This window comes from Muntiacus reevesi, chromosome 4 (assembly GCF_963930625.1).
Source record: "Muntiacus reevesi chromosome 4, mMunRee1.1, whole genome shotgun sequence".
Taxonomy (NCBI): Eukaryota; Metazoa; Chordata; class Mammalia; order Artiodactyla; family Cervidae; genus Muntiacus; species Muntiacus reevesi.
In genome coordinates, this window is record NC_089252.1 from 977,997 (window position 1) to 1,038,944 (window position 60,948).

General features: G+C 44.7%; 4 protein-coding genes across 16 annotated transcripts in view; 1 reads left to right on the forward strand and 3 right to left on the reverse strand.

Annotated features, from left to right (window-relative positions):
* Nucleotides 1-9,624, reverse strand: part of RBFA (ribosome binding factor A) — a 15,915-nt gene extending 6,291 nt beyond the window's left edge. The window contains exons 1-5 of one of the 3 annotated variants that reach the window (XM_065932244.1): nucleotides 9,342-9,624; nucleotides 6,687-6,729; nucleotides 4,485-4,661; nucleotides 3,923-4,035; nucleotides 910-994 (exon numbers count right to left, since the gene is read on the reverse strand). In XM_065932244.1, the coding sequence (XP_065788316.1) occupies nucleotides 910-994; nucleotides 3,923-4,035; nucleotides 4,485-4,661; nucleotides 6,687-6,729; nucleotides 9,342-9,466 (543 nt within the window). In that variant the 5' untranslated portion in view covers nucleotides 9,467-9,624. Of the gene's footprint in view, nucleotides 1-909; nucleotides 995-3,922; nucleotides 4,036-4,484; nucleotides 5,759-6,686; nucleotides 6,730-9,341 lie in introns of those variants that run through there. The other 2 variants (XM_065932243.1, XM_065932245.1) reach the window with 2 other exon arrangements.
* Nucleotides 9,625-11,490: 1,866 nt separating this feature from the next.
* LOC136166222 (probable 2-ketogluconate reductase) lies at nucleotides 11,491-34,409 on the reverse strand. Of its 6 annotated transcripts, none has more exons than XM_065932251.1 (7): nucleotides 24,100-24,360; nucleotides 21,593-21,708; nucleotides 20,266-20,650; nucleotides 19,200-19,371; nucleotides 17,797-17,975; nucleotides 16,355-16,451; nucleotides 11,491-11,703 (listed from the first exon to the last, which is right to left on the reverse strand). In XM_065932251.1, the coding sequence occupies exons 3-7, from the start codon at nucleotides 20,645-20,647 to the stop codon at nucleotides 11,547-11,549; spliced, it is 987 nt and encodes a 328-aa protein (XP_065788323.1). In that variant the 5' UTR covers nucleotides 20,648-20,650; nucleotides 21,593-21,708; nucleotides 24,100-24,360; the 3' UTR covers nucleotides 11,491-11,546. The 6 variants fall into 6 exon arrangements, with proteins under 6 accessions (XP_065788323.1, XP_065788318.1, XP_065788320.1 ...); XM_065932246.1 differs by lacking the exon at nucleotides 24,100-24,360 and adding an exon at nucleotides 22,256-22,304; XM_065932248.1 differs by lacking the exons at nucleotides 21,593-21,708; nucleotides 24,100-24,360 and adding an exon at nucleotides 34,105-34,409.
* A 30-nt stretch (nucleotides 34,410-34,439) lies between these two features.
* On the forward strand, nucleotides 34,440-45,552 carry TXNL4A (thioredoxin like 4A). Of its 6 annotated transcripts, none has more exons than XM_065932254.1 (5): nucleotides 34,563-34,734; nucleotides 34,940-35,186; nucleotides 37,313-37,382; nucleotides 41,226-41,329; nucleotides 45,146-45,311. In XM_065932254.1, exons 1-5 carry the CDS (start codon nucleotides 34,594-34,596, stop codon nucleotides 45,160-45,162), a joined length of 579 nt encoding a protein of 192 aa, XP_065788326.1. In that variant the 5' UTR covers nucleotides 34,563-34,593; the 3' UTR covers nucleotides 45,163-45,311. The 6 variants fall into 6 exon arrangements, with proteins under 6 accessions (XP_065788327.1, XP_065788326.1, XP_065788325.1 ...); XM_065932256.1 differs by lacking the exons at nucleotides 34,563-34,734; nucleotides 34,940-35,186 and adding exons at nucleotides 35,601-36,382; nucleotides 36,748-36,892 and having other exon boundaries at nucleotides 45,146-45,552; XM_065932255.1 differs by lacking the exons at nucleotides 34,563-34,734; nucleotides 37,313-37,382 and adding an exon at nucleotides 34,440-34,551 and having other exon boundaries at nucleotides 34,940-35,107; nucleotides 45,146-45,552.
* A 6,955-nt stretch (nucleotides 45,553-52,507) lies between these two features.
* On the reverse strand, nucleotides 52,508-60,713 carry HSBP1L1 (heat shock factor binding protein 1 like 1). The gene is made up of 5 exons (XM_065935105.1): nucleotides 60,555-60,713; nucleotides 58,865-58,931; nucleotides 57,779-57,872; nucleotides 55,251-55,303; nucleotides 52,508-55,152 (listed from the first exon to the last, which is right to left on the reverse strand). Exons 1-4 carry the CDS (start codon nucleotides 60,603-60,605, stop codon nucleotides 55,279-55,281), a joined length of 237 nt encoding a protein of 78 aa, XP_065791177.1. The 5' UTR covers nucleotides 60,606-60,713; the 3' UTR covers nucleotides 52,508-55,152; nucleotides 55,251-55,278.
* Nucleotides 60,714-60,948: the final 235 nt, after the last annotated feature.

The following is a 60,948-nucleotide window of genomic DNA, read 5'->3' on the forward strand; positions in this document are numbered from 1 at the left end:
CTTCCTCCACAGAGAGTGGGACGAGTCACGATTTAGCGAGGGCGGGGAGCCCACCCTCCGGGACAGGCTGGGCTCCTCCCGCAGCCCTGCACGCGGACTCCTGCTGGGGTCTGCACACCACAGCCCAAACCCGCCTGGGCTGACAAGTGACTCTGCAACTTCACTCCTGCTCCCCTTCTAGCGAGGAAGCCACACACCCACGAGGCTATTATCCAAACAGTGTTTCCAGTATAGGTGTATGATGAAAAATGAGAAACAACAATGTACAACCGGATCTTTCTTCCTCTGTGGACCTACGCACTACCTAGTCGGTGAACACGCCACCGAATCCTCCTGCAGTGCTGCTGGCTTCTTCAGTGAACCCGTGAGAGTGTAAGACGCCTTAATAACCCAGGAACTACCACCAGATGAAAAACGCATGTATGTTAACGGGGTTTTAACCTCTAAAACCTGTACTGAAAACAAGGAAACAACTAAGGAACAATGACAGTTGCAGGACAGAACGTAAGTGTGTCACCCTTGATGGTGTAAAGTAACCACAGACAGACTGAAACTCAGGGAAGTGAGAGGAGGCGGCACGCTCAGGGGGCAGCTCCGACTGCGTCACATTTATGAACATAGAGACGGGGTTGCAGTTTTTGAGTGTGATATTCAAACTACAACCACAGGGTTATAGTTTTGAGGGTGATTCTGACGAGCATCAAAAAATTAAAGCTATGCAATGTGGCTTCCTCTGGGGAACTGGGGTGAGGACAGGGACACAGGAGCCCTACTTTTCATTTGTACCTTTCCAAATATTACCTTTTAAAATATGTACACAGGATTCTTTTGAATATTTAAAACTTAAATGTAAAACCTTATGCATACAAAAGTTGACACAGTAAAGACACAATTATGTAAAAGCCTTACCTCCATCACAGCTGCATATTTTTTGTCCTGAACGAACACTATAGGTGGCACATTCCTCAGGGTCTGCTGAGACATCAGAAGATGCCTGGAGAGAAAATAAGGTTTGAGCAGTTGAAGTGACATCTGGCGGAGGGATGTCAGAAACAGAGATGTCATCTCACAAAGAGGTGAGACGTGAGTTTTGTTCATCACAGTATTTGAGGATGAAAAATCTTCCTTAGCCAACTGCCACATTTCAATAGGGATATAAAATGCATTATCACAACTGTTTTTATGCTCTATATGCAGCTTTTGAGACCCTTATCAAGTCTGCCGTGAACTTGGGAGGGCCTGCGGGTGTCACCGCCAGCGTCCACCCCTCCATTCACGGGCACCAGCAGCAGCTCCACAGAAGGGTGGCCGCCAGCCCACCACCACCAGACGCCAGACACAGAGACCCTGCTGGGACACACAAGCACAGCTGCCCAGCGACAGAACTGGTACACAGTCATGCGGATTCACACTAAAGCCTGGTGATCCAAAGAGGTGGGAAACATTCTGTTCAACTGACTTTTCTGATTGCTGCTGCTGTTTAGCCGCTTCAGTCGTGTCCGACTATTAGTGACCCCACGGACTGTAGCCCACCAGGCTCCTCTGCCCATGGGATTCTCCAGGCAAGAATACTGGAGTGGGTTGCCATGCCCTCCTCCAGGGGATCTTCCCGACTCAGGGATCAAACCCATGTCTCTTGCATTGCAGGTGATTCTTCACCACTGAGCTACCAAGGAAGTCCCACTTTTCTGATTACCTAAAAGCTAATAAGAAAACAATACTGTTATCTCAACACTTGTTGGAAATCTCTCGTTTTCTTGTTTCTGTGAAATGTAAAAACTGAGAGTGACGAGCACTCTGACGCCCAGCTTCAGAGACCACAACACTGTGAGGGATGCAGAGCAGCTGAGCAAGCACGCAGGAGAACACCAGACCTGCAGGACCCTGCTCTCAGCATCTACCACCTCGCCTTCTAAAAATGAAGTGTGGGGCTTCCCTGGGGTCCAGGGGTCAAGAATCAGGGGACGCAGGTTCAATCCCTGGACCAGGAAGAGCCCACACCCCATGGGGCAACTAAGCCCGTGAGCCCCAACTACAGAGCCTGTGCTCTGGAGCCCATGCTCTGTGACGAGAGTCACCCCTGCTCCCCATGACTGGAGAAAGCCCGTGTGCAGCATCGAAGACCCAGAGCAGCCAAAAATAAATAAAAACTTTAAGAAGAAAAATAGAAGCCCGCTGTACAGTGGAGGCAGGAGGCCCAGGGAGAAAGAGAAGAAGGAAGGAGAAAGCCCAGTTCTGAGGTTTTCTGCGTTTTAAAGACTGAGGAGAAAACTGATTAACTTTTTTCCTACCACCCAGCTCAGTGGTTCTCACAATTTTTGGTCTCAGAACCCCCTTTATACTCTTAACAATTACTGAGGACACCAAAGACCTTTTGTTTATGTGGGTTACATCAACCAACATTTAACACATTAGAAAGTGAAGCTGAAAAATATAAAAATATGTATTCATTAATTCATTCAAATAACAGCTGTATTTTAAATGAGACTAAGAAGAGTGACACTGCTTGCTGCTGCTGCTAAGTCGCTTCAGTGGTGTCCAACTCTGTGCGACCCCATAGACGGCAGCCCACCAGGCTCCCCCGTCCCTGGGATTCTCCAGGCAAGAACACTAGAGTGGGTTGCCATTTCCTTCTCCAATGCATGAAAGTGAAAAGTGAAACTGAAGTCGCTCAGTTGTGTCTGACTCTTAGCGACCCCATGGACTACAGCCCACTAGGCTACTCAGTCTAAGGGACTTTCCAGGCAAGAGTACTGGAGTGGGTTGCCATTGCCTTCTCCTGACACTGCTTACATGGTTTCAAATTTCTTTAAAACCCAGCATAATGGAAGTCAAGTAGTTTCTCACCTCTGTATCTGCATCCAATCTGTCCTACTATTTTGCTTAAAAAAAAATAAGGCAATGTAAGCTCGCTGATCTGTAACTGAAAAAGGAAGAGTATGTGAACAGCCCTTCAGAAAGGAGTCGAGGTTCTCTGATGCTACACAGAATCTCAATGAAAGTGGTTTATTTAGGGCTGCAATGTGGAATCTGAAACCAGAGGGATGGACAGGTCACATTAAAATCCTGTGATCCTCTTGCCCTCTGAATTGACCTTTCCCCATTGGTGATTTTGTAACATCACACATTGGTATTTTTCCGAAAATACTGATTTACCAAGTTACACAGATTTTCAGAATTGATGATGCACTTTACAATATATCATCTCCAATCTCATCCAAAGGGTCTTATGAACTGCAAAGCTGTCAGACTCACTGTAGTGGGTACAGGCTTTCTCAAATTCTCATTTTCACCAAAAGCTTGAATTTTATCACTGGTAACAAACATGGTCAGTTGTTTTCTTGAAGTGACACGTTCACTTTACTCACTTTGGAGAAAATGTCTGTCAGATACCTACATCTTAATAACCACAGTTGGTTCACTTGTTCTTCCAAGTGAAAAATGTGTATTCTGGATTACAATCAGCAACCACAATATTTTTCCAAGACAACCACCATGACTTCACCCACACTTTCCACCACAGATACTAAAAAGATGTGCCCAAGGGTCAGATTTAATAAAGGGAGTAACTTCTGCTTATTCACCAAGCGTATTCTTATTGAAGCTGGCAGTTGATTACCGTGAGTACATGCTGACGCCACAGTGATGACCAGGACATCCTCTGTGCAAATGTCCACACAGCGAGAAAGGAAAACCACACCTCACCATGAAAACAGCTCTTACCTCAGGAACGTCCCCCAACAAAGGACCTCGGGGGTCCCCAGGGACCCAGGACCCACTTAGGGAACCACTGACCTGGCTTGTGGCTTATATGAAGATGTGAATTCTGTTCTGAAATTCAAGAAAACACTTCCAAAATTTTCCTTAAAAGCAAAAATGGTGGACACACTGGCCGGCAGGCAGGGTCAGGCAGACGGCTCACCTCATGTGCGCAGCACTTCTCCGCAGGACAGCCTCCGTGTGTGCGTTCTGAGCCTCAGAGAGGGTCGTCCTCCAGAAGACGCGGCAGGCGGAGAAGTCTGAAGTCAGAGAGACCTGAGCTCCCCCACCCCCACCCCAAATCTCTGTCAGTTCACCTGGGCTCTCGTGGACAGAGAGTGTCAGGAGAGAGGCACTAAGCCAAGGGCAGTCCTGGCTTTGCCCCCATCGCTAGCGCCCAGCGCCCCGACCTGACTCCAGCCCCCCGCCCTGCCCCAGAAGCGCCTCAGTGCCCTCTGCCCTCCCTGGGGTGAACCCACTTCACCCTGAGGGTGCAGACGGCAGGAGCCAGCTCCCCGTCCTCACCCGGAGAGGAAGGCACATGGCCCACCACTCATCTGACCCAGGTCTTCCTCTGATGGCCCGCCTCATCCCGGGCAGAGCACCGGGTACTGTCTGAACCTGCCCCCCATGCCTTCCTCCCAATACCTCAAGGCACACACCGAGCCTCCCTCCTGCCTCTCCCAATGCCAGGCGCGTGATGGGGTGCAAGGCCCCTTGGCTACCTTGCAGAGCTCCACGTTCAGGTCACACAACTCCTGGCTCACTTCAGGGGTGCACAGCATGTCTGTGAGCGCTTTGTAGAGGAGACCGTTTAGGGCCCTCAGGCGCACCTGGTCTTCCTTCCGGGTTCTCCGAGAGGTGCACTTCGTCAGGAACTCCAACTGGGCTGACTTGTGGGTCTCCATCAAGAAGAAAGGCCAACATTACACAAAGGCCAACATGACATCTGTACATGAACCTTACTGACAACAAGGGTCACCCTCAGTCACCTTGGCTTTTATATATACTTCATTTTACAGACCTGGACCCGTCTAGATTTTACCTAATATCCCTTCAAAATTAAAAGCAGGCCAAGTACATATATATTTCCAAAAAAATTCTTAGTGAAATGTAACCCACATACCATAAAATTCTCCCTCTTAAAACGTACAATTCAGTGGTTTCCAGTATCAGTTCAGTTGCTCAGTTGTGTCTGACTCTGCAACCCCCATGGACTGCAGCACGCCAAGCTTCCCTGTCCACCACCAACTCCTCAAGCTCACTCAAACATCGAGTCGGTGATGCCATCCAACAACCTCATCCTCTCATTCCCTTCTCCTCCTGCCTTCAGTCTTTCCCATCATCAGGGTCTTTTCCAATGAGTCAGTTCTTCACATCACGTGACCAAAGTATTGAAACATCAGATTCAGTCCTTTCAATTAATACTCAGGACTTATCTCCTTTAGGATGGACTGGTTGGATCTCCTTGCAGTCCAAGGGACTCTGAAGAGTCTTCTCCAACACCACAGTTCAAAAGCATTAATTCTTCGGTGCTCAGTTTTCTTTATAGTCCAACTCTCACATCCATACACGACTATTGGAAAAACCATAGCTTTGACTACACTGACCTTTGTTGGCAAAGTAATGTCTATGCTTTTTAATATGCTGTCAAGGTTTGTCATAGCTTTTCTTCCAAGGAGCAAGCATCTTTTAATTTCATGGCTGCAATCACCATCTGCAGTTACTTTTGAGCCCCCAAAAATAAAGTCTGTCACTGTTTCCCCATCTATTTGCCATGAAGTGATGGGACCAGATGCCATGATCTTTTTTTGAATGTTGAGTTTTAAGTCAGCTTTTTTACTCTACTCTTTCACTTTCATCAAGAAGCTCTTTAGTTCCTCTTCACTTTCTGCCATAAGGGTGGTGTCATCTGTATATCTGAGGTTATTGATATTTCTCCTACCAATCTTGACTCCAGCTTGTGTTTCATCCAGCCTGGCATTTCGCATGATGTACTCTATATAGAAGATAAATAAGCAAGGTGACAATATACAGCCTTGATGTACTCCTTTTCCAATCTGGAACCAGTTTGTTATTCCTTGTCCAGTTCTAACTGCTGCTTTTTGATGTGCACGCAGATTTCTCAGGAGGCAGGTAAGGTGGTCCTATCTCTTTAAGAAGTTTTCAGTTTGTTGTGATTCACACAGCCAAAGGCTTTAGTGTATTCAGTGAAGTAGGAGGTTTCTAGTATACACAGTTTATTTTTTTTCTAAAAGGAAACATTCGTTACACACACTTCCATGATACACATACAATGTATTTTAGAAATACTGCAGACTAGTACAGATTTTTACAGACTATTACAATATTACCTTCCAGAGTATTACAATAAAGCAGATATCACAATACAATGAGTCATATGAATTTTCTGGATTCCCGAGGCATATAAGTTATGTCTGCACTATAGTGTAGTCTATTAAGTGTGCAGTAGCAATGTATCTAAAGACAATATACACGCCTTAACTGAAAACACATTTTTGCTAAAACATGCTGACGCTGACCTGCCAAAGCAGGGATACCACAGACCTCAATCCGTAAAAAGTATGTAGGAAATGCAACACAAGGAGTGCCTGCATACCTACACATATCTGTGTTACACACACACACACACACACACACACACACACACACACACACACACACACAACCTGAATGGATGTCACCATGTTAGAATCTGGTAACAGATACGACATTCTGGAAAACTGTGGTGTAATTTTTTTAAAGGTCAAATCCCCACGTTAGCAGCGTACGTACACAGGCTCACCCCTCCAGACCCTGCTCCCTCCTGTACTGATGCAGATGGACCACAGGCTGGAGTGCTGCCCGGGGCAGGGCCTCCTGCCCTCCGAGATCCCAAAGTGCTCGTCACTGCTCCTCCTACTTACCAAGTGAGAGCCCAAGGAAGGACCTTCATACCAGAACTTCTTCCTGTAGAAGAAAGTGAGAACTCTGCTGGATACAATGGCAAGCTGGGTAAGAAACAGTTACAAATGCTAATCGCAGGTTATGATATCAAAGCTGTTTCTAAAGGGCTAAGCCTGGACATACAAAGTTCCTGGGGTTCTAAAAGATTTAGATATCCACCTGACAGCAGCACGGGTTTTCAGGGAGGGACAGAAGGCAGTTTTAATTCAGCTCCAAGTTTTACCTAAAGTCTACTTCTAGTCCTAAAGATGGAGAAAGGGGATCTTAAAAACACACCTACCACACACGTTTCCTACTCAACAAAGCTGCTGCCTGGGATCTGGTTAACAACTGACACCATCACACACTGACAGCTAGGTCAGCAGAAGGCGGATGGGAGAGCCAGGCTCCTGACTGCTGCAGACAAGCAAGGGAGGGGGGTGAGGACCATCCGGGTGCAAGCAGACTAGAGATGGAGGTCAGCAGGAACTCAAGTTCCACTTTTTAACAGCTACAGGTGGTGACATGGAGAAACATTTATAGATAAGCATACACCCCTGACTTAACCTGAACACATATTGTTTTCACTTTGTCAGCTGAATGGGTATAAAAGACAAATACCCCAGTAGCAATGACATACTCAGCTCCAGATCATGGTTCTGATGCCAGTGTCCAGTGAAGGAACCAGGCAGAGCTCCTTGGAGAAATGGCTGGTTCTAGTGCTGAGGCATTCTGTAGTGCCATAAAGTAAAGAAATGCTAATAAATTTCTTTAAATGTAAAAATTACTTCAAGGGTTCCCCCGGTAGTCTACTGGTTAAGAATCTGCCTGCCAACACAGGGGACAGGTTTGATCCCTGATCCTGGAAGATCCCACATGCCACAGAGCAACTAAGCTACTGAGTCCACAGGTCCTAGAGCCTGTGCCCTGCAATGAGAAGCTGCTCACTGCAGCTACTGCCCCCTCTCCCCACAACTAGAGAAAGCCTGTGGGCAACAACAAAGACCCAGTACAACCAATAAATAAATAAAATAAAATAAATAAAAACTACTTCAAAACCCCTAACAATGAAGTACGTCAAAGGAACACAGAAGCCACCTGAAAGAGCTACCAATGGTCAAAGCTGGAACAACTGCAGCAAAATTAAGTAGTAATGGGTTCTAACCCATGGGTGCATACTGATAGGAATTAACAAATGGAGAAAAAGAGACACATGTTCCATCAAAAGTCTCAATAATTCATGAACCTAACTCACACTACTCCTCATGTGTGAGTGGCATACAGTGACTTCCCATCAAAGATGACAGCATGGAATCAGAGCGGGGGAGGTAACTTTACCTCAAGTGGATAAACTTGACAGACACAAAGGACGCTAGTCAGTGATCAAGACCAACATCAACAGGGATAAACATCATGTATGTGTTCATATGGTGTGATGATGTGATGAAAATGTCACTTTACATGTATCATCTTCCCCCCAAACCAAGACCCCAGTATAATCAAGAGAAAATCATCACACCAGTACCAACAGAGAGGCATTCTACAAATATCTAACCCGTGCTCCTCAAACTGTGGAGGTCATCAAGCACCAACAGTTGGAGAAACTGACACAGGTGAAGAGGAACCTAAAAAGATGTCCCTGGATAGGATACCGGAACAGAAAAATGACAGCAGAAAATGAAGGAATGGTGCATAAAGCTCGGACTTTAGTTAATAATGTATCAGTGCTGGTTCATCAACTGTAACACATATGCCAAACCAAAATAAGAGATATAGGGGAAACTGTGCTCATGTGGGAACTCTCTTCATCTTTGCCAATCTAAAACTTTTTTAAAGTGTATTAAAACAAAACATATACATATATACACTTACGCATATCTACAATAGAATCAAAATGATGTGGAAATTAACATAATTTATTATACTTATCTCATCACAACAAAACATATCCTATTTTTTTAATTCCTCAAATTAACCTCACAGAGAAAGCATTAAGGTGGAAAGGCAATTCTTACATATTTTTCTTATTTCCCTGTGATGAAACTGCTCTCCCGTAAAAACGCTTCTAATAACAAGAATCACCATCCCTCGGTGTCTGTAAGGAACTGGTTCCAAGATCCCACAAACACCAAAACTCGAGGATGCCCAACGCGTTGTGTTTGCTCATAAACTCCGCGCATCCTCCCGGACACACTAAGTCTTGATCGCTAGGTTACTTACCATACCTGATACCATGTAAATACTACCAAAACAGTTGCCAGCAAGGCAAGTTCAGGTTCTGTTTTTTAGAACTTCGTGGAATTTCTTCTGAACATTTTCAATCCAAGGTTGGTTGAATCCAAGGATTTGAAACCTCGGACCCATGGTGGAATGTAAACATCACTTGGCTTTAAAAGTTCACTTTGCTTTTAGCAGACTTAAAATCATCACAACTACAGTTGTGTATTAAAGTACAGAAAAAAGGCAGGGTGGAAAAACCGCAAACGGCAGCCGTGACGGGTGGACCCGCGGAGACTGCGCTCACAGACTTGGTTGCGCGCTCGGGCGCCAGCTAGCGCCCAGGCGGAGCCCCCACCCTTGAGGACCCCAGCCCGGGCCACCGCCCCAACGCCCTCCACCCCACTCGGGAACATTACTTGGTTTTCGAAGCAAATTTCTTGAGCAGGTTCTTGCCACAGGACACAGGCGAGCTGTGCAGACCTCGGACACCACTCAGAAGCCCCAGGTGGAGCCCCGGCCGCCACCTGAGAGCGGCCCACATGTTTGCTCAGCGACTGCGGACAAATAGCGACGTAAGGCGGGGCGACGGTAACAAGGTGACGTGGGGCGGGGCAAAGCAAGACGGGGACCCTTAGCGGGGAGACGTGGGCAGGAAGACAGACGCGGCGGGGCAGTGAGCAGGCAATGGGCGGGGCCCAAGGAGACGTACAGCGGAGGGAAGAGGGGCGGGGCGACGTGTGGGGCGGGGCTACGTTTGCGCGGCGTGGGCAAGGGTGACGTTGCCACGGAGACGTAAAGCGGAGCGACGCTGAGCGGGGCGGTGTGCGGGGTAGGATACTTTGACGGCGCGTGGGTGTGGGTGGGGTAACGTTGCCAAAGAGACGGGGAGAGGAGCGCGCGGGGCGGAGCGAAGTGTAGGCGGGGCTATATGACGAGAAGTCGGTGGGGCGTCGTTGCCCAGGAGACGTGGGGCGGAGCGACACGGGGCGGGGCGACGTGGGGGCGGAACTATGTTAAAGAGGCGTGGGCGGAGCGTCGTTGTCAAGGAGACGGAGTCGCGAGACGCGTTGCAACGCTGACGTAATTTGGCGTGGGCGGGGCGACATTGCCAAGGAGACACTCAGGCGAGCTACGCTGGGCTCAGTGACGGTAACTGTGACGTGTCGTGGAGCGAAATGGACTGGGAGACGTGGGGCGGGGCGAAGCGAGACGGGGCGATGTATAGGGCGGGGCGATGTATAGGGCGGGGCTATGTAGACTAGGGCGTGGCTGACTGCCGTTACTAAGGAGACGTGGAGCGTCACCACTCGGGGCGGGGCGACGTAAGGCTTTGAGGCGACGTGGGGCGGGAAGACGCGTTAGGGGAACCAGTGAAGAGGCTCTGGGCCAAGTGCTGGGCATGCTGAGAGTCACCGGGAGACTGGGCGGGGCGCAAGGGCGCGGCGGTATCTGGGGACGAGTAGACGGGCTCTGAGGCGGCAGAGCGGAGGCACTTGCGGGGAGGGGCGGGGCTGAGCGTGAGCAGGCGTGTGCAGTCACGCGTCGTTAGGCGAGTGGGCCGGGCCGGGTGGGGGACCGTGCACCGTAGGTTGGGCGGGGCGCCTGTGGGTTGGGCCAGATATCAAGGTGCTGAGCCGAGCGCCACGACATAACCTGAGGAGCAGAGGAGCCACGACCCCGCTGTTCTTCCCTCGAGTGCCGCGTTAGCTGGACTTTGCTGCTGGGGAAGCGCGCAAAACACCCGGAGGCGGAGACTGCAGAGCGAGGAATACACTTTATGCACACGCACGGAGCTAACAGAGACGGGGGCGTTGCAACTCCCTTGCTACAGAACATCAAATGAGGAGCAGGGAAGTAAGGTCCGTCTTCACTCGGTGGTTTAAATGAAAAGCCGGCGTCCTGGAGCAGAGCTCCTGCTGCTGGCACAACTAGGAAGGATCAAGTTCCTTCCTCTCTATGCTACTAATTCGTTTACTCACTTCCTGTGACACTTGGTCGTCAGTCTATGTGGAGAAGAAAAACAGCTTCCAAACTGCTGCAGAAAGGAGGCATCCTCACCCCAGACGCCTCTTCAAGGTCACCCCTGGTAATTCCGCACTAGGCACTCTCTCCCCGCTCCTTTGCTCCCGCTCAGACAGACCTCCTGGCACTGCTTGGTCTTCTCCCCTACTAGTAAGTAAACCCTTGAGTGGGGACTTGGCACATCGAAGGTGCACAATTATCCTTTCTTTGAATGATTGAAATAGTGATCAGACTGTCAGGGAGGACTATGTAATCCAGTCAATTTACCAGAATTTATCAAGATTGAAAGCAGCACAACTCACTGGGAAACCGAGTGCAGGCTTTTGCACTGTGGACAAGTAATTCCCTGTGCTCAGTTTTTTTCACGAATGGAAACACAACTTCCCTCTTACAGCTGCCTTGAGGACGTGGTGAGCATGTGAGAAAAGCATTTAGCAAACTTTCAACAGGTGATTAAGTATTATGACTAGTCCTTAAGTTTTTCATCTAAGTAGTAGTAATGCAATCTATATAATGGACTCAAACATAAAGTATACAAAAGTGTTTCTTTTCCATTTAATCTGCTGTTTCCATCCCACTGACTGCTTAACTCACATAAATCATTTAAGCAGCACTTCGTTAGGAATAGGAAGGCCACTGAAAGAAGCCAGGATGCTTTCAACCAAATTTTCCATCATCTGTCGTCTTGCTTGATGAGTTGCACTTCCAATGTGAGGTGTCAGAGTGATGTTCTTCAACTCCAATAAAGGATGATCTCTGAAATACAGATTAATGGAGGAAAACAGAGTCATTTGGTTTCTTTAACTTCATATTCTGGTTTCACATCCCCACTGAGATGGGAAAGGCTGTGGGAGGCCACATGATGTACTGAGATGATACCTAGATGTACGCTAGATGATAACTGCTCATTTGACCCTGGTTTGGGTGACCCAACATTACTGGATGTAAAATAACATATCCTAACTGCACCCAGGCCATTAGCTCACAATTGCAGAACATGCATGATGGGTTAAATGACAGTGACCTGCAAGATAAGAAAGGGCCTTGGGGTGCTGATTCAGGCATGATGGGTCAAGATGAATGCACCTTTAATGGGAATGGCTTCAAAGGGAAAAGATTTCTTAACTAGGATTAGCAGGTTAGAGGAAGCTCTCTTCCAGGAAGAAGGCACAGAATGGGAGACAGCCTGGAAAGATAAGGTTTTAGTGAAGTCATTCACGCAGACTCAAGCATAAAGATGGATAATATTAGAACTCAGGATTGGAAAAGTGCTGTCACCTGGCCCAACAGAGCCTCTTTATTTTAATACAGACAGAGGCCAAAGTAGCCACATGGCAGTGATTCCTCCCCGCCAAATAGCTACTGAAGCTTAAGGGGCACACCCTTGGGAATCCTAAGGACCCCCAAACCTATGGAAGTTCTCTACGAGCACCTGTAATTTATGCCAATGCAGTGCAACCACCCTCACCTCCAGGACTGATTGAAATAAGACGTATTGTGTGGTACAGTTAGCAGGGATAGGACTATTCTGAAAAACACTTGTGTTCCCCCCTATGAAGCAGGTGGGCCCTACTATATAACAGCACACAACGGAAAACAGTCTAGGTACGAGGGTATGAGACAGGGTGATGCTTTGTCCCAGCGGACTTGGAATCCAACACCTGCCCATAAGAATATCTGAATGTACAGTCAAGAGACATTTGTGTTGAGAAGGCATAGCAAATACCTCTGCAATTGTTACTGACTTATGTAATTAAACTGCACTGTACCATGAATGTATAGCAATATGCTGTAACACTGGCACTGTTGGCAAGATTTAACTACCTCATGAAAGTAAGTCAGATGATAACACTGACATTGATGATCAATGGGAAATGTCTGGCCTGAGGAATTACTGGATTTCGCTAAATATTACCTAACTTTATATACTAAATAGTGCTACATGAGTTCATCATAACATACAAATAGTGGTAGATGAAGAGGTTGAAGGCAACAAGTAATCAAAAAATACAAAAATACAATGGGTTAGTTGTTTCTTTAAATCTTATCCCTGCCCCACAGTGACTCCTTCAAATGTCACGCATAGTCTAACAGCAATACTATTGCTGAACCTGTCATATAAATACTGTAATAAATGTAGATACTCCAATAAATATCATTTTGCTGTGAGACAGCCTAGGCCAAGGTCCTTGCAGTCCATGGGGTCGCAGTCAGACACAACTGAGTAACTGAACTGAAGGGCCACAGGGGTGGCCTGTGTAATAAAGAATTAACTCAGCAAGCAGGCTTGGAGTTCTTGACTTCTGCACATTCCAAAGACAAGGCTGGCCTTTGACTGGCCTCTGGAAGATAACCTGTGAGCCCTTCAGATATACTGCCTGGTAAGAGTATCTGATCCTTGGGGTCTTGGACAAAGCCAGAGAGTTGTTGCTAGTGGTTTAATTTGTGGTGAATGCCTGTTTTTGTTTGCCTAGAGCTCTTGGCCAGTCTGTATCAGTTTGACCTCTGTAGGGGCTGGAGACTAAGAAGTAAGTGTCAGACAAGTGGGTACTCCATGCCGACATGACTGAGTCCAGATACAACGCTCAGTGAGCTTCCCTGGATGGAAATACTTAATGTATGTTGTCATGCATCACTGCTGGAGGTATAGGCACTGTCCACACAACTCTGCTGGGAAGACAAGCCTCGGTCTCCTGGACTCCACTCTAGAAGTTTTCTGCCTTTACTGATTTTAAACTTATGTCTTTTCACTGTAATAAACTGAAACCGTTGAGTATAAAAGCTTTTCTGCGTTCTGCACGTCTTTCCAGCCAATCACTAAAACTGAAGGTAGTCTTGGGGACCCCTGGCACTACTGGCAAATGAAACTTTTTAAAATAATTTGTAGCAAACCCTTTTGTAAAGTAAAGAATACTTATGTAGTATGACTAAATAACCCAAGATTTCCTACTTTTTATTTTTTTTCACAGTGAGCGGCATCAAAATGTCTCCCTGAAAAAGATGAAAACGCAAACGTATCTGATAAATACCTTGGCAAAAGAGCTTTAACAAAAATGATTTCACGTGGGACACTGGGAGTACATCACCTATTAGGATAAACTAAGCTTTGGGATATAACACTGGTATTTGCCCTGTGACTTGTAAGGAAAAGCTCTTTTTAGCAGGTTAGTCAACAGGGGTGATTGCATGACTTCTGTTTTGAGTAAGTTGGCAACTGTCTAAAATATTTATCCTTCTTTATTTATATTGAAATTATTTTTTGTTCTAGACTAGTGGCTCTCTTCTAAAAAGCTTCTTGATGAAAGTGAAAGAGGAGAGTGAAAAAGTTGGCTTAAAGCTCAACATTCAAAAAACTAAGCTCATGACATCCAGTCCCATCCCTTCATGGCAAACAGGTGGGGAAACAATGGAAACAGTGACAGACTATTTTCTTGGGCTCCAAAATCACTGCAGATGGTGACTGCAGCCATGAAATTAAAAGACACTTGCTCCTTGAAAGAAAAGCTATGACTAATCTAGACAGCATATTAAAAAGCAGAGACATTATGTTGCGACAAAGGTCCATCTAGTCCAAGCTATGGTTTTTCCAGTAGTCATGTATGGATGTGAGAGCTGGACCATAAAGAAAGCTAAGTGCCAAAGAATTAATGCTTTTGAACTATGGTGTTGAAGACTCTTGAGAGTCCTTTGGACTGCAAGGAGATCGAACCAGTCAATCCTAAAGGAATATGTCCTGAATATTCATTGAAAGGACTGATGATGAAGCTGAAACTCCAATCCTTTGGCCACCTGATGTGAAGAACTGACTGATTGGAAAAGACCCTGATGCTGGGAAAGACTGAAGGGAGGAGGAGAAAGGGACGACAGAGGAAGAGATGGTTGGATGGCATGACCAACTCAATGTTTGAGTAAGTTCGAGGAGCTGGTGGTGGACAGGGAAGCTTGGTGTGCTGCAGTCCATGGGGGTTGCAGAGAGTCGGACGTGACTGAGTGACTGAACTGAGTGACTTGCTTACTTGACCTTTATACTCTTAAAAACTGAAAACCCCAAAGAACATGAGGTTATGAGGATTATGTCTATCAACATTTATTGTATTAGAAATTAAAACTGAAAACAATGTAATACAGTCATACACTTCATTAACTGTCTGAGTGATGATGTCATCACACATTCTGAGGAAACCCTGCTGTGCTCTTGTGAGAAAACATGAGAGGAAATGAACAACTGCTTATGCATCAGGAAAACAGTTATGATGTGGAAACTTCTGTCTGTTTCTAGATAGGATGCTGTCTGATTCATGAATTTTTTTTTTGCTTTTCCTATTTTTTATTTTTTTTTACTATAAATTTATTTCAATTGGAGGCTATGATTCATGAATTATTAAGTGAAGCCAATTAGACCTTTAAAAAGAAAAATAGTTTTGACTTCATAGACCCCTTAAAATGGTCTCTAGACCACATTTTGAGAAACTGTTCTCAATAAATTATTGTTTTTCTCAGATATGCCTAATTTCTACAGCCAATCTTGATAAACTTAGATAACAAATTTGGTCAAAACATTCATCTGACAGTAATTTACTTACTGGATGGAAATAAAAGTTAGGAATAGCTGGTTTAACAGATGACAGCATCAAGATTCAAAATAAATAAGAGAATTAAAACGCCAGTTCCACTAGGCTGGATCACACGGTCAACATACAAGCAAATGAAATTAAATGCAAATAAATGTAAAATTTCACACATAAACTTTAAAAAAAAACTTGAGAGAATAGCAATTTCAACTTTAGCTGACTAAAAAACTTAATGAGTTAAGGTGCAACGAGGCTGTGAGAAAACATTCTGCTAACACAACCTCTGTGTAACTTCTCTACAGTGGTCAGGCCACAACATGAATACTATGTGCAGTCCTCAGCAGAGTATTTTCAAAGGACTGGAAGGCAATAATAAGGACAATGTGTCTGGAAATGACATCATTTAGGCTACAAGTGAAGGATATGAAGATATTTAGCCTAAAAAAAAAAAAAGACTATGGTGAAATGTGGTGGTTATCTGAAGGTTTGTAAAGAGAAAAATCATCAAAGTTAGTCTCTGATGCTCCAGGGGGCAAACCAGGGTCAATGGGTAAAGGGAGGACTATTTGGCTCAACCGAAGAAAGACTATTCTGTGCGTTCTCCATCCATGGGGTCTGAGGCCCCAGTGCCCTGAGTGCCCTGTCTGTGGAGGTGCTAAAGCAGAGGCCTGACCCACTGCAGAAATGGACAGGTCACCAGGGGCATGCTCCAAGGCCAAGACCCTACGTGACTGCAACATGTGGTTCAATGTGGCTGCAGAAGTCAAAAGCAGCAGCTGTCTGAGGCCTCTCCCAACCGGAGGGAGAGAACTGTAGATCCTGTCCGGCTTCCTTACCTGGGCAGGGGCTCTGGGTACGTCACATCCAGCGCTGCCGCCTTAATAAGCCCGGTCTGAAGGGCTTCCACCAGGGCGTCTTGATCAACTAGCAGACCTGGGTGGACGAGACCCCTCTTCTGTAGGCCCAAGTTAGGCAGTGCTCTCTGGTCACACTGAAACACATCTTGATCTTGTCAGAGGTTTGACAAAAAGCACGTGAACTTCATTCTGCCAATCTATTCTCAGACACTGAGAGCCTGCCATGTGCCAGGCAGTGCACTAAGCCCTTCACAGATGCTTCTCACTGACTCTGCTTACCCAGCAGAAGACAATACTCATTTTACAGGTGGCATACTCAGCTGAAGTCACATACTTCTAACACATCCACCCAGATCTGAGCCCAGGTCTGTCTGGCCCTGAGCCTGGGCCCTGCCACTTCACCACACCACCTCCCAACCACTGGAGGATTCCAGGAAACAGCCCCCAGATAATAGTTTTATATACATGCCAAAAAACCAAGCAGCCACAAACATGAACCATAACTGCATTTCAAATGTGAAATAGCAGGGCCTGCTTGAACAGTACTGAGAAGGAGGCCCTTTCCCTCAACCAGAGAAGTCCCCCTTCTCACTGGTGGGCTGAGCTGCCCCATGGTCAAGACACAACACCCAGCCTGTGCGTGCTAGCTCCAAGCCCTTCGTAGAGTGTTTGCTTTTCTAGAATCTTTGTCTCCAACCTCTGACATCACCAAAAGCACATAATGCACTGGTCCTTCCTGCTTGTCAACAGGGTATGAATTTTCGAGACCTTCAAGCACACTAGCTTGGCCCTGTGGGATTTCACGGCAAGCACTGTTATCTGGGTTTTACGGATGAGAGATCCAGGAAGCTGCTGGTAGTGCCAGGTCTCACATGTCCTCTGGCCCCCAACCCCAAAGGCAAGTCACCAGCAGGTGTGATGCCAGTACCAATCCTCACACGTGCTCAGGTCCCCAGCATTGAGGAGCCAGTTTTCTCCTTTACAAATGCTCCAGAAAACTTAGTTACAACACAGGACCTATGGCTTCCTGTACACAGACACACAAAGCTCTACACTAATGTCAAATAACCAGACTTAAGTGAGGCTCAGAAAATTCATCCCTGTAACTTTTGCTTGGTAACACGTGGAAAGTCAAATTGTGATGGCCCTACCCAAGGAGATGCCCACACTGAGATATGAAACTCCCACAGAGGTTCAGCATTCTCATTCTTTTATGTTACTAATTTGAGGCTCAAAATGATGTGAAGATAAAAATCAGAAATATTTGTAAATATAAAGTATAATCCCTTTAACGCACCATCCACAAGTCTAGTGGATTTTTAAGACCATTCAGGGAAAAGGTTGACTGGAAATGAGAGAGTGGCCAGGGCTGGGTGTCCTCCTGCACAGCCCTCCAGCCCACATACAGCTGGAGTGGGTACCTCTGCCGATGTTGATGAGGATGGCGGTGGGCTTCATTAACCTCAGCTCCCGCTTCCCAATCAGGCCCTGGGTCTGTGGCGTCAAGCTCACAGCCAACATCACAAAGTCCGACCGCTGAAGCAGGTCATCCAGCTTCTCACAGTAAATGGCCCCAACAGCTTCCTCCTCCTCCAATTTTCTATGAAGGGAACAAGGGAGAAGACCATGTTCTCTGCTTAGAAATTCATCCGTTTGCCCCAGGAGGGAGTTTCTGAGAGGGCTGCAGAGGCCCTCAGGATGCTCAGTATGTCCCCCATGGGGCCAGACCCCATGTGGGTTCAGAGGTGGCTGGACCCAGAGCTCAGGGCTTACCCATGGAAACCTGCGCCTCTGGGTGCTCTGAGCCCTGTGTCTGTGGCATTTCACACCAGACTGCAAGCCTCTTGTGGACAGGAGCTTCCTCTCACTCAGCTCTGAGCCCCCAGAGGCTGGTACAGCCGATGGTGTCAGACATGCTTTCAGTGACATGAGACACTGCTGGATATACGCAAACACGTCAGAAACTCCAGAAAAAAAAACAACAAAATGGGAGAGGGTCGGGAGTGCCATGTGTTCAACAGGGAGCAAGGACCCAAGGTTTTGGTGCAGGCAGCTTGTGTGCTGTTTTGGGTTCGATCCTAGCTTCTGCTCTGCCCACCCCAGGCAGCTGATTACTCAACAGAAACGCCAAGCTCCAGGAGGGCTCAGCGGCCTTGGTAGCCACTCCTGCCCTACAAATACGCAATACAAAACTGTATGGATTCTATCTACACATCTTGGCCAGGGGACCGCCTGGAGGAAAGGAACGGCCAGCACACCCAGCCACTATGAAGGCCCTGCTCGTATCACATGCCTGTCCCCGAAGAGCCCTGGCCTCTGCATCAGAGTGGAATGCAGGTGAGAAAAGCCAGGGCGTAGGCAGGAGGCATCAATGAAGTGAGGGCAAACAGGCAGGTCTGAGACAGAATCAAAAGACTGGGCGCTGGGCCAAATGCTGCTCATGGAGTATGAGGAAGACAGTTTCAGACCGAACGCTGTTGGGGGAAGGAAGCCCTGTGCCCTTGTGTCATGTGTATTAAAGTGTGGGCAGCATCTCCCATGGTCAGAAAGAATCAGTTTACAAATTTAAAAAGCACATAATTGTGGGTGAGCCAAAATCTCTTTTCTCTGATGAAATTTCTTCCATGAAGAGAAGCTTACCTGCCACATTTTTAGGGAATCATAAAAATGCTACAATCCGTTCTTTGATCATCAACCCTGCTTTCTAGAGACAGAATAAGGGAATCGAATAAAAAGTGAAGAAATAATATATCAAAACCATACTGAAGGCAGTGATAATGTAAGTTCTGCTCAGTTAATTTCAAGTCTATTTTCTGAATTTTACCTGCGTTTCCTATTGTGATAGACAATCTTCATTTCAAATGCTCTGGCCCTTTGAGCAATCTTATAGCCAATGCTGCCCATGCCGATAATTCCCAGAGTGGCCCCTGTCACTTGTTGACCCATATAGTCTGTAGGAAAGTTCTCTGTATGTGGTGAAACAGCCAACTCATGACCTAAAATAAACAAGGTGCAGAGTGGGCAGTGTGGACAGCACCATACACAGAATCCCCACAACCCTCACGGGACCTTCTGACTGAGAGATGAGGTTGAAGGAAGCCCGAGATGGACCCTGCGCACTCAGGCACGTCTATCCAACAGCAAAATGTTTCTGCAGGAAGGCTGGATCGGACAGCAGTTTCCTCATCACAAACCCAAGCCTCCTGGCATGATGCTTTAAACAAGCAACTTCTTTCACATTAAGGGAAGATTTGTAGTTAAAATTTGTTGGTTCTGGTGTGTGTGTCTGTATGTTTTTGACTACATGTATGTGTATATGACTGCATGTGTTTCTATATGGTTTATGTGCATATGCAAGTGCGTATGTGTGTGTGAGTGTGCATGTGTGAACCAGCAATCAGAAGAGAACCAGCCTGGCTTTTGCCTCCTCTCCTCAAGCCCCTTCACCCCAGAGCTCCACCAGGATGACAGCCAAGTGCTGAATGGCTGCACTGTCCTTCCCAGGACACTCCCAGTGATGTCCAGTGTGTGGAGAGGTGGGGTCTCACCTACTCATGTGTGGGCCTTCATGGAGGATAGCAGGCTGACTGGCCAATGGATCACCCCGGGGTGTTTCCATAGTGGTGCTGAAATTATCTCACATGTATGGGTACCCCCATGGCACAGTGAGTAGAATGTGGTGGAGGAAAAGACAGTGCTCAGACAGACCATGTGGACTGCATGTGTGCAGGGCCTGAGACCGGCCCCGAGTAGGCTGTAGCAACCAAGACTGGCTCCCACCCCAGGGCCACAAAGTCCTGGACGCAGTGTGAAGAGACCAGGGCTTTATCAGGTGTGATATTAAACATCTGTCATCTAATCTGGAAAACCAACATCTCCCGGCTGTTTACCTTCCACAACTCTCCGAGCTGCGGCAAGCAGCAAGGCCATCCCCAGGTCTGCCGTGGGACTGGAGACAGCATGTGGTGTGTTGGCCACCTTCACGCCAAAGCTGGCCACGAGCCCTAGGTCCAGATGGTCCAACCCTGCCCCTGCACTGGCCACGATCTTCAAGGAGGGCAGGCTGCACAGGAGCTCCTGGTTGACGGCCGGCCTTCCGCCCCAGATGTATACAGCTTGGATCTTGGGACCCAGCTGTGCTTTATTTTCCAAAAAGTCTTGCATGGTAATGAGATTAAAGTGTCTCTTCAGGTCTTCAGCATGATCTTCACATATGCCATGTGGTCCTTCAAGATCAGACACCAGAACTCCAGGTAGGTCCTGATCACCCATGGTCTACAGAAAGATAGATGCAATTTCTGCTGTCAAAGAAGAGAGTTTTCAAGAGAACAACCTGTATACTCTTCTACTATTCTTTAGATTTCCTGAACTATAAGACTGGAATTATTTCCTGGATGAATTCCTGTAAAGTCTGAACCACAACAGACCGGGACTCTGAAGGTACCAACACCCCATCAGGCCCACGTTCTTCCTATTGAACGTGGGTCTTTATTTCTGCCCTTTGGCCATAGCAGCTGCAGTAACTAACTGATTTTTTTTTACTGTGAAAGTAAAAGATAATTGTTATTGTCTGTCAAACAAATTAAATAATGTCTTATGTTCCTTGTTCCTAATTTAAACTAAGATTTTTTCTTTTAAACATTTTATAGCTTTCTTCAGAAAAGAAAACCAGCTGCTTTGAAGAGTTGAGGCTAATAAGTGCATTTTATCTTTGGGTCACAAACTTGGCTAAAAGTGTTTAAAATATGTTCAAAGTTCGGAGAATAATTGGCTTAAAAAAAACTTGTGTTACTTCTTGGACTTTGAGTAAAAGATTAAAAGAGCTTCATTAAGGATAAGACTTTAGTTTTACAGAGAGCAGACTCAATTCCTGCCTGCTTCAAGTTGGTTATGGAACAATGACACACATCCATCATGCCATTACTGTCAGTGGGTATACATAGTGAAGATCCAAGACCATCCACGTGACTCGTGGCCTCTCCAAAGGAGAAGAGATGAGAGTCGAAGTGGGGAGGGATGGCCATAGCAGAGGGTGGGAGCATTGGGCAGATTCAGGAGCTCACCCTGTCCCTGTACTCTGCCCCTTGTTCCGTAACTCCTTTCACCAGCACCAGCCTCTGACCATCTCCACTCACAGTCAGGAGTCTAGCCAAGGAGCATGAGACAGGAAGTGGGATCCCTATTAACTGCTTTCCTAGAAGGGAGCATGGGTCCTACCTGCTGCTGACCCCGGTGCTCAGAGGGGCGGGCAGGGTTGAAAGAGGGAACTTTGGCTCCAGCACTGATCTGCAGCTGATCAAAGATCTCGCAGGTTTCCTGGGTTCTTGGTGAAACTGACATGATATCAACAGATGTGTTTTACAGCTGCGCCTTGAGATCACATCTCATTCTCCTCCCCCAGTTTCTGCACAGAGAGAAGTAAGTGGACTTGCCTCTAGCAGGCGTCCTTGGATGCCCAGTATTGACATGATGGTTGGTTAGGGCATGCTGACAACAAAGGAACTCACCACAAAGAAGGTGTATTGTTAGATACCCACATTTTGTCCATGTCAAAAGATAAACCCATGGGTGAAATTTGGAAAAATAAAAAATTTTACAGCTTTGTTTTTAGTTAAGAGAGTGATAGTTCAAACATGTTTATTTTCTAACTGCTATGTGCATGCTCCTTGCACTGTTTAATTTGAACTGCTAACACAGATTTAAAATTAGTTATTTTCTCCTTGCAAAATGATTGCTCAATTAAAAAATAAAAGACTTTGTATTAACTTTGCTGAAATTGCCTTCCACAGACCCAAGGCTCTAAACTCAGGATTTTCTTCTTTTAAAACCTCTTTAAAATTGAGACCCAGAAAGAAAAATAAAGTAGAATGAATTTCCAACCTCTTCTTCCAAGAAGTAAGACTGACATGTGCATGGCACTCATGAGGGAGGTGCAGAGGAAGGCATGTAGATCCCTGACCAGTGACCGTGGCTGCCCAGCTGGACTCTGAGCCCAAAGCAGGACGGGGCAGGGAGCACCAGGTGACACAAGAAAGGAGAGTGACTTCAGTTCACAGAAGGGGCAAGGGCGGGGCCAGGCAAGGGGGAGGGGGGTAAGAAAGAGCTTTCTAACTTAAAAGCAAAAATGAAAATAAAAACCAACTGCAACCAAAAAAATATTTTTAGTTTTGGGAACAGAGAGAAAGAAACAAAGATAGGGTGAGGCAGGAAGGAGGACAAAAAAGCAGGACCACAGGTGCTGGTTCAGGCCACTCTGCCTGACTGTGATTCTCCCTGAAACTTGCTCTCCTCCAAAGCAGAGTGAGGGGAACACACAGCCTTGCATCGTGACCCAGATAATGAAAGAGAGCATTCTGAGCCTGCAGGACCGGGGGCAAGCCTTCAGTGAAGGGGGTTACTAATGTTCAAATCTGAAGAACAATTTAGACATCCACCTAAGTGTCTAGAAACAAACTTATACCAAAGAGAGAGACTGAATTCATATAGCACAGTAAAAGTTTTTTTAAAATTTCTTAAAACTCTATTTCCTCACAAAGCTTCCTCGCAGTATTTGAGAGACGAGTCCAATACCCTCCCATCATCCCCACATCAACATGCCAAGACTTGCTTCAAACTGGCGAATACTGACTTGTATCTTCTCTCCCTGCCACTCTGTCCTCTGATCCTCTCTCTAGTCCCTTTCAAAGCCTATCCTCATCTTGAAGGAGGAAATAGACAGAGCTGGACTCCATCTTAGGCCAGGCTGCAAACATTAGGCTACACTCATGGTCACCCTCCCAATGGACTCTGAACTTAGTGCCCGGTGTCTATAGAAATGGCATACCAATGGAAAACCAGATCCCCTCAAATAAAAGAGCCTCAGGACTTGTACTTGGACTCTCCATTGCATAAAAGAATATGCTAATTATCTCTGTAATAGAACAAAGTCATAAATTCCATTATGTTTATAATGTCTACTGTTTAACTATCTAGGCTTCTGACACATGACTCATGGGTTAACTTTGATCATATCTCTCTTTACCTTGTCCAGACTAGTTTCAAGGAATTTGGGGAAGTGGGTTTGATCAAGTACACTTAGGGTATACAAGGTTTTCACAAAAATTAGTCGGGGTCCTTGGTTAAGAGGAGACTCTGCCTTGGGCCCACTGGTGTAATAAACTGCACTCCACTATCTGCATTGTCCTTCAGAGTGAGTTTGTCCTTCTGAGTTCCAGGTTCCCGGAACCCATGGCTACAACAATCTCACCTATGGAGCAGCTCTCTGCCCTCTCCATGGGGATAAAATCACAATTGTTTGTTCTCTGTCCTCTACAGATCCCTGATTCTGAAGAGGCTCAGAAAAACAGACTGGGGGGAAAAAAAAAAACTCTGTAACATAGAGTAGGTGATGTCATGTTTAGCCCCTCTGCTTTTTTTAATCATCCTTATGTTGATTTTTGGATTTGCTGCAAATGATCTATTCATGCATGACTAGATAAAGGGACCTGAAGATTAAGATATACCAAAAGACATATCCTTGAGGGTGTGTTTGCCATTTCTGACTTAATGAATAAGAAATGGTTTGTCAGGGCTTGCTAAATATCAGAGAAAAGAAAGGCAAGATTAAAAAATTAAAATTTGACTAATGTAGGAAATAAACTGTAAAATCTGATGTGGGTACCTGAATCTTATTCATTTAAAGCTTAATCTGCCACTGCCTAGAGTTTAGGAAAAAAAGTACATACCTGTCCAAAATGACCTTGAGAATCTCTGAAGCCACCTTAAGTCTTCTCTGGAACAAGGGAGGTATAAATAACAACACTGGAGTTTCCTTATTAAATTCTTCAGGATTGTGCCCTGGGGGCCCAGAAGGGTCTTAGGATGCTAATGCTGTCCACCTGCCCCAGGTGAAGTCCAAGGTCAGTCATGTCTATGCGGCAGAGCTCAATCCAGTCTCCCCCCCAAATCGCAACATTCTAGGGGTACATTTACCTGGTTTAAGGGACGCTCCAGCCAACCTAACCTCCCAGCCAAGACCTGGACAGTGAAGGCTCAGGTCAAAGAGCGCAGTGCCCAGACCCTCCCCGCCCCGCCCCTCCCCACCCCAGCCTCACCTCAAAGCCCACAACCAGCTGGCCTTCTCTGCCAGCCCCACCCCATCCAACTAGGCCACGCCCGCACTTCCAGCATTAGGTCCCTGAGGCTGAGAACTTTTGGCACAAGGAGAAGCCGCCTGAAGGGCAAATGGCGCCTAGAGGGACGGCTATGGCGGAGCCTCCTGCAGGAGCAGGGTCTAGATGGTAGAGTGTGGGGCCTGTCCAGTGCGGAAGGTTGCAGGCCGGTCTCAGCATGAGAAGTGTGAAAATCAACACACTGAAACCTCACTTCAGATAGAGTTGGGAGGCCAGAAGGGATAGTTCTGGGCACCACCCTCCCTTGATTGGTGACCCAGCAGGAAGAAGGGCGCAACCTAACTGCCTACAAGGAAGGAAACCTTCCTCCCAGTCTGGAAGCAACCCAGCCAATGGGAAGCTACTACACTTCCAACTCCAATGGACACTCTATTACAAGAAGCCATGCCCAGCTCCCCCTTTGTTGTTGTCACTCAGTCCTGTCTGACTCTGCAACCCCACAGTCGCAGGCTGCACCGTCCTTCACCATCTCCCAGGGTTTGCTCAAACTCATGTCCATTGAGTCGGTGATGCCATCCAACCATCTCATCCTCTGTCCTCCCCTTCTCCTCCAGCCTTCAGTCTTTCCCAGCAAAAGGGTCTTTTCCAATGAGTCTGCTCTTCCCATCAGGTGGTCAAAGTATAGGAGCTTCAGCATCAGTCCTTCCAATGAATATTCAGGGTTGATTTCCTTTAGAATTGATTTCCTTTAGGATTTGATCTCCTTGCAGTGCAAGGGACTCTCAAGAGTCTTCTCCAACACCAGGGTTCAAAAGCATCAATTCTTCAGTGCTCAGCCTTCTTTATGGTCTTAACTCACATCCATACATGACTACTGGAAAAAACATATCTTTGACTACAGAGACCTTTGTCAGCAAAGTAATGTCTCTGCTTTTTAGTAACACTGCCTAGGTTTGTCATAGCTTTTCTTCCAAGGAGCAAGTGTCTTTTAATTTCATTGTTGCAGCCACTGTCCGCAGTGGTTTTGGAGCTCAAGGAAATAAAGTCTGTCATAGTTTCCATTGTTTCCCCATCTATCTGCCTGAAGTGACAGGACGGAATGCCATGATCTTAAGTTTCTTGAATGTTCCGAGTATTAAGCCAGCTTCTTCACTCTCCTCTTTCACCCTCATCTCTCCCTTCTCTATAAAAGAGATTCTTCTCCTTTGTTCTCTGGACTTGTCTTTCTTCTGCCATTGATTGCCTGTTTTAAATCACAGTTTTTGCTATTCCTGAATAAACCCATTTTGCAAGGCAATGCTTTCTCAAGAGCCTTTTTATGACCTTGAGATAGAATAGTAAAACACTACGTTCTCTTTCAGTCTCCACTCTACTCTATTCTACTAAACTCTACTCTCCTCTTTCAGTTCCAGACAGTTCTAAGAAGTTTCCTACCTTAGCTGTTATTTATTCTTGTTATTAGTCTAGTGTACATTTATCTTCAATTTGGGGCCTCTGCTGAAATTTGAGAGAAAGTCTCACTTTAACATTGTCTTATATTTGATTTAAAACATTTCTTCTTTTAAAAATGCAAATCCTTTTAAAAGAGTAATAAGCCTCTTCAATAATTTTTTATTAGTAACAATTAGTTCTGTCAAATTGCCTTCAACTCAAGCCAGTTGCTCCACAGGAATGAGGGCTCTGTTTGGCCATGTGTATCCTTTCCCAATTAGGAGACATAGGAACATCTTCTCCCACTGAATATCTGTCTTGCCCTTACTTGAGAATTCCAGATTGTGTTTTTTAATGCTTATGTTTAGTTATTTTTAAAATGAAGAATTCGGTTTCTAAAGATAAAATTAATTCAAGACATCTGATTAACTCAGAGATGATTTAGCCTATTTATTCCCATCTTCTTAATGATCAGATACTTTTAGAGGAATGAAAGGAGAAATGGAGAGCTTTGGTCAAATAATCGATTTTTCTTGGCTAGACTAGTGACTTTTCAACTCATTCCATGAGGCCCCTATACCAAAATCAGACAAAGATACTGCAAGAAAACTACAGACCAATATCCTTTGTGAGTTATAGACACAAAACCTTCAGTAAAATACTAGCAAATCAAATTCAGCAACATATTTTGAAAAACTACTTAGACCAAATATGATTTAGCTTCCCTGGTGGCTCAGAAGGTAAAGAATCTGCCTGCAATGCCGGAGACCTGGGTTCAATCCCTGGGTCAAGAAGATCCCCTGGAGAAGGAAATGGCAACCCACTTCAGTATTTTTGCCTAGGAAATCCCATGGACAGAGGAGCCTGGCCGGCTACAGTACATGGGTCACAAAGAGTTGGACACAACTGAGTTGTTGTTCAGTCACCCTGTCATGTCTGACTCTTCATGACCCCATGGACTGCAGATGCCAGGCCTCCCTGTCCCTCACCATCTCCCAGAGTTTGCCCAAGTTGATGTTCACTGCATTGGTGATGCCGTCCAGCAGTCTCATTCTCTACGCCCTCTTCTTCTGCCTTCAATCTTTCCCAGCATCAGGGACTTTTCCAATGAGTTTTCTGTTCACATCAGGTGACCAAAATACTAGAGCTTCAGCTTCAGCATCAGTCCTTCCAGTGAATATTCAGGGTTTATCTCCCTTAAGATTGCCTGGTTTGATCTCCATGCTGTCCAAGGGACTTTCAGGAATTTTCTCAAGCACCATAGTTCAAAAGCATCAATTCTTTGGTGTTCTGCTTTCCTTACAGTCCAGGTCTCACAACCATATGTGACCACGGGAAGACCATAGCCTTGACTATATGGGTCTTTGCCAGCAGAGTAATGTCTCTGCTCTTCAACATACTGTCTAGCTTTATCATTGCTTTCCTGCCAAGAAGCAATTGTCTTCTGTTTTCATGGCTGCAGTCACCATCCACAGTGATTTTGGAGCCCAAGAAGAGGAAATCTGTCACTACCTCCACCTTTTCCCCCTCTATTTCCCATGCAGTAATGGGGCCAGATGCCATGATCTTAGTTTTAACTAAGCCAGCTTTTTTAGTCTAGCTTAGTTTAGCTTCTTTTTTAGTTTTTTCAGTCTTAAGCTGGCTCTTTCACACTCCTCCTTCACCCTCATTAAGAAGCTCTTTGCTTTCTGCCATTAGAGTGGTATCATCTGCATATCTGAGGTTGTTGATGTTTCTCCTGCCTATCTTGATTCCAGCTTGTAACTCATCCAGCCCAGGCATTTCTGATGATAAGCTCAGCGTATAGGTTAAACAATCCTATAGACAGAGGAGCCTGGCGGGCTACAGTACATGGGGTTGCAAAGAGTCAGACATGACTGAGAGACTAATACTAGTACTTACAGAAGATTTATCCTAGGAATGCAAGGTTGGTTTCAGTTCAGTTGCTCAGTTGCGTCTGACTCTTTGCGACCCCAAGGACTGCAGCACACCAGGCTTCCCTGTCCATCACCAACTCCTGGAGCTTGCTCAAACTCATGTCCATTGAGTCAGTGATGCCATCCAACCTTCTCATCCTCTATCGTCCCATTCTCCTCCAGCCTTCAATCTTTCCCAGCGTTAGGGTCTTTTCCAATGAGTCAGTTCTTCACATCAGATGGCCAAAATACTGGAGTTTCAGCTTCAACATCAGTCCTTCCAATGAATACTCAGGACTGATTTCCTTTAGGATGGACTGGTTGGATCTCCTTGCAGTCCAAGGGACTCTCTAGAGTCTCCCCCAACACCACAGTTAAAAAGCATCAATTCTTTGGCACTCAGCTTTCTTTATAGTCCAACTCTCACATCCATACATGACTACTGGAAAAACCATAGCTTTGACTAGTTGGACCTTTGTCAGCAAAGTAATGTCTCTGCTTTCTAACATGCTATCTAGGTCTGTCATAGCTTTTCTTCCAAGGAGCAAGTGTCTTTTAATTTCATGGCTGCAGTCACCATCTGCAGTGATATTGGAGTAAAAAAAAAATAAAGTAACTGTTTTCATTGTTTACCCATCTATTTGCCATGAAGTGATGGCACAAGATGCCATGATCTTACTTTTCTGAATGTTGAGTTTTTAGCCAACTTTTTCAGTCTCTTCTTTTACTTTTATCAAGAGGCTCTTTAGTTCTTCTTCACTTTCTGCCATAAGGGTGGTGTCATCTGCATATCTGAGGTATTGATATTTCTCCCAGCAATCTTGATTCCAGCTTGTGGTTCATCCAGCCCAGCACTGCGCATGACGTACTCTGCATATAAGTTAAATAAGCAGGGTGACAATATAGAGCCTTGACGTACTCCTTTCCTGATTTGAAACCAGGCTGTTGTTTCATGTCCAGTTCTAACTGTTGCTTCTTAACCTGCATACAGATTTCTCAGGAGGCAGGTAAGACTGGTTTAACATACAAAAATCAGTGTAGTACACCATATTAACAGAATAAAGTAAAAAACTCATATGATCATCTCAACAGAAAAAGTATTTGGCAAAACCAAACAGCATTTCGTGATTAAAACAAACAGGGCCAGTGGTTAAGAATTTGCCTTGCAATGCAAGGCACACCAGTTAGAGCCCTGCTCTGGGAAGATCCCACCTGCCACAGGGCAACAGGGCCCATGTGCTGCAACTACTGAAGTCTGTGAATCCTAGAGTCCATGCTCCACAAGAGAAGCCATAACAACTAGAAGCCTATGCACCGCAATGACAGAAAGCCTGTGCATGGCAACAATGATCCAATGCAGCCAAAATAAATAAATATTAAGAAATAAACAACCATTCAATAAAGTAGGAATAGAAACGAATTTCCTTAACCTCATAAAGGGCATCTGTGAAAAACCCACAGCAAACATAATACTGAATAGTGAAAGTCTGAATGCTTACCCGCTAGGATAAGGAACAAGACAAAATGTCTGCTCCTGCCACTTGTATTTAACATTGAACTGGATGTTTTAGCCAGGGCAGTTAGACAAGGAAGAAATAAAAAGCATCTAGATTGGAAGGGAAGAAATAAACTGTGCCTATTTGCAGATGACATGGTCTTATATGCAGAATATCTCAAGGAATCCACTAAAAAAAAACATTCAAAATAATAAATGATTCATCAAGGTTCCAGAGGATAAGTGTTAAATCACTTCAGACATCTCTGACTCTTTGCAACCCTACAGACTGTAGCCCACCAAGCTTCTCTGTCCATGGGATTCCCCAGACAAGAATACTGGAGTGGGTTGCCATGCCCTGCTCCAGGGGATTTTCCTGACCCAATGATCAAATCTGCATCTCTTATGTCTCCTGCGTTGGTAGGCAGGTACTTTACCACAAACACCACCTGGGAAGCCCGAAGAGTACAAGATCACTATATGAAAATCAACTGTATTTTGTAATGTATAGAAATATCAAATCACTATGTTGTGCACCAGGAACCAACATAGTGTTGTAGGTCAATTATGCTTCAAAAAACAAACAAAAAATTCATAGAAAAAGAGAAGATTTGTGCTTACTAGAGGTGGGGGATTGAGGGAAGGAGAATTATAAGAAGGTGGTCAAAAGGTACAAATTTCCTGTTTTAAGTAAGAGGGCTGAGCTTTGCTGAGCACCAAAGAATTGATGCTTTTGAACTGTGGTGTTGGAGGAGACTCTTGAGAGTCCCTTGGACTGCAAGGAGATCAAATCCTAAAGGAAACCAACCCTGAATATTCATTGGAAGGACTGATGCTGAAGCTCCTATACTTTGACCACTTGATGGGAAGAGCAGACTCATTGGAAAAGACCCTTTTGCTGGGAAACATTGAAGGCTGGAGGAGAAGGGGAGGACAGAGGATGAGATGGCTGGATGGCATCACCAACTCAACAGATTTGAGTTTGAGTAAACTCTGGGAGTTGGTGATGGACAGGGGGGCCTGGCATGCTGCAGTCCATGGGGTTGCAAAGAGTCGGACAAAACTGAGTGACTGAACTGAACTGAAGTAAGTGGGACTTCCCTGGTGGCTCAGTGGTAAAGAATCCACCTGCCAATGCCGGAGACACAAGTTCATTCCCTGGTCCACGAAGTTCAGTCATGCCTGGGACAATGAAGCCCATGTGCCACAACTACTGAGCCTGTGTCCTGGAGTCCTGGAGCTGTGACTACTGAAGCCCAAACGCTCTAGAGCCTGTGCTCTGCAACAGGAAAAGCTGCTGCAATGCTAAGCCCACATACCACAACTAGAGTGGCCCCTGCTTGCCACAACTAAAGAAAAGCCTATGCAGCAACAAAGATCCAGCACAGCCAAATAAATAAATAAAATTACATTTAAAAAAAGGTAAAAAAGTACTACAGATGTACAACATGATTAATATAATAAACACAGCTATAAATTATATATTAAGGTTGTTAAGAATGTAAATACTAAGAGGTCTCATCAGGGGAAAATATTTTTTCTTTCTTTTTTTTAAATCTATATAAGATAATGGATGCTCACTAACCTTACTGTGATAATCATTTCATGATGTACACAAGTCAAATCATTATGCTGTACACTTTAAACTTATACAATGCTGTATGTCAGTTACAGCTCAATAAAACTGGAATAACAAATAAAACCAAATGAGAAAATCTATTTCTATACATTGATTATGAATAACCTGAAAATATTTAAAATAACAATTCCATTTAAATAGCATCAAAAGGAATAAAACATTTAGGAACAAAATTAATAAAGAGTGCAAGACATGAATAGTTGTAACTATAAAAATCATAGAAATTAAAGAAGGCCTAAATAAATGGAAAGATATCCCATATTCATGATTTGGAAGACTTAATACTGTTCAGATGGCAATATTCCCTAAATTGGTGTACACATTCAACAAAATTCCTATCAAAATCCCAGGGTGTGTGTGTGTGTGTGTGTGTGTGTGTGTGTGTGTGTGTGTGTGTGTGTGTGCGTGTGTGTGTGTGTGTGTGTGTTTGCAGAAACTGACAAACTAATCATAAAGATTATATGGAAATGCAAGGGACCCAGAATGGCCAAGCCAATCTTAATAAGGAACAGAATAGAAGTACTAACACTTCCTGATTTCACAGCCTATCACAAAGCTATGCTAATCAAGACAGTGTGGTATGACATAAGGCTAGACATACACATCATTGGAACAGACTAGAGACTACAGAAATAAATCCTTATATTTAAAGTCAATTGATTTTCAACAAGAGTGTCAAGGCAACTTGATGGTGAAAAAAAGAAATCTTTCCAATAGATGGTTCTGTGATGCCTGGATATCCGCATACAAAAGAACAGAGTTGTCAATCCCTGGTTGGTGAACTAAGATCCCACAAGTCACATGGAATGGCAAAAACAAAACAAAAAATCAAAAGAATGGACTTGGACTCCTACCTAACACCATACACAAAAACTTATTCAAAATGATCACAAACCTAAAAGGAAAAGTTAAAACTGTAAAACTTTTGGAGAAAGAGGAGTAAATATTCCTGGTCTTGAGTTAGGCAATGGTTTCTCAGATATGACACTCAAAGTACAAGCAACAGAGTGAAAAAAAGATACACTGGATTTCTTCAAAATTTAAAAGTTTATACTGCAAACAATACTAATAAAAAAGTGAAAATTTAATCCACAAAATGGAAGGTAATATTTTCATATATCTGATGAGAGATTTCTATCCAGAATGTATAAAGAACTCCTATAACTCAATAATAAAAAGACAATTAATCCATTTTTAGTGACAAAAGGAGATAAACAGACATTTCTCCAAATGGACAACAAGTATATTAAAAGATGCTCTATATCACTAACCATTAGGGAAAGTTGTGATGTAATAAAACATCACAACTAGCAGGGTATCATTCCAAAAAAACAGCAACAAAAACAAACAAGTAACAAGAGTAGACATAGACATGGAGAAATCCAATACCATCATGTTGCTGTTGGAAATGTAAAATGGTATAGCTGCGTCTGAAAACAGTTGGCAATTTCGCAAAACATTATACATAATTATAATATGATTCAGCTACTCTACCTGTATATAACCAAGAAAAATGAAGACTTAAATCCATACAAAAACTTGTACAACAAAAAGGAACTAAGTACAGTTGATCCTTCAGTAATGACCCTCTGTGAAGTCAAAAATCCTTGCATAACTATATAGTTGGCCCCTTATATCCCTAGTTCCCCAGATTTACCCAACTGCAGACCATGTAGTACACATAGTACATGTGTAAGTTCAAATCTGTGTTTGTTCAAGGGTCAACTGTGCTGATGCCTGCTATTATGTTTATACAATGTGGGTGAACCTTGAGAACACTATGCTAAGAGAAGAAGTCAAAAAACTACATATTTATGTTTCCATTTACACAAAACATCTAGGATAGGTTGCCTGCATGCATGCTAAGTCGCTTCAGTCATGTCTGACTCTGTGCAACCCTACTGCAGCCTGCAGCCTGCCAGGCTCCTCTGTCCATGGGATTCTCCATGCAAGAATACTGGAATGGGTTGCCATGCCCTCCTCCAGGGGATCTTCCTCACCAAGGGATGGAACCCAATCTTCCGCATTGGTAGGCTGGTTCTTTACCACTAGAACCACCTGGGAAGGCCCTGCTACTGCTGCTGCTGATAATTTCCCATCAGTTGTTTCCAACTCTGTGCAACCCCATAGCCAGCAGCCCACCAGGTTCCCCGTCCCTGGGATTCTCCAGGCAAGAATACTGGAGTGAGTTGCCATTTCCTTCTCCAATGCATGAAAGTGAAAAGTGAAAGTGAAGTCACTCAGTCGTGTCCGACTCTTTGGGAAGGCCCTAGTATAGATTCGGAGAAGGCAATGGCACCCACTCCAGTACTCTTGCCTGGAAAATCCCATGGACAGAGGAGCCTGGTAGGCTGCAGTCCATGGGGTCATGAAGAGTCAGACATGACTGAGCGACTTCACTTTCACTTTTCACTTTTATGCACTGAAGAAGGAAATGGCAACCCACTTCAGTGTTCTTGCCTGGAGAATCCCAGGGGTGGAGTCGCACAGAGTCGGACACGACTGAAGTGACTTAGCAGTAGCAGTAGGATAGATTAAAAGTTGCCTTAAAAGCCAAAGGGATGAGAAGGATGTGGGACTAACTGCTGCGTGTGCTCTTAGTCTCTCAGAAATGTTCAACTCTTTGAGACCCCATAGACTGCAGGCCACCAGGCTCCTCTGTCCATGGGGATCCTCCAGGCAAGAATACTGGAGTGAACTGCCATGCCCACCCGTAATTGGGTCGCAGAGTTCCATAAAATGCGCGTATCACTTGATGGTAGTAGTATAACATAGTGAAAGTCGCTCATTCGTGTCGGACTCTTTGCGACCCATGTATAGTCCATGGAATTCTCTCGGCTATCATACTGGACTGGGTAGCCTTTCCCTTCTCCAGGGGATCTTCCCCAACCCAGGGCTCCCGCATTGCAGGTGGATTCTTTACTAGCTGAGCCACAAAGGGTATGTAAATAATATCTCAACAAAGCTTTTTAACAAAATAAGTATCTGGAGTGTTAATGTTGCACAATGATGTGAACATACTAAATGCCACTGAACTATATAGCTAAAATGGTAACTTTTATATTATTTAAATTTTAGAACAAAAATGTTTAGAAACACTAATTTCAATAAGTTATTTGGGTGCATTTGCGTCTTACCATTACTCTTCTGTTAAAGAATCGCTTTTCACAAGTAAAGCAACTGTGCTTGCGTCTGGAAAGCAGGGCCTCCAAAACGATTAATTAGGGGGGCTCTGTGTGGGAGTGAATGGCGACGAGCCTGTCCTCAGAGAGGTTATTCTCTTCGTTCACTCCCAGATCCCGGTCGCATCGCGGAAGCTCGGACGCCGACTCACTGGAGACGCAGTAGGTCTGAAGCAGCCGCCGCCACCTTCAGCCCCCAGTCCCTCAGAGTGGAGTCCACGGCCCTGCCCGGCCCGGGCGCGCGCGCGCACTCGACGGCGCGCACGCTCTGCGGGCGCGCGCACGCACTCGTCGTCGCTCACGCTCTGTGGGCGCGCGGGCTCACTCGCCCGCGCTCACACCCTGTGAGAACGCTCCGCGCCCGGAAGGACCGCTGAGCGGGAGGGTCCCGTGTGGGCAGAGGTGCGTGGGCGGCTGGAGACGGTGGGGAGGGGGTGGCGAGTGATGTGCGGTTGTGCTATTCCAGGCGTCCCCTGGCCTTGGGTTCTTGGCCGGGGCGCAGAGGCGTTCCTGTGGCGGGATCGGGGTCGGAACTTGGTGGACGCGGGCCTGGTCCTGCCGGCGGCGCATCGACTGCACCTCGGGGTGAGCCCCCGTAGGCCGGGGGCTCCGTGGTGAGGCTCTGTGGGGTGGGGGCCCCTCAGGCTGAGCCCCCGTGGGGTGGGGGCCCCGCAGGGTGACACCCAGTGGGGAGGCTAAGTGGTGAGGCTCCGTGGGGCGGGGGGTCCCGTTGGTGTGTCATGGGGGAGCTAGGAGGAGCTGGCCGGTGATTTCCCCCACTCACCCGCAGACCCGTCGGCCCAAGATGTCGTACATGCTCCCGCACCTGCACAATGGCTGGCAGGTGGATCAGGCCATCCTTTCGGAAGAAGACCGCGTGGTCGTCATTCGGTTTGGGCACGACTGGGACCCTACTTGCATGAAGATGGATGAGGTTCTGTACAGCATTGCTGAAAAGGTAAAGCAGCCCCACCTCCCGTCGCGTCCTGCCGTCCGGTTTGGTGTTTGCATCCTGTTGGATTGCTGTTGTTTGGCCGGTAAGAATTAAAAGTACAGCCAGTTCACCACTTAAAGAGAAGCAGTAGGATTCACAGAAGTACAGACTTAGCTTGGGGTATGAGGATGGGCTCCCTGAAATTGGTCAGAATAGCTTATATCCTTAGTGGCAGAAGTTTCCATAGATTTTCAAATTTTTAAGAGGTTCATGATGTCTCTCCCTGAAGAAGTGAAAGATTCTTATTAATTTATAGGGATTTTAACTGATAGGGTGTTTTCAGAAATTTACATCTGTAGTGCCAAGAGCAAAACACGTTTGCAGAATTTGGCTGAATGTAGGAGCTTACTTTGAATGGCTTAGTTTAAAAAACTTGTCATTTTTTTGGTACCATGTTTATTTGTTGTATGTATTGAGCAGAACATCTATGGTAACAACATAGTAAATTCCCTTCTTTTTATTTGAGTCCCTTCTTTTCCCCAGGGTGCTCTTTGTAAGTGACTTGATTTATAGCTTAGAGTGAGTCCAGTGTAGAAAACATTGGGAAAAAGTAGAACTGTAATGTTAAAACTAGTTTTCCTAATCCTTAAATTTAGTACAGGGGGTTGTCTGTGGCCATTTGCTCACAATAAAGAGCAATTGTAGGGCACTGTTGAATAATTAGGGCTTAATTCTCTTTCTCTAATTGTCTCATGGGTATTTTAGGGTAAATTTGATTTCAGTTCAGTTCAGTCACTCAGTCGTGTCTGACTTTGCGACCCCATGAACCATAGCATGCCAGGCCTCCCTGTTCATCACCAACTCCCAGAATTCACCCAAATCCATGTCCAAATTTGATTTAGATTTTTGCAATTGTAGTAATAGGGAAAGAGGCAAAAATATTAGGGTATTAGTAAAAAATTTTAATATTCAATGTTATTTTGAAAGGTTATTCATTTTAATAAAGAGTATAAAAATAAGGGAAACATTGAAACCATCATTTATTTCACAGGAGTAAGATATGCTAATATGGACTGGATTAAAATAACTTCTTTGAGTAAAGAGTAACAGGTGTAAGGATATAGTTTGTATTTAGGAATGGAAAAGTAGTCTGACCTGCCATCAGTAATTTTCACTGTCTCCTCTTTGGTAGGACAGGCAGAGCGAGGTAGGGGTGGTGTCACTGTGAACATTAGAGACCATCCTTCTGTGTCTGTCACCGAAAGTGCATCTCAGAGAGTCAGATTCTGCAGATCTAAGGTGAGGTCCAGAAGCTCCCCCAGGAATTCTGAATCCCTTCAATGAGATCTGAGTCAGAGCAGGAGTCTGTGGTGATAACCTTACCCTCCCCTTCCTCTTGGACACCAAGGCTTTGAGGGAGCTTGAAGAGATGCCTGGGGAACTCAGGAGAGCAGGGTTCTGCCAGTTGGGTTCTCCCCGTCAGGTCAGAGGTCAGGAGTGAGGTGGTGCCCAGAAGTCATTTCCATATGACTTGAGCTGCAGTGGTCAAGGGCAGAGACTGCAGAAGTCAGTGATAACGGATGAAGACCCTGTTCCAGTAATCGAATCACTGCTGTGTGGATGCTGACGTAACTTAGGTGTGTGTTCTGGGTTCTGCCTTGCAGGTGGCGTGTAAGCACCAGGGGATGTCCAGACCCGGTCGCCCTCAGCACAAGGCTAGGATGGCAGAAGCGTGAGGGTTGTTTGCTGTTCATATCTGAGCAAAACTCAGCAAGATACTCTTAGCTAGGAGACAGATTTTGTGTCAATGTAAGTTTTTAGGGACCTTTACCAGAATTGTTCTTTTTTAATCCCTATGTAGATGTCAGAGACCAAATTGCTGGTAGTGCTAGCAGGTGTGCTCTTTTTGGAATAGAACCTGTTGGTAAGAACAGTTTAATTGGGCTCACTTGGAGTATTTTTCTTTGGTCTTTTAAGTTATTCTTTTTCTTTTATCCAGAACTTGGATTTCTATTTTAATAAACTTCCAATACTATGTAATAGTATAGTCATTAAAAATGCAAACTTGAAATGCATTACAAAACTGTTAATGTTTTATTTTCTGCTTAGTATAAGGGCAGAATATGAGTTTATAATTCTGGAAGCCCTTTTTGGGGACGTTCAACAGGAATTTTTGAAATTTAAGGTTTTAGTATAAAGAACAATTTAACTGTCTATCTCCCTCTGCAGAAATGGCAGATAATGGGAGATGTTCCTCATCTTGTTACGAGCCCTGTTTGGATACCCCAGCTGTTTTAAAGTGAGTAAAATTCCAATATTGAGGCTGGACTTGATTATACTATTTTCCTGGAATGTGTTTTATTGACTCACTGCTTCAGCAGCTCCAGCCCCACCTCATGCCGGATTAGTTTTGAGCTATACTAAAAACATAGAGATTTGTTGAAAGATTTTACAGATGTCTGGAGTTTGGTAGAATTATTATCAAAATAAAGTTTTCAGGACTTCCCTGTGGTCCAGTGGCCCCGACTCCAGGCTCCCAAAGCAGGGGGCCCAGGTTCAATCCCTGGTCATAGAACTAGCTCTCACGTGCCACAACTAAAGATCCCACATGCCACAACTAAGACCCGGTGCAGCAAAATAAATAAAAATAAATATTAAAAAAAATAAAGTTTTCTGATTAGTGGGTGATTTTATGCACAGCTTCAAGGTAAGACTATTTTGTCTTGCCATTTTGGAGGAGTGTATTTTGGCAGCACTGTGACCAAGTCCCACTATGTGTAAGAATAAATGGGATGTTTAATTTTTGTATGTTTAAAGAGTTCACACAAGTAGAATTTAAAATATGCAAAACCTCAGTTATACTATCTCATAGTCAGACCTTCTAATAAGATTGTATTTAAGGTAAATGTATTCATGGAATTATTTAGGAATGACTTCCGGGGGTCTTTCTTAAACATGTCATACAGTAGGTTGAACCTGCAGAAATTTATGCTCAATTGAGAAATCTCATAGGAACCAGTAACCAATCAGGGCAAATAATAATAGTTCGAGAAAAGGAAGTTATCACGCAGTTTTTTGATGGCTTTGAAAGGAACTATCTAAAAATGTAAAAATCGATACTTCAAAAATACATAGTACCAATTGACAGTCAAGAACATTTGTCCAGAATTTTAGGTGGGTTCTTAGCTAATGGAGGAGCTTCATAGAGAAGGTGGAAGGCAACACTGACAGCCTTCGGTCTTAGTGACATGCGTGAGTGGCATTGAGTGGCGTGCAGGACTGTGAAACTGCATTGTCACTGTGTGAGAGAGGCCAGCTGGTGCTGCAAGGCTAGAGGACCTGTCAGGTCACCTCCTCTAGGAAGAACAGACCATCTTTTAAGGCAGGTCTGTTTGAACTCAGGATTATGTAATTAAGTCCATAGTGACAATAAAACATTTTCTGAGTTTTGAAATATGTGTGTATTTCTGAAGTTTATTCATTCAACTAGTGATATTTACTGGTCCCCTGGGTGTGTCAGGTCCTGGTTGGCTCGAGGACCACCAGAAAAGACAGCAGATGTGGTTCCTGGCCTTGTGAGGCTTCTCGTCTATCATGATGGGATTTATGTGGAAGGAAGAGATGATGAAGACGTGTAGTGTCAGATGTTTTTTGACTTCTGAATGAGCTACAGTTTTCTTACTCATTATTGGAGGCAAAAGAAAATAAGACCTTTTAAAAAAGCCTCACGTAAAAACCAACATTCACAGTGTGAAAATTGTACATCATTGAGTTGTCATTTTATGCTTTAGGAGGCTATGCGTGTGTGTGTGGTTATATTGTGATGTTAATACCTAACTTTTACATTGTAGTATCTTTTTTTTTTTTTTTTTGTGAGAGAAGAAGTAAAATAAAATATCTCTGCTTAGTAAAACTAGATGCAGGCAGGACTTATGAAAGGCAGGAGACCTAGGTTCGTTTCGTGGGTCAGGAAGATCCCCTGGAGAAGGAAATGGCAACCCACTCCAGTATTCTTGCCTAGAGAATCCCATGGACAGAGGAGCCTGGCAGGCTATGGTCCATGGGGTTGCAAGGGTCAGACTCGACTTAGCAACTAAACCACAACCACCAGAACTCATAAACCAGCAGGGTAACTTTTGCCAGGAGGCAGTCGTACAGCGGAGTGAGTGGCTGCTTTCAGCAGTCCTCCGTCTCTGTGTGCATGGGACCACATGGGGCTCGGCTCGCTCTCTGCCTTCTGCAGGTCTGTTCTCTCTGTTCACCAGGAAGAGGGGATGTGGGAGAGGTTCGGAGAGACTCCTTTTCTTCCCCTACCTCGGCACTGACGTCTGTCAGCAAAAGGCGTGCTTGTGAATGTAAACTTCCTTCCCTCCTTTTTGTGGAAGGTGGTGGTTTAATGTCCATAGTCAATATTTCTTAATATTCCCAGAAGTACAGAGCAGAGCATAGTGGACTCTGTACTTGTCACAATTACCAGTATTCTGTCAGTCTTGTGCCATTTAATCCCTCAGTTTTTATACTTTAGTATTAAACCAAATCCCATGCTATTTCACTGGTAAATTACAGTCAGATTTTTAGAGTTAGTTTGGAAGAAGAAATGTGCATTTTTTGTGAAGTTTCTGGGGCTGCCGTAACAAAGCATCACAAATTGGGCAGATTTAAACAAGAGAAATGTGATGTCTCACAGCTTGGGGGTCAGAAATCCAAGATTGGGATGTCAGCAGAACATGCTCCCTCGGGAAAGTCCCTGCTGTTCTCCCCATCCTGGTGTCTCCCCTCCTGGGGTGCTCCCCGACTTCTAGGTACCTTCCCTAGCCCTCTGGGTTCAGTTGGTGTGTTTGTGTTCTCCCTTGGCTTGTTTCAACCAGCCGGGTTGGATCATGGTTCAGACTCCAGTATGACCTCATTTGACCTTCGCTAATGTGCTCTGCAGGTCAGGCCACCTTCTGAGAACGAGGGGTCAGGGCTTCAGTTTGTTTTCTTGTTAGGGTAAAAGGACATAATTCAACCCACAGTATTTTTTTTTTCCATTTATTTTTATTAGTTGGAGGCTAATTACTTTACAGTATTGCAATGGTTTTTGCCATACATTGACATGAATCAGCCATGGATTTACATGTGTTCCCCATCCTGAACCCCCCTCCCACCTCCCTCCCCACAACCCACAGTATTTTAAGTTGTTATACGCTTTCTAAAAGGCACTGAGACAGAAATTACAAGGAGCATTTAAAATGTCATGTCCTTTGTTCTAAAGATTCTATTTTAGGTGTATATCCTTAAGAAATAATGAAATATGTATATAAATTTAAGGGTAATAATGTTAATATGTGAATAATTGATATTAATGAAATTTTATTTATATTCATGAAAAATAAAAATAACAGAAGAATGGTAAAATAATGGCATAGCCATTTGATGAACTGTTAAGTAGCCATAAAGTTTTATTTTGATTGTTTTCTTATATACAGTATACAGTTTGTATGAGGACACTCATAATTAAAGTGAGATACAAAATATTGTAGTATGATCACTGTATGATCACATTTTATTAGAATAGCATAAACATATAGACCAGAAAAGTGGAAAGAATATAGTAAAAATATGTTCTCAGAAATTAACTCTGGGTGTTGGACATAATTTTATTTATGGTTTTCTGAGTTTTCTAAATGTTCTGTGATGGACTTGCAATTAAGGAAGAAATGAGAACATTTGTTACCTACAATATGATTTGAGTTGTTAGGCAGGCGTCCAGACCTAAGTTAGAGGGAAATGTGTGGCTGAATTCCAGGGGCATGTTTTAAAAAATTTGTTTGCTACATACAATTAAATGTTTGTAAAAGTTCGTGTAGCATTTTACTGGATCAGCATGAATGATATGTCCGTGGACTTTTCTTGCAGGACTCTTATAACTTGCTCTCTGGAAAACGTTAAGCATGCTAATGGACAGTTGCTCAGGACTGTGATGCTAGTGAAGTGATTTCCCACATGGCAGATCTCTGGGAAAACCTGTTGCAGAGCTAGTTTGAAAATTGTTCTGTTATATACAGATTCTTTTGTTTTTGTTTTTTAATGTGCTTTTACAGAAAAAAAAAGTTGATTTGTTATTTCAGTTCTTTTCCCCCCCAATCTCCTTTACTTTTAGGTTAAAAATTTTGCAGTTATTTATCTTGTGGATATTACAGAAGTACCTGACTTCAACAAAATGTATGAGTTATATGATCCGTGTACTGTCATGTTTTTCTTCAGGTATGTTCACTTATCTTAAAGTTGTTATTTAATTTGAATAGATGGTCTGGGCATTTAATGCAATAAAGGTATCTTTAGAAGGAAGTTGTAATGCAGTCATATCATAATACAGTTTGTATCACCAGGCAAGCAATGTGATCTTTTAAATAATTTTCAAAGTAACAATTCCAGTTTTACCATTTACTCAGTTACAAATTACCCTTTTGAAATAACTGCCCAGGGACCTAGGTGACCCGTGTAATTAAATGGAGGACATTCTTATTGACATTTAAGATAACTTTAAATTTAATCTGTTGATGAAAAATGTGTTTACAGTAATTCACTTTTTAAATTGAAAAATGTGTTTACAGTAACTCAGTTTTTAAATATATTACTGACTCTGTTTAGCATCCTTTTGTGATATCCAAGAGGGAAACCGATACTTCGTTAGTTTGCTTATAAATACAAAATCTTATAAAAAGATCATTTATCAGCTGAAAAATTCTTTTGTGGACCCTAGTCAATCAATCATTGGCTCGAGTAATAGAATCTCCCTGATTGCCTTGAATGAATTTGCACCTATGATTTACAAACTTTGCATGAAAGGAGAATGTGGAGTAGCTACTGATTAGACACAGGAATCTGATTCAGATATAAACACGGTTTTTGGTATTTCTGTGATAAAGTTAAGTAACAGCATGAGTGGAAAAAAATTTCTGTTGTGGAGGTTTAATTTGGAAAGAAATCACCATATGACACTGTTTTAACTTGTCAGAATTTCTTATGTTACTGCAGAAGTTAGTAAGTAGCAATGTAAACACTAAGCCAGCTCTAGAAGCAGAGCTCCCTAGTGGGTGAGGAAGTCTGGGTGGGGTGTGCAGGGTGTGTACTCACTCTCTGTTCTGTGTAACAAACTTGATGGTCTGTAGGTCAGAGTCCAGGCAGGCTCAGGGTTCTGACGTGGGGTCTCCGAAGACCAGAGTTACAGGCTGGGCTCCCATCTAGGCTGTTGGTCAGAGAAGAATCCACTTGGCTCAGGGGACACTACTGGTTGGATCCAGTTTCCGGTGGTCACAGGTCTGAGATCTGTTTCTTCTGGGCCCCTCTCTGCTCCTAGAGGCCCCTCTGTCTTTGAAACCCTGAGCAGTGAGTCGAGTTCTTTTCATAAGCTGCTCTAACACCCTGTTCTGCTTTCAGAGGGCGTGTGTGATTGGATTAGATGAACCCCTTAATCCAGGAGAATCCCCTTATTTTAAAATCAACTGATGAGTAACCATGGGGACCACTGCAGACCCCCCTGTGTGGTATCATGTACCTGATGATGGACATGGTCGCGTTGCAGAACAGTTTGGGGGCTTCAGGCGGGAGGTAGGGGCTCTTTTAGGGTTCTGTGCACGGCAGCATGCCGGGCCAGGCCCACCCCCACCCCCGGTTGCAGAGATTCACGTCCTGCCCCCTCCGTGGCCCCACCCTCGGCTCCCATTGCAGAATCAGGTGTGGATGAGGCTTCTCTGGCTAGCTTTGGAGGCTGTTCCTTATCTGTGGCCCCTCCTCCAGGATGCAGTGTGAACAGTCTTGAGAAACAGTCTTCTGGGCTTACAAAAAGGGAAGATGGGGAGGAGGGGCTCTGATGCAGCACTGGGTCGTCCTCCTGGCCCAAGGCAGGTTTTTATTTTTTGCCTTTTCATGAAGGGCGTTTGCAGCTGGTTCATTTTTCAACTGCTTCCTGCCAACAGCGTTTTGGGGTTTTGTCAGCTCTTCTCACTGCATGCTCTTCCCTTTCAGCCTGAGCAAGTAGGGTTCTTGTCCCGGGCTCTGGGTGCCCTCTGCCCAACAGCTGTTTCCTCGGGGAAGAGCCTGTCCTATGACTGGACACTCTGACTTTAGGTCTTTCCTAGGTTTCCGCAGAAGGTTGTGTGGCCTCTTTGTCAAGAGTTGAGCGGCCGTTTCTGGATTTCAGCACCTTCTTCTATCTGGAGAGGCCTAGAAATTTTTCTGGTTAACAGATCTTACACTAGTTTGTCTCTCTTCTCCTTTTATTGTAAGCAGCACGACACTCGGCAGCACCTTCTAGACACTTAGGTGTCCTCAGCTGGTATCCACGTCCGTCACTTTGGAGTGTTGCAGACATCCTCCACTCTCTATAACACATCCCCGCTTCCTCCCAGTCCTTGTTCCTACTGACAGGCTGTTGAAGGCAGTCTGGGTCTTTTCTGTCTACCCCTCAGAATTCTCCCAAAGTCCTCCCGTCTTGGATCCTGCCTTCCACTGCCTGTGACAAGCCTTGAGGGGCAGGAGATGCCTTGCTGGGGGAAGAGGTTGAGTGGTGTGGGGTTGGATGTGTATTTTGATATTTTAGAACTGATGCTGCACTCAGAAAAGGAGACAAAGCCTTCTGCTGTTCCTGCAACCCAGAATTCTAAGTCAAGTAGTAACAGTATTTTAGTTAATTTATTCACCAAATATATATACACATAAAGTCCTGCTCAGTTTTATGTCTATGCTGGGACATGAATCAGATCAGACAGGGTGCCTGCTGTCACAGAACATCCTCTGATGGCAACAGCAGAGCAGACAGCACCGGAAACCAGGAAAAAGTGACAGGTGACAGCGTGTGTGCATGCCGGTGGGAGCGGCTTTCCCTCACCCACAAGCAGTCGTAGGATCTAGAAGTGGCCTTCATTAACATGAACTCCCTTGTAACAGAAGAGGTGCCTAGGAATAGCAAGGCACCCATTTCAGCTTTATGACCATGAAGTGTCTTCAGGAACTGAGGACCAGAGTCCAAATATCCCATCATTCTTACTGTGGACAGTTCCAAAGGTTTTGGCAGTATTAAGCCAGGAACTGTGGATAAAACCAAATACATAGGAGAGTATATCTTTTGAGTGACCACATATATATTTTTCCTATAAGTCACAGTATTGCAGCAGGTATTTGCAGAGGCACAAATACTGATTGTCATCAGGCGGCAGGGAGTATGTAGAGGCTGCTGAGTAAGTTCAGCTTGAGCCCAGCAGGGGCATAGGGCAGAATGGCCCACACGTGTGGGGACCTGCAAGGACTTGGGCGACACAGGTGGGGGTGGGGAGTGGCAGGTATGGAAGGGAGGGCAGGGCCAGGCCCAGATGCCCGGATTCCTGGGCCAGTGTGACTCCTGGAAGCGAGTTTTTGCAGCAGGAGAGTGACGTCCAGTTTGCCTCCTGGAAGCTCGCCCTAAGTGGAAGGAAACCTCACTGCAGCCCCAGGTAGAGCCCACGCCAGGAAACAGTAGCCGGCAGCCTGGCACATAACCTCTCAAAAACAGAAAGTTAAATCAATAACTATTAGTGCAGCTGGTACAACAAGAGTTAATATCTTTATTTTATGAAGTGCACATATAAGTTCATTTTAAAAAGTAGCTTCTTGAAAGATCCATCTATGGAGAATCGAGGAATGCAAAATATCATTCACTTCACAGTCAGTAGGACTTTCAGTAACATTTGCACTAAGTGCTCGCAAGAACACCATGAGAAACTCACACGTTGCTTTTTCAGGTAAGTTACTACAACCCTCTGGAAAACTGTTTGGCTTTCCAGGTAACTGAGGCTGTGTCCTTCGACCCTTGATTGCCCTGTAGGTTATTTGTCCTAAGGAATTACAGAGCACACAGAAGGAACACGAGTGTCTTTCTTAACAGTATTTAGATGGTTTCCAGTCTTCTAAACCATGGTGGATCCTCTTGATTGTGCTGATGTTTGACAGGAACCTGTAATGGAGGTGGGGATGTAAGGCATGTTTCCATGCTGTTCTTTTTCAGAGGGATTCTTGTGAGCACTGACCCCTTCCCTCTTACAGGAACAAGCACATCATGATCGACCTGGGCACCGGCAACAACAACAAGATCAACTGGGCCATGGAGGACAAGCAGGAGATGATCGACATCATCGAGACAGTGTACCGGGGGGCCCGCAAGGGCCGCGGGCTGGTCGTGTCTCCAAAGGACTACTCCACCAAGTACAGATACTGAGCTTGGTCCACCCGGGGCACATGGTGCCCTGGGGTCATTCTCATGGGGAAGTATTTTCAACTATTTAAAGCCTTTGAGAAAGCGTTTGGGAAAGCTCAAGGAGCTGGAGGGTTTTGCAGTGTGGGTGGCATTGCCTCGCCTTTAGTCTGCCTGGTCATTGTATTTTTGTATCAGCAAATATCTGTAAATATCTAACTGAAATAAATAAAATACACGCTGATGGGGATGGTCAAAATTGTTTATTTACTAAGAAACTTAGTGTATAGATTAATGATTTTGGCAGTCAAGAATTGACTCTTTACCATTGAGTGAGGCTCAGTGTGTCTCATGGTTCCAGAGGCTAGAGTTGGATCCAGCTGTCAGGCTGGTCCTCCAGGGCCTGACGGGAGTCTGTTCCCACCCCTCTCCTGGCTCTGGTGGTTTCTGGCGTCTTAACTGTCCTTTGGCTGGTGATGCTTCACCACAGTCCCAGCCTTCATCCTACGCAGTGTTCTCCCTATGTGCGTGTCTGTTCAGATGTCCCACTGGGTGAGGGCTGCCCTGCTTCAGCATGACTGTCTCCACTCATGACGTCTGCAACAGCCCCATCTCCACAAGGACACATTCTGAGGTCTTGGGGTGAGGACTTCCAGTGCAGGAATTGTCAGGGACACAGCTAAACTCTCAACAGAACCAAAGGCTTGAGTTCAAGAAGAATACACACTTAACGAAAAATTATATTTTATTCTGGTTATAAGAACAGTATGATAAAATAATGATTTTTGCAGTCTTCCCTTTAAAGACTAAGAGCTGATTCTTATACTTCCTAAGATCAAATCTAATACAATGTATTTTACATGGAAACCAGACCCTTCAGTCCATGTAGCTACTTTCCTCATCACAATCTCCAGTTCCTCTCCTAAATCGCTTACCCCAGCGGCATTTGTTAGTTGGTATCTTCCCGGGCACATCTCAGTGCACACAGACTATGAAGTCAAGAGTGGACACCTGGCGTGGAGGAGCACAGGGAACTCTCTGGGGAGCACACCTGGAGCCCACACCTGGCTTCACAGCCGTCCTCCATCGCTTACTGAGAACCTTGGGCAAGATCTCTCCCGTGTGAAGAGGATGGTAGCGTCTGCTGTCTGACACCTGCTATACTCAGTCACAGCATTCCCTGGGGGCCCTCTGCTGTGAAAAGGCTCACTGCCTTATCAGATTGACTCATTGTTGAAACATGAGTGTACTTACCAAAGAATGAAATTTTTAAAAAGCCACACACACACAAGTATGTGCTTTTAGAACCGGATATAGGGACTTTGCCAACAAAGGTCCGTCTAGTAAAGGCTATGGTTTTTCCAGTAGTCATCTCTGGATGTGAGAGTTGGACTATCAAGAAAGCTGAGTGCCAAAGAAATGATGCTTTTGAACTGTGATGTTGGAGAAGACTCTTGAGAGTCCCTTGGACAGCAAGGACATCCAACCAGTACATCCTAAAGGAAATCTGCCCTGAATATTCATTGGAAGGACTGATGCTGAAGCTGAAACTTCAATACTTTGGCCACCTGATGCAAAGAACAGACTCACTGGAAAAGACTCTGATGCTGGGAAAGATTGAAGGCAGGAGGAGTAGGGGACGACAGAGGATGAGATGGTTGGATGGCATCACCGACTCAATGGACATGAGTTTGAGTAAACTCCAGGAGTTGGTGATGGACAGGGAGGCCTGGTGTGCTGCAGTCCATGAGGTTGCAAAGAGTCGGACACGACTGAATGACTGAACTGAACTGAACTGATAAGGACTTCCCTGGTGGTCTGGAGGTTAAGACTGCACTCCCAATGCAGGGGGCGCAGGTTTGATCCCTGGTCAGGGAACTAGATCCCACATGCTGCATCTAAGAATTTGCATGCCGTAACTAAAGATTCCAGTACAACCAAATAAATATTTTTTAAAAAATTAAAAATGGACATAAAACTCAAATGCAAATAGGCAGTTTAATGTCTCCAGTTTTAATTTTTCCAAAAATAGTATAATGCTGTATCATATGAGGTGCTAAAGCAAATGTGATCCCAAATACCTGGCATATGAAAGACATTTGATAGTATACTTCTGACATTTATTCAAGTAAGACCATTAGCCAGTAATTACCTGAGAAGATACTCACCGTCATCAGTCACCAAGGGAATGCATATCAAAACCAGGAGATGCCGCTTGACACCCATGAGAATGGGTGTGAACAGATTCAAGAGTCTGTTATTACAAGTGCTGACAAGGATGTGAGAAACTGGATGACATGCACTGCTGGTGGGAAGGGCCAGTGGTGCAGTCACTGTAGAAATCACTGTGGCAGTTCCTCAAAAATAGGGCGTGGAATTGCCTGTCAGAGTCACTCCTAGATGTATATCTCAGAGATTCAAACATGTATGTCCACACAGAAAGTTGGACACGAATTTTTATGGCAGCATTTTTCACAAGAGCCAAAGACAGGCGTCTCAAATGTCCATCAGCTCCCCAGTGGATCAAACAGTGCTATATCCATGCAGTGGACTATCACTTGGTCATACGAGGGAATGAAGTACTGATGTAGGCTCCAAAACATTAACATAAGTAGAAGAAACTAGTTACTATGTCATGTGTGATCCCATTTATAGGAGATGTCTAGAATGGGCAAATCCATAGAGACAGACAGTTGATTAGTGATTGCTTAAGACTGGAGGATGGGGAAATTGGGCAGTGACAGCTGATGGGTACAGGATTTCTTCTTAAGATGATGGAAATCTTGCAGAATTGTGGTTATACATGTCTGTGAATATATGAAAAATCACTGAATTGTATGCTTTAGTTGGATGAATTGCATGGCATATGAATTCTCTCTCATTGATAAAGCTTTATTAACAAACAAAAAATCATACTTCACATTTGTAAATTTACTCATGAATTTGTTTTATTTACAAGTTGTAATAACTTCATTCACATTTGACTTTAAAAATTATCTTTTCACTGGTGCTTTATAAGTATACTATCACTGAATTATGATTTGACCTCTTTATTCTATGTTTATATCTTATTGTAAAAAGCTTATTAACTAATACTAAGCTTATATCTTATTACAATCTACCTCACCCTTAACCAAGTAACTTATAAGTCACTTCTCAAATCCTTCCAAGCACCTGCCAGGTAGATAGTTTACAGAGAAGGAAACTAAACCGTAGTTGACCAAAGTTACAACTAATTGGGCTTTCCTGGTGGCTTAGTCAGTAAAGAATCTGCCTGCGGTGCAGGAGGCCCAGGTTCGATACCTGGGTTGGAAGATCCCTTGGAGAAGGAAATGGGTACCTACCCACCTCAGTTCAGTTGGTAAAGAATCCGCCTGCAATGCAGGAGACCTCAGTTCAATTCTTGGGTCAGGAAGATCCCCTGGAGAAGGGAAAGGCTACTCACTCCAGTATTCTTGGGCTTCCCTTGTGGCTCAGCTGGTAAAGAATTCACCTGCAATGTGGGAGACCTGGCTTCAATCCCTGGGTTGGGAAGATCCTCTGGAGAAGGGAAAGGCTACCCACTCCAGTATTCTGGCCTGGAGAATTCCATGGACTGTATAGAGTCCAAAGAGTCGGACATGACTTTCACTTTCACCCACTCCAGTATTCTTGCCTGGAAAATTCTATGGACAGAGGAGCCTGGTGGGCTACAGTACATGGGGTCCCAAGAGTCAAACATGACTTAGTGACTAAACCACCACAACTAATTGCAGAGGACATGAATTTGAAACCTAGACCTGTAGGGTTATCAAACCTTGCCTCATTGCTGTGCATGTTGCTTTTTTTCAAGTTGAACTAGTAGAGAAAGGTGATGATACCCCCAGTTCTCTGAGCACAAAGAGACTTCTGTTTCCCATTCTTCCCAGGATGAGTTTTATTGCAAAGTCCAGGAATTAGACAAGGCAACTGACACAGAGGCAACCAACCTAGGAGGTACAGAATATACTCAGTAATAGAGTAAGTAATCAGTAAACTGGAAAGACAAGCACACACAGGAGACATGACAGTACTGCAGCACTCAGTTCAGTTCAGTCACTCAGTCGTGTCCGACTCTGCGACCCCATGTACTGCAACACGCCAGGCTTCCCTATCCATCACCAACTCCTGGAGCTTGCTCAAACTCATGTCCATCGAATTGGTGATGCCATCCAACCATCTCATCTTCTTTCATCCTGTCTTCAGTCTTTCCCAGCATCAGGGTCTTTTCCCGTGAGTCAATTCTTCACATCAGGTGGCCAAAGTATTGGAGTTTCAGCTTCAACATCAGTCCTTCCAATGAATATTCAGGACTGATTTCCTTTAGGATTGACTGGTTTGATCTCTTTGCAGTCCAAGGGACTCTCGAGAGTCTTCTCCAACACCACAGTTCAAAAGCATCAATTCTTCGGCACTTAGCTTTCTTTATTGCCCAACTCTCACATCCATACATGACTACTGAAAATCCATAGCTTTGACTAGACAGACCTTTGTTGGCAAAGTGATGTCTCTGCAGAGTTATATTTTGCAGCATTATTTGGGAACAAATGATAAATAGTCAAAGGACTATTATATTGCAGTTAGTTACATTGATCTAGACCTACATGTATTAACACAGGCAAATCTCAAACCACTGAATGGAAAACTATGTACAGAAGGATACTGGGGTATAATGCTATTTACATAGTTTTAAGACATTCACAACAAAGATCTGAAACAGTACAACAAACAGCAGCCATCTGTTTGCAACAGGCTGTTACGTAGGCATCCAAGTGTCCATAGGCTAGACTGCCCAGTTCTGTCTGCACCAAGCCGGTAAGAGATGAGGAGCGGGCACCGACAGAATCAAAGCATCTACTGTCTACAACTCTCCTAGAAAACCGCACTGCTGATGTTTCTGAAACCACACTCAAAGTGTGGTTTCTTGGGTTGCTTAGTTAAAACTCAGGGTGTATATTCGAGACCTCCTCAGACTTCTTGTGACTATATGAGGTCTTGAAGATCAGACTGGGACCTTTTGGAAGACTTACTTTAGGTGGGTATCATTTTGAAGAGTTTTCCTACATGGTTTTTAAATGCAACTGATGCTAGCATTCTTTTTGGCATTTTTACACTTTTCGTCAAAGGTTTACAAGGAACACTCAGCGCCCTCAGGAGCTCAATGGTGCCTCCCCACACCACCCCAGTCTACAGTCACTGCTGTTGTTCCCAGTCTTCCCTGTGGCCTCTGGTTTTCTTCTCAAAAAGTGATCAAGCTCTCACACATCTCCGTGGGCAAAAAGCATCATAGAAAAGATTGCAAAGTATTTAGAAACTCCAAAAATTCATTCATTAATTTAAAAAAATGTTTGAGTAGCTCGTGGGTCCCAGGGCTGGTGTCAGCCCTGAGAAGCTGAGGTGAGAAAAATCAAACCAGTTGCTGCCTTGTGGAGGAGACTCAAATGATTACAAAGAAGTGAAATGACAACTGTGACAGTCAGCCAGAGACCATATGAAGTACATCAGACCCACAGGGAAAGAACCTCTCAGGAGATCATGTTCAAGCTGAGATCAGACACAAAAGGTGCTAACTGGTGTGTGTGTGTGTGTGTAACTCTGGTCCAGAAGTGCCAGGGTCCAGCTAACTGGTGTGTGTGTGTGTGTGTGTGTGTGTGTGTAGGTGTGTGTGTGTGTGTGTGTGTGTGTGTGTAACTCTGGTCCAGAAGTGCCAGGGTCCAGCTAACTGGTGTGTGTGTGTGTGTGTGTGTGTGTGTGTGTAACTCTGGTCCAGAAGTGCCAGGGTCCAGCTAACTGGGGTGTGTGTGTGTGTATGTGTGTGTGTGTGTGTGTGTGTGTAACTCTGGTCCAGAAGTGCCAGGGTCCAGCTAACTGGTGTGTGTGTGTGTGTGTGTAACTCTGGTCCAGAAGTGCCGGGGTCCAGCTAACTGGTGTGTGTGTGTGTGTGTGTGTGTGTGTGTGTAACTCTGGTCCAGAAGTGCCGGGGTCCAGCTAACTGGTGTGTGTGTGTGTGTGTGTGTGTGTGTGTAACTCTGGTCCAGAAGTGCCAGGGTCCAGCTAACTGGTGTGTGTGTGTGTGTGTAACTCTGGTCCAGAAGTGCCGGGGTCCAGCTAACTGGTGTGTGTGTGTGTGTGTGTGTGTGTGTGTGTGTGTGTGTAACTCTGGTCCAGAAGTGCCGGGGTCCAGCTAACTGGTGTGTGTGTGTCTGTGTGTGTGTAACTCTGGTCCAGAAGTGCCAGGGTCCAGCTAACTGGTGTGTGTGTGTGTGTGTGTGTGTGTGTGTGTGTGTAACTCTGGTCCAGAAGTGCCGGGGTCCAGCTAACTGGTGTGTGTGTGTGTGTGTGTGTGTGTGTAACTCTGGTCCAGAAGTGCCGGGGTCCAGCTAACTGGTGTGTGTGTGTGTGTGTGTGTGTGTGTGTGTGTGTGTGTGTGTGTGTAACTCTGGTCCAGAAGTGCCGGGGTCCAGCTAACTGGTGTGTGTGTGTGTGTGTGTGTGTGTGTGTGTGTAACTCTGGTCCAGAAGTGCCGGGGTCCAGCTAACTGGTGTGTGTGTGTGTGTGTGTGTGTGTGTGTGTAACTCTGGTCCAGAAGTGCCGGGGTCCAGCTAACTGGTGTGTGTGTGTGTGTGTGTGTGTGTGTGTAACTCTGGTCCAGAAGTGCCAGGGTCCAGCTAACTGGTGTGTGTGTGTGTGTGTAACTCTGGTCCAGAAGTGCCGGGGTCCAGCTAACTGGTGTGTGTGTGTGTGTGTGTGTGTGTGTGTGTGTGTGTGTAACTCTGGTCCAGAAGTGCCGGGGTCCAGCTAACTGGTGTGTGTGTGTCTGTGTGTGTGTAACTCTGGTCCAGAAGTGCCAGGGTCCAGCTAACTGGTGTGTGTGTGTGTGTGTGTGTGTGTGTGTGTGTGTGTAACTCTGGTCCAGAAGTGCCGGGGTCCAGCTAACTGGTGTGTGTGTGTGTGTGTGTGTGTGTGTAACTCTGGTCCAGAAGTGCCGGGGTCCAGCTAACTGGTGTGTGTGTGTGTGTGTGTGTGTGTGTGTGTGTGTGTGTGTGTGTGTAACTCTGGTCCAGAAGTGCCGGGGTCCAGCTAACTGGTGTGTGTGTGTGTGTGTGTGTGTGTGTGTGTGTAACTCTGGTCCAGAAGTGCCGGGGTCCAGCTAACTGGTGTGTGTGTGTGTGTGTGTGTGTGTAACTCTGGTCCAGAAGTGCCGGGGTCCAGCCTCAGCAGGATCCAGGGGTACCCTCAGGATGAACGGTGTCGGTGAGAGAGAGACGTGAGACCAGCCTTGATAGGGCCAAGTCCGCAAGGGAGAGAGAAAGAGAGAGAGAGTGACCAGACGGGGAGTGCAGCTGGCAGAGTCTGGCCATGCTTTGTTTTTTACCATAGCTTTTATACCCTAAGTTAGTATATTTTTAGGGGAAGAAAGTTTAACATTACATCATCTTGTCCCTCAGGAAACCAGGGTGTTTCCAGTAACTTCTTTGTGAGTGTCTTATACATTATCTTCTGGCCTCCGGGCCTATTGACATTTTATGACCTAAGTGAATGCAAAGCTGTTTTCCTGTAATCTATTCTTTAATGAACACAAAGGTTAGTCCTTTTGCAGAAGTTATTAGTTGAATTTATCTAAAAGGTTTACAACACAAAGACTCTGCAGCTCTGGTGAGGCAGCCCCTGTTTAGCGTTCCTGGTTAAAATGAACAATTCTAACCACTTTTAAAATAATATTTTTGTGTTACATTAATACGCATTTGCCAAGCAGGCTAGAATGCCAGCAAAGGGGTCTAAATTGAAACACTCCTTTCATCCTGGATAATCTTCTAGGATACTGCCGTCCGGGGGACATGTTGATTAAAGTTCTAAGTTGATTCTGCTTGGAGAGAAATCGGGAAAGGCCTTCTACCTGTGTCACAGAAATTAGGGAGTAGTCTAATATAGCAAGCGTCAGAAAGACAGAGATCATCTTTAAGGTGAGCGCCGGGGCAGCTTTTCGAAATTCCTGAACTCCTGATCTGCCTTGCTTGTCAGGCCTTCTCCTCATGACCTTGTCATGGGTGGGATCTCGTGTGCTGGCTCCCGGCACAGAAGGAACCTTGGAACCAGGCCCTGTGGTGGGACGAGGGCCTGGGACTGGAGAACGTGGTGTGGTTGAGGGGAGCTAGCGGCTGCAGAGAGGCTCTGCTAGGGAAGGAGGTGTGAGGTGATGGAATTCACTTCCAAAAAGCTTGGGCGGGAGTGCTGAAAGGAGATTTGGGGAGAGAGTTAAAAATCTATGATGATAGATTAGGCAATTGTAAAAAAGAAAATGAAATGTGAGAATTTAAAACTTTCAGCACTTCTGCCTTATAGATTCAACTCTATTATTAAGCTTTATATTTTCATAAGTTTCATAACTTTGTGTTAAGTGTGTTTTAAATTACAGATTCAATCCTAGAGTATAGGATTTGATATGAAGCAACTCCATTTTACTTAGGTATTCAATGAATAAACTGCTTTCTACTAAAGTTGTGTTAATCCCATTTAGATTAGAATAAGAATATTTAAGTACATGCAAATCTGTCTACTATTTTCCCTCTTGTGAAAATATTCTGATTTCTTCTAAATATATGTATCAGGGTGCTGGAAAATAGCAATTATTTGTAAAAGTATTAGGAAAATACTGAAACAGATATGATATTAAAAAATACCAAGTAATCTCTTTAAAGGTAGATATCTGTGGTTTGAGTGAATAATTGAGATGTTAAACGGCCAAATGAGCCAATAAAAGGGGATCGATCAGCTGAGAACTTTCTTTGCAAAGAAGTTAATAAATTTTTGACAATGTCTATGTTTTTATTTAATAACTAAACAGAAGCTTTCTTTCCTACTTACTTAATTTATTAAAAATCCTGGGCTTTTAAGTTGTGTTCTGTGTTATTCATGGAGATGCAAATCTGTTTGGTTTACTTTAATTCAAGTAATTTTCTCTAGTTTCTGCTAAAACTAAAATTACAGCTAAGATGCTTTGAGATCTTTCATATAACCAAATGGAAATATGATTTTAAACCACCAAGAACACTGAATTTAAATGATGCAATTTGAAAACTTTGGGTTTGCATTACTGTTGGTAAAATGACCCTTCCTTTCTTACATGCATTCTGCTCAGTGTGCTTGGCCTGTGGTCATACTTCTGGCCCTAGAGAAATGTGCAGAGAATTCGAAGATAGCCAATGTTCATTAAAGCATATTTATACTAGCCAGAAAGTAAGAAATAACCTCAACCCCAAGGAATGGTTAAGGAGATGGTTAAATTGTTTCAGCCACATGATAGAGTATAGTAACCATACAAACTGTGTATGAAACTTTCACATGGGGAAAAGTGTTTATGATATGAGAACAGGATATTGGATTACAAGCAATATGATGAACTATATAAAATTGCTTGCATAGAAAAAAGTACCGATAGTGTATAATTCTGAATTGTAGAAGTGCTTTTGACTTTAGTATAAAGAGTATGATTTCTTTTATATGCAGGGATAATTTTTTTTTTATAGGAGCCTACAATGGACCTTGTTTTAGGTGATCATAGCTTTTTTTTTACTTTGGCTCAGAGATAGGTGAATTGACAATTACTTGAAAGCATCTCTAACTGACAAGATAAAGGTGGGTGCAATCTTTGTGCACCTCCTTGGTCACGACCTCTACATGGGGGCGGGGTAGGTGAGGGTATCCCAGGAAGCAGTCCAGAGCTCCTGCATCAACTGCTTCTCTGGTTGTCCTTTGGTTTGGAGAACATACCATCAGGGTCTGCTTGGACTGGACGGTGAACATGAATCTTCCCCCAAATCGTGTGACTGGAATTATTGAACTGAAATGCAGATGTTGAAGAAGTAACTTCTATAGAAAACTGCTTATGATATTCTTAAGAAAGCTCTATATAGAGCTTAATTCTGGAGGAAAACTGACCTGTTAAAGTTTTCACTTTTTCATATTTTCAAATGACTGTTCTGTCTTCAAGTCTGTAAGAAAAAAATTGAAAGAAGTAATGGTTGATTTAAATATCAGTTAATGTGCAGTTAAATAAACTGGACTCCAAAACTATCAACAAAAAAAAATGTACCTTACTTTCCTGTAATTACTAGAACAGTTTTGTACAGGAAAAATTCAGTATATAGAAAATCTGAATGTTAAACGATTCTCATTTGAGTCAGACACTTGTGTGGATGCACAATTTAAGGCGAATAAACAGTGCCTGCTCTTCCAATGGCAGAATGCTACTTCACATCAAAAGCGTGAAGACATTCTCCTGGAACAACTGCCTGCCTGCTTCCCTGCAGCAGGACAGGTGTTCAGATGCTGCACCCGAGCGGGAGCCAGGAGAATGTGGAACAGTAGTTTGGGGGTTCATGGACTCCCCTACTCACAGCAGGAATACAAGTTTAGGGTGTTTACCAAATCCCCTGAAATCCACAGCAAGAGCCCTGTGTTAGGAACCCCTGGCCCAGCAAAAGCAATAAGCACAGATCTAGCCAAACAGATTTAGATCTATTCAGGTACCTCTTTTAATTTAAAAGGCATTAACTGACCTCTCAGGAGAAGGCAAAGGCAACCCACTCCAGTACTCTTGCCTGGAAAATCCCATGGACGGAGGAGCCTGGTGGGCTGCCGTCTATGGGGTCGCACAGAGTCGGACATGACTGAAGTGACTTGGCAGCAGCAGCAGCAACTGACCTCTCATGCTGCTTTAAATAATGGCTGTATGTGCATCAAAAAGGTGAGGTTTTGATATCTACTTGTCCATTTAACTTGATGCCTAACCTATGATGGGTTCTGACCAAACTTTAAACAGCCCACTGGAGTCTGGGTGGTGACAGGACGGGACCACGTTCCTGGCCACCAGCCCCCTCAGGGCAGCGCGCTGAGGACGTGATGCTCGGCACCTGCAGGGAGGACAGCATTGCAGGGCAGGTGGGTCTGTCTGAGGCAGTCCCCCCACCCGGGTAGAGCCAAGTATTCTGCAGACAGCTGGAGTGCCCGCCCCCAGACCTGCAGCTCATGTGTGCAGGACAGACTCCAGTGATCTTCTCCACCAGAAGAGCAGATGTAGAAATTTATAAATAAGTCATTGACAGTGAACTCGCTCTGATTCAGCAAGGTAAGCACAGGTGATCTGCCAGCTGACTCAGGATAACAACTGACAGAGAAATGAAAGCAAGGAGAACAACAGCATCTACCTGTTCAGCTAAAATTAGAGTGTGCTCACAGAAGCAGAATATTATGTCAGTGAAACATGCTTGAGTATCTTAATAAAATAAGGCTTGTGTCTCCAGGTATGTTACACAGACAACACATTCAGTCTGAGAACTGAAGCCTAGCATTTATCTACATCTTCAAGATGAAGTGCAGAAAAAACAAAGACACTAATTCAAAAAGATACATGTACCCCAATGTTCACTGCAACATTATTTATAGTTGCCAAGATAGGGAAGCAATCCAAGTGTCCAACAGATGACTGGATAAAGAAGATGTGGTATATATATACCATGGAGTACTACTCAGTCATAAAAAAGAACGAAAATTTGCCATTGGCAGCAACGTGCGTAGATTTGGAGGGCATTATGCTAAGTGAAATAAGTCACACCGAGGAAGACAAATATTATATGTTATAACTTGTATGTGTGAAATCTAAAAAACATAACAAGCTAGTGAATATACAGACTCACAGATACAGAGAACAAACAACTGGGGAGAGGGGAGCAGGAGAGAGGCAGTTAGGATTAGGTAATTCGGAGGTACAAATTATTATGTAACATAAGCTACAAAAATACATTATAGCTTGGGGAATGTAGCCAATATTTTATAATAACTATAAATGGAGTTTAACCTTTAAAAATTGTGAGTCACTACATTGTACACATTACATGTACACCTGTACATATAATATTGTACATCAAATACAATAAAAACTTCAATAAAAATAAAATGAAAGTGAAAGATAAAATAGTAAAAAAAAAAAAAAATGAAGTGCAAAATTCCCCCAGAAAAGAAATGCCTGCATTCTGGGGGGGCAGGGTGGGACCCTCAGGAAGCGCTCATGAACCAGGGGGAGAGCCTAATGCATCTGTGTCTTCTTTAAATGGTGCCATGAATGTACTGTCTCAAACAGAAGCCACTAGTCATCATTCCCGATCTCTCACTCATCGTGACTTGTGTTTTGATTGAAGGCTAATTTGAGCAATGAGGGTGAAAAGTACTTTAATAAAATCCACTTTTTAAATGGTGGTTTTTCCTTTAAATGTGCACTTTTTAAGGAACAATGAGAGAGTGTTTCTGTTCTATTTAGAAAAGAGCATTTGTGAATTTTTAAAATCCTAAAGGTTTTTCATGCAGTGCAGAAGCAGTAGTTCCCTTAGTGAACAAATACAGGGTAAAGGTTCAAGAGGAAAGCAGAGGACATGAGACAGGTGAACATTAGTGCCCTAATAAGGCCTCACCTGTGTTTCTGAGCAGGACTGTCAATCCCGGCTTGGGCCATCAAGTCATTCACGTTCTTCTGCAAGTCTTCAATGCGACCCCCCATTTCTTCCAGTACAAGGTCAAGGAGAGCAGAACATGGGACACGGGCACTTAGCTCGGTCCCTCAAAGACTGGTGAAAACTCCCTGTGGTGCACATGAAAGGAGGGAGTTGAAGGCACAAACACCTTCAGGTCAGTGCTCACTAACCGTGTCCCGCGGGCTTTGGAGCTGCTGTTAATCCTCACACTGTGTACCCAGTTCTGAAAACTTGGCTCCCTTTCTTTGCACATGAATTCTAGGCTGTGAGCTTGTCTGGTATATTTAATCGTGTTTTAACCAAAGTCTAATCAGCATGTACATACGATGAAAATTACCTTTGTTTAAAACAATTTCCTACTGTTTCTTTTTATCATGTTCAAGAATCTTCCTTTCCCTGTTGGGCCCCATCTGCAGGATCAAAAGTTGCAAGTCAAGGGTTCCCTCAGCAAATGATGCACACACATTTTAAGGCAGGAGTTTAATTGTGTGATGTGAGTTCACCTGGGGATGTCTTAGGGCAAGTGTCCCTTTTCCTGGGTTTTCTTAAACCAGAAACAAACACTCTACCTAACTTTGACTGAATTCATGTCTTACCAGATAGTCAGTCAGCTGCTGAAGTTACAAAGCAAAGCGAGGCCAGGAGAGTCATTATAAAGATCCCTAGGTTGAAGACCTTCCCAGCGCGTGTGCAGAGTTCAGACTGTTTGAGGGAGTACAAACGCTACTGAGCAGACCATCCAGATTTAGTTAAGCCTGCTGGAAAAGCCCACTGGATAGTATGTACTTTATGTATGTCCTGTGTTTTATCCCTGCCTTACATAAACACCCTGCATCGCTGGTCAAGCTGGGAATTATTACCTTCAGGTGGTAATTAATACATCAGGACGCTTTGTAAAAGCACAGATGAAAACACCAGGAAGCTCGGGGTCAGTAATTACCCACCAACAGCAGGAAACAAGATAGTCCACAACAGTTCAACAGCCCAAAAGCATTGCAATATTTGTTATGAAATAGAAAAGGATATTTCTGAGGTTTAATGTTGCCGTCAGAGCTTGAAAATGTTCTTGAAGTTCCTGAAATAGATTTTCTGCCTGAAAAATTGAACAAGACAAGTGAATATATATTTACTTATGATGCAGAGCATTCTAAGAACTATGGAAGGGGAACCATCCCTAAAAACAGTTGATTTCTGGTTTGATGCTAATTGTTTTACATTGAAGTACAGTTGGTTTACAATGTCATGCCAATCTCTGCTATACAGCAGAGTGAGTGAGCTATACATGTACATATATTATTTTTTAATATTATTTTCCATTATGGTTTATCCTAGGATATTGAATATAGTTCCTTGTGCTGTATATTAGGACCTTGTTTATCCATTCTAAATGTAATAGTTTGCATCTACCAACCCCAGACTCGCACCCTATCCCTCTCCCTACCCTTGGCAACCACAAGCCTGTTCTCCATGTCTATGAGACTATTTGTTTTGTAGATAGGTTCATCTGTGTCATATTTTAGATTCTACATATAAGTGATATCCTATAATGTCTTTCTTTCTCTGTCTGACTTACTTCACTTAGTATGATCATCTCTAGACCCATCCATGTTGCTGCAAATGGCATTAGTTCATTCTTTTTTATGGTTGAGTAGTATTCCATTACATACATATACATACCACATCTTATTTATCCATTCATCTGTCAATGGATATTTAGATTGTTTCTATGTGTTTTGGCTTTTGTGAATAATGCTGTGAAGATAGGGGCTCATGTATCTTTTTAAATTATAGTTTTGTCTGAATACATGCCCCAGGTGGGCTTGCTGGATCACATGGTAATTCTGTTTTTACTGTTCTAGGAACCTCCAGTACTGTTTTTCACAGAGGGTGCACCTTACACTTAGTTGATTCCTGACAGGGTGAGAAGGCTTTCCCACGCAAAGGGTAAAGAAAATCAACCAACAGGTTCAACCAACAGCCGGAACAGTGACAGCCCAACCATAACTAAGCAAACAAGCCTGACCCTTACCACACACCATCCACAACGATTAACTCAAAGCCATCAGACATTTAAATACAAGCAACAAACTGTCAGACGTCCAGAAGATAGCATAGGAGAAAATCTCTAACCTCGGCTTCTCAAAGAATTCTTAAGGAGTTTTGCTAGGGTCCCCAGAGCACACCGCGTGGGCGCACGCCGCCCCTACACTCGTGGGTGCTTGTTCGCCGGGACTGGGTTTGCCGAAACCTGTTAGGGGGCCAAACCGGAACACCATCCCTGTGACTGACGGCGGGCACACTCAAGCTGCCCTGTTTCCAGGTGGAAGTCTCACCCCGTCCAGGACACACTACCTCCGCGCAGTGTTATCTCTGCTTTAGAGCCGAGGCGGGCCTCCCGCTGGACTCTGCTTTCCTGTGTGGAGTAGGCCCTCTGTCTGGAGCGCTTTCCGGCGGTCAATCAGATTTTTTTTTTTTTTTTTTTTTGGTCAGAAAAACGTGGATTCAATTGAGTACACCTAACCAAATCTTCTTAATGAGACTACCAGCCCTGGGCCATCTCATCTCTGGCACTGCAGCTCCTTCTGCAAATGGGAAGCAGCTGGGGGTGGGTGGGGGTGGTGGCGCTTCGCGGGCTGGGTGAGGGGCGAGGGGATCCAGCCTCCGGGGCAGGGCGTCCATCCCTGAGGGCGCTCAGGGCGGGAGGGTCCCCACTCACCGCGTCCCGCAGTGCGCGCCCGCCGGGTGCTTCGGGGCCCGGTGCGTCCATGTCTGAAGCCGGCGGGCCCGGGCTGCAGGCAGGCCGGCTGGTCCCGGGTCGGCCGCTCCGTGGCGTCCGCTCCGCCGCCCTGGGCTCCCGGCGGCGATGGCCCGGGACGCGCAGAGCAAGACCCGAGAGGCGCGCGGGTGGCGGCCTGGGCGGGGCGGGACCTCGGCGGACAGGCCTATCCCAGCTCCACTAATTGTTTTACTTTCATCGTTTCAGAGCCCAGAGTGAGCACGACCTTTTAATGATCATCCTGGCAGAGAATGCACAGCATAGAAATTTCCGTTTTACCTGCTTCTAAGCGCACGGTGTGGTGGTATCAGGTACCACCGCGTTGCTGTGTGAC

What these genes read in the sequence shown, in the direction of transcription:
- HSBP1L1 (XM_065935105.1), bottom strand. Translation starts at nt 60,605, where the DNA reads ATGGACGCACCGGGCCCCGAAGCACCCGGCGGGCGCGCACTGCGGGAC. An exon ending in GGCAACATTAAACCTCAGAA is followed by an intron (nt 57,873 to 58,864) that starts ATATCCTTTTCT and finishes TTGACCTTGTAC; the next exon opens with TGGAAGAAATGGGGGGTCGC. An exon ending in AGTCCTGCTCAGAAACACAG is followed by an intron (nt 55,304 to 57,778) that starts GTGAGGCCTTAT and finishes TTTTTCTTACAG; the next exon opens with ACTTGAAGACAGAACAGTCA.
- LOC136166222 (XM_065932246.1), bottom strand. Translation starts at nt 22,298, where the DNA reads ATGAGTGCCATGCACATGTCAGTCTTACTTCTTGGAAGAAGAG. An exon ending in TATCACAATAGGAAACGCAG is followed by an intron (nt 17,976 to 19,199) that starts GTAAAATTCAGA and finishes TTCCCTTCATAG; the next exon opens with AAAATTGGAGGAGGAGGAAG. An exon ending in TACCCAGAGCCCCTGCCCAG is followed by an intron (nt 11,704 to 16,354) that starts GTAAGGAAGCCG and finishes TCTGTATTTCAG; the next exon opens with AGATCATCCTTTATTGGAGT.
- TXNL4A (XM_065932253.1), top strand. Translation starts at nt 34,594, where the DNA reads ATGTGCGGTTGTGCTATTCCAGGCGTCCCCTGGCCTTGGGTTCTTGGC. An exon ending in TGTACAGCATTGCTGAAAAG is followed by an intron (nt 35,108 to 41,225) that starts GTAAAGCAGCCC and finishes CTTTACTTTTAG; the next exon opens with GTTAAAAATTTTGCAGTTAT. An exon ending in ACTGTCATGTTTTTCTTCAG is followed by an intron (nt 41,330 to 45,145) that starts GTATGTTCACTT and finishes TCCCTCTTACAG; the next exon opens with GAACAAGCACATCATGATCG.